The sequence below is a fragment of the Periplaneta americana genome, chromosome 11, assembly GCF_040183065.1.
Source record: "Periplaneta americana isolate PAMFEO1 chromosome 11, P.americana_PAMFEO1_priV1, whole genome shotgun sequence".
NCBI classification, from domain to species: domain Eukaryota; kingdom Metazoa; phylum Arthropoda; class Insecta; order Blattodea; family Blattidae; genus Periplaneta; species Periplaneta americana.
Genome location: NC_091127.1, coordinates 73761382 through 73825820, shown reverse-complemented (window position 1 = coordinate 73825820; position 64439 = coordinate 73761382). Strand labels below are relative to the sequence as shown.

At 34.7% G+C, this 64439-nt stretch overlaps 1 protein-coding gene and 1 long non-coding RNA gene across 2 annotated transcripts in view; one reads left to right on the top strand and one right to left on the bottom strand.

The window, feature by feature from the left end:
- The first annotated feature begins 6065 nt into the window (after nucleotides 1–6065).
- On the top strand, nucleotides 6066–47308 carry LOC138708529 (phospholipase B1, membrane-associated-like). The gene is made up of 7 exons (XM_069838643.1): nucleotides 6066–6161; nucleotides 8761–8995; nucleotides 11163–11389; nucleotides 12840–12999; nucleotides 16744–16889; nucleotides 25957–26125; nucleotides 46621–47308. Exons 1-7 carry the CDS (start codon nucleotides 6066–6068, stop codon nucleotides 46779–46781), a joined length of 1194 nt encoding a protein of 397 aa, XP_069694744.1. The 3' UTR covers nucleotides 46782–47308.
- A 14384-nt stretch (nucleotides 47309–61692) lies between these two features.
- The window catches only part of LOC138709093 (uncharacterized), a 12745-nt gene continuing 9998 nt past the window's right edge, over nucleotides 61693–64439 (bottom strand). The window contains exon 3 of the long non-coding RNA XR_011334824.1: nucleotides 61693–63906. This is a non-coding gene — a long non-coding RNA (uncharacterized lncRNA). The remainder of the gene's footprint in view (nucleotides 63907–64439) is intronic.

Below are 64439 nucleotides of genomic sequence, written 5' to 3'. Positions count from 1 at the left end.
AATATGTACAGATAGTTAATAAGAAAGGAGATAGCTTAATGGAAATTTTGCTTCTCTGGACTATAAAGAAATCACCTTTCTATTTTCGCTTCAGTACCCCCTCATTACGCACGAAAGGACACTTATGTAAATTAAAATAAAATTTTTTTTCACTTTGGTATAATAGGCCTACTTGGAAATCTAACACAGTAATTAGAATTTTTGGTTAACAAAATTTAGTATGACATGCTTATGACCCCTGCGATGGCTGAGTGATCAGAACTCCGTCCTGTCACGCAGGCGGCCAGAGTCAGTTCAGGTCTGGGATTTTTCATAGTGACACTTCTGGCGGACAAGGTCGTAGTTGGTGTTCTCCCGTTTCCCAATATTCCGTCACCATTTCTCCATTTCATCATTCCATAGCATTCTCCGATCGCCGGATGGCATGGAGGGAGCTAGCCTAGAAATGAGGGGGTTGCCTGCTCGAAACCTGGGTACGCAGCGAATCTTAGTGTAATCAGCTGGTGTGGGTTTGGGAATGCGCGTAGCTTAAGGATTAGCGCAGTAGATTAATAGGTCGCAGTGTTGGGCCATAGTGCCCCCCTTCCTTAAATTCCATTCCATCACATGCTTATTCGTAATGCCCAACCACTCTGTAATATTGTACAATATTTTTAGAAAATGTGTGTTTTTCTCAGTCAGAATTAGGAGAGATCTAACAGGTGTGTGTACTGTACAGTAACATTGCCCTGTTCGAACAACGCTTACGTCATTTCACTTTTTTATAGTTGGACAATGAAATCGTACAGAATATCAGAGCAATAACATTCACTACTGACTATTTCATTACAGAAAATAGGAACAACAATACTTGTCATCGGTCAATTTAGATGTTCTGCCACTTCTTTCGGCGTCTTCCATTGACCCTGTACCGATAAGTGCAAGAACTGCAGTGCGATGTGCAACTGGTGTTTCTCGAAAATTGTCATAAAATTTTTCTGCCGCATTAATTCGGCATAAGTTACCTAATGCCTTTCAGAAACACATAGTCGACAACAAAACACGCACTTTTCGGGAAAGAATCATGATGACTATTCGATTAAACACTGCAACTACGACCATTATTGTTAAAACGAAGGGTTTCCAACTGATAGAGTTTAAAAGGATAGATATAATTTTATTCAGGAACTAACATGGGAAGGAAATCATTGAATTTATTCTAAATTTTAAAATATGTGCAAGTACTTTTTCCGGATGAAGTGACTACCTCATGAAAAAACTACAATATATTTACGTTACCATTTTAAAGTAAATGATATGGCTTTATTTTAACACCATTTTTTTCAAGGGATTTCTAGAACGGGATCATAATTTCGTATGTACGGTAATTAAGTCTCCTTTAAATGATTTTGAAGTAATAGTTTCATTTGACAAAATAATATATTACAAAAAGTGATGATAATGCCGTCTGCAGCATTTTTAGTTAATTCAACATATTTCAGCGATATTTTCTGGTTTCCTGATGTGGAGGGGTGTGTTCATGATTGTGTCAAAAAGGGTGTGTGTTTTGAAATTCAGTTTAAGTGTACAGGCTGTGTTGTGGGCGTGTTTTTGAATGTTTGTAAATTTCATATTGTTCTAGAGTATCAAGTTTATGGTTCTTGTTTTCTGGATGTGTAATATTTTCATGCCGGTATCTACGCATATTGCTGTAGTTATGATTGTAGTTTGTGATGTGTTCTGTGTAGGTTGAATTGTTGTGTGGTTTGGTTATGTCTGTGATATGTTCCTTGTAACATGTTTGAAATGATCTTCCAGTCTGTACAATGTAGAAGCCATTACAACTATTGCATGATAGTTTGTATACAACTGTTAAGTTTTATTTCTTTGTGTGACTTGTCTGTGTGTTAAGATGTTTTTGTAGTGTGTTCTGTGTTCTGTATGCACTGTTGTATTTTAGTTTCTTGAAAGATGAAGCAATCTTGTATGGGTGCAAACCCAACATAATAGACAACATCATAAGAAAGACTAAATCAACCTATTAGAAGACATGAGTATCCGACAACTCTATCAGAATAGAATAGCCCTACAAGTAGTGGAAACACCTATGAGTTTAAATGTAAATGAAGAATGGCAATTATTGAAAACTATTCTAACACAGGCTGCGTCAGAAGCCCTAGGTAAACGAAAGAAAAGACGTACTAGAAGAGGACTTAACATTTGGAACGACAAATTAGCAACAATAATAAAAGACAAAAAAGATGCATACTTATTATATATTTCCCACCCCACGGATGAAAATCGCATTAAATATAACAGACTCTCTGCAGTTGCAAAGAGAGAAATAAGGAAAATTAAAAGAGAAAGCTGGGATAAATTTGTAAATAATAATATTGAGTATGATATTAATGGCAGACAAGCTAAAGCATACAAGATTAAGAAAGAACTAAATAAAGAAGAAAAAGATACTATAAACTGGAACCCCATTTCTGAGATACAATGGCCAGATTTTTACCAATATTTATGGACTAGTAAGGATGATGAAGAAAACATACAAACGGCTACATACAATGAATATGTGGACCCAATTTCAATAGATGAATTGAATAATGCTCTCCAAACAACCAGAAACAGAAAATCGCCGGGATCAGATGGTTTAAATCTGGAATTGTTTAAATATGCGCCACAATGCTTTTTACATAGATTTTTAAGTTTTTTTAAATATATGTTGGAAGTTTGGTCACATACCAGAAGAATGGAATATAGCACTAATTACTCCCATTTTTAAAAAAGGGAACAGGAAGAATTGTGAAAATTACAGAGGGATTAGCCTTCTTAACTCAGGCTATAAAATATATGCCAAGATTATCTCTCAAAGACTAAACAAAATTGCAGAAGTGCTATTAGCAGAAGAACAGAGTGGGTTCCGCAAAAACAGATCATGTATTGATAATATCTTCGCCATAACGCAGATTATAGAAAAACATGTCGAATTTAATATTCCCACATATATGGCTTTCATAGACTTTGAGAAAGCATTTGATATGATTAGCAGAACAAAATTGTGGATGATATTAAAAAAGAAAGGAATTCCTGAGCATCTAATAAGGGTGATACAAAGTATGTACAAAAATACAAAAATCAAAATGAATATCAACAAGATTACCACCAACTTGCGAGAAGTTAACCAAGGGGTCAGACAAGGGTGTCCCTTATCACCTACTCTTTTTAATTTGTACCTAGACGAAGCCGTAAGAGAATGGCAGAACAATTTAAAAACACATTATTTTATAGATAATATCATTTTAGATTACTTACTTTTCGCAGACGACCAGTTGGTGTTGGCTGATTCTGAAGACAACCTACAGAGAGCAGTCCATCTGTTGAGAATTGTTGCTAATAACTACAATCTAAAAATAGCACACAGGAAAACTAAAGTATTTGGCTTCTGCGGAAATAATACAATAAGAACTAAAATTGTAATAGAGGATAAGATGATTGAACAAGTAAATTCTTTTACTTACCTTGGATGCGATCCCTCTTACATATCCTCCACAGACGTAGAAAACAAGTTAAATAAATTTTTAAGACTTATTGGTACAATTAAACGTACACTCATAAATAAAGTCGACAGAAAAACTGTACTCAAATTTTACAAGACACTGGCAATTCCGACATTGTTATATGGTTCAGAAACGTGGATTCTGACTAGAGCCCAACAGAGAAGAATTGAGGCCGCTGAGATGAGACTCTTAAGTCCACTAGCAGGATTTAGACTACAGGACCATAAGAGAAACGAAGATATACGTCGAGAACTGAATATCGAGAGTGCAATAACTATAATTGAAAAATATAGAAATAATTGGTACGACCATATAACAAGAATGCCCAACGACAGGATACCTTTCAGAACATGGTGTTATAGACCTACACGAAGAAGACGAGTGGGAAGACCAAAGAGACGTTGGAGAGACCAGTTTGATGGATAAAATTCTGGAGGCGGAACAGGCCATCGGCCTAAACCTTGAAGTTATTGATGATGATGATGATGATGATGATGATGATGATGATGATGATGATGATAAGAAAGACTAAACGCAAACAAGAAAACACTACACAAACACAAGAACAAAAAAATATATATCACACTAATATATGAAAACAAAAACACACACCAGATTGCATCACCTTTCAAGAAACTAAAATACAACATTGCATCCAGAACACAGGATACACTACAAAAACATCTTAACATACAGACAAGACATACAAACAAATACAACTGAACAGTTGTATACAAACTACTGTAACATGCAATACAGAATCCGCCAAAAATGTATACAGTCTTTAAGGAACGAAAACTATTTATTGTGTATATATTTTTTTTTTATATATTTTGATGTACTGAAGTACATATGATATTTCCATGCAGATATTCTGCGTCATCATATGATGAAAGAGTGATGGAACGGAGATATGATATGCGTAATAAATCACTTTGTGATTTAAGACGGCGCCCATACCGTCGGATCCCGGCCAACCAGTCACTCATTCGAGTGCACCTCAACACATGTATGGACTTCGGTCCTGCGTTCATAGACATCTATGACGTAGTGCAGAGGGCGGCCACTAGAGGGAACCCAAGAGATGGAGCTTAATCTGAGACGATTCTGACCGGCGTCGGGGTTGTATCCGGCGTGGCTTAGTGGATAAAGCATCAGCACGTAGAGCTGAAAACCCGGGTTCAAATCCCGGCGCCGGAGAGAATTTTTCTCCGTTCCATCACTCTTTCATCATATTTATTGTGTGTTTGTTTTACATTTAAATACTGATCACACACGTAGTACTGTCTTCAGTTAAGCAAATGGTTACTTTAGATTTTCAAAATGTTCGGCGTTTACCGACAAAGCAGGACTTGTGCCTGTACGCGGTCTTCCCGATCTTCCTTTTTTGAATATCACAAATCGTTCCATGCGCTTCAAACTTTTCAATAATGCGTTTAATTCTTAGGCGGATCGGGGGTTCTGTTTCGTATTCCCTCCTTCACTGAAACTGCATTTCAACGGCATTATAAAACCTCATAAACCACTTCAGAATGCATTTTCAGAATTTTTTAACCAACACCATGTTTGGCTGCTCGAACGTCAAGCGTGCTCCAGCCTTTTTGTTTTCTCACTATCGTGATGAAAGTACCGACATCTGTTGAGCGAAAGACAATACTACAACATACTCGTAATTCAAATCAATTGACAATATCAATATCCCGATACAGTCTGACAAAGAGTGTATACATTTTTTGGCGGACTCTGTAGTTGCAATGACTTCTACGTTGAATAGACTGGAAGATCATTTGAAACATGTTACAAGGAACATATACAGTCATAACTAAATCAAACAACAATTCAACCTACGCAGAACACATCACAAACTCCAATCACAACTACAACAACATAGACACTGACATGAAAATACTACACATCTAGAAAAAGAACAGAAACTTGATACTCTAGAACAATATGAAATTTACAAACATACAAAAACACAACCACAACACATCCTGAACACTCAACTCAATTTAAAAACAAACATCCTTTCCAACACAATCATGAACACACCCACCACTACACCAGAAGATAGCGGTGGAACTCACTGGAGTACGAAGAATGACGTAAACTGCGGCGAAACTAGTCAGCCAGATAATTTACAATAATATTAACACAATAAAGGAGTTATTGCTTGTTCAGTGATTACACAAGTGATAAAAAAGTGTATCCAAGAATGAAGATTGTATTATTCTTAAATGTATTAAATTTTATGTGTATTGTTTTCAGATTAATTAACTAGTATAAATTGAAGATTATCAAAAATGATAAAGACAGAAACCACTATTTGGACATTAAATATACTGAAAACATGCATATGTATATCTCAACATTAGTGTATTATGAAATATAAGAACATATAATAAGTCATACGGATACAAAATAAGTAGGCCTAATATGCTTAAGACTCCATTATATACTTATAGGCTATACTTCGTACATTTGTTCACAGGTTCGAGACATGCCTATTCATAAGGAACTGTCATGAACCGCCATTTGCTGAGTGCAGCCGTCTTGGCAACAATGAGCCTGCAAGTGCTAAACCAAGTAACATATAGAAATGGATTTGGCAGTTACAGAGTAAGAGTTTTAATAATGTAATTTGAAAAGACAGCTGGAATGTGCGAAGTTCACGGTACTGATTATTCCGACCTTAATTATTTCTGCTAAATGTTGTATGTAATTATAACTGATGAAGACCATAGTTCATTGATAAACCATGGAAAACCTGAGCTATTGTATTCATAATTCATAAATAAAATATTTGAAGGGTTCAGAACCATAGTGGGCCAGGCGCCATTTACTAAAACCGTAGAAAACAAGGGTTAAAATGATGTTATTACCATAATTCAATGGAAACATATAGCAAGTAATATAAAGTATACATATTAAAACTAAATGATATGTCAATCTTCATTGAACTATGGTATTCACTTAACATTAATCCTTGCTTTCTCCACTTTTAATAAACGGCGCTTGGCCTACTATGGCTCTGAACCCATCATTTTCAGTCTAATAAGTAGGCCTACATATATTACGTGTCACATCGGTACGAAATTTCTGGCTCCTATTTTTTTCTCAGAACCTTTAATTGCTAGTGTTATGACATTTAAGTGAAGTGTTCTTACATGTTTCATCAATATCCTGTTACTGCTCTAAGAATTTGCCATCATTTCCCACGCACCTACGACATCTGTGGACGAGACGCTGTTTTCCATCCCGGTAAAAATTCTTACTGCGATACCAGAGATCAGCCATGTTTTGTCTCCTGTAACGATGCGTGCCAAAAAAAAATATCCCCCTAATTTACATAATACTCCAGAAGCTCCGAAGAAATGCATTTTCTGGTCTTTCTGTCAGCATTTTCGATATCCACCGGGAGCAAACCTTTTTGTAACCAAGCTCCTTAATGATGGCTATCAAAACTGGATTTCAATGCTTAGTGCATCATATAGTTCACGTGTTGTGATATGGCGGTCTTCTTCGATGAGTGCGTCAAACCAATCGTTGTTGCATTCTGTCACTGCCGTTGCTGGCCGGCCACTTCGACGCTTGCAAAAGATGTTCGTTTCTCCGCTCTTAAAAGTTTCTCACCCAACGTCTAATTCTGATTATACTGATGTCTACAATACTGTTACAATACTCATTTCTTAAACGAACATTGATGTAAATTGGACTAATTTTCTTTACCCTTCATTTTAAGCTGATATCGGAAATATCCACCAATTTGAACAGCTATTGTTTCTCTTTCATGTGTCGTATCGCATTGTCGCTCTGCATGGTGAAACTAGATACATCTTGTGATCACTAAATGAAATTCGGAACATTACTGGTCACCAGATTTGGCAGAGAGAGAATGTATCACTTTCTTACCATCCTACCTGTACACAGAGTAACAAAAAATAATTTTCAGAAAGTGATATAAATGGTTATGAGTATCAAAGATGATTTTAGGAGAGGAAGACAATGACCGGCAAAGTACTATTTAATTATTCTTGTGCTTAATAGGCAAGATGTCCTTCACACGACAGTATCAAATATTTTCCCAGGTGCACGATACGGAAATATACAGCATTCTTTACCACCAAAACCAATGTAGTATTTCTACAGCACATTTTTCACTTCTCTATCGAAAGTTAAGTAATTAGAGAAAGTCATCTGCCGTGCAGTGTAGTTTTCAAAATTCGTGGCATTGCACGTTGTGCAGGAATTTATTAAATCTCCCTGTCTTCAGTATAATAGTCAACAGTCCGAAGACTATTTGAAACCTCACAAGTGACACAATAAGGCATTACTCATGAGAAAACTAAGTCAGGAGATACTGAGGTAGGGTGGCCATTTCCGTCCTCCCTCCATTGACTAATAACATATTTCACTAATCAAACTTGAAATGTATGCAACAATTGAAGAATACATGGGAAAAAAATGTGAATGTCACAATGTTCTTAAGGATGATGTTAGTATCTAATTCCATAGATTACTACAAACTTCAAGTCTGAGTCACATTTGACACATTGTTCTTCCTCTGACACATTTGACTGAGTCGGGTCTCTGCACATGACATATATATATATATGTCATGTTTTTTACCCTTAAAATATAACGTTTACTGTGTACTTACTTCGAAAGTATGTCCTACGGTGCCTTGGCCATTAAGTTGCTGGTAGCCATTTTCATTTACAAATACAGTAGTTGAAACAAACATTGCAATGATTGAATCGACTTTCTTGTGCTTCCTGTAAGTCTCAAGAGATGTCAGGAGCTTGATAAGCACAGAAAAAAGTAATCGATAACGATTCCACCTAGTAACAAATTTAAAACTAAACACATCTATTAAGTATAATATATTATACTACAGGACTCAGGAAGATATAAGAAAATGAGTAAGAAGTAAGTTAACAAGTCAGTAGGCCTATTGGAGTAATTGGATAAATAACCCAGCTACTATGTAAGTAAATAAATGTGTAACACGCAAGTAAATGCATCTGTATGTAAGTCTGTGTACTATAACGCTATACATTTTTTTACAGATAGATAATCTAATTCTTTGTCAGTATCAGACCTCGGTAACATAGTGCTTTTCATTCATATTAAAACCATTATTATTGCAAGCGAGAACTGCAATGAAGTTAGAGACTCGATTGAAACTTGCTAAAGAATTTTAAATTGTTCCAAACAGATAGTTTCGGCCGTACGTCGTCAGGCGGTATTAGAGGACCCTTTTCCATGCCCCACGTGGCCAGGGTCGCCCGGAGCACGATCCCAGAGCCGTCCCAGAAGCGTGCACCAGCTCCGACCTGGCGACATCGACGTGGTGGGGGCGCTGGGGGACAGCCTCATTGCCGGTAACGGGGCGCTGGAGGAGTTTGCCATCGGCGCCCTCATAGAGCACCGCGGAGTCTCCTGGTGCGCAGGTTAGTGGTATTAGAACCGACTGTAGAAAGTTTTGTAGTCACGTGAATTACCTACGACCAGTCAGCATCATTCAACCTTCCTTATACAAATATTTTATAACATCTTACGAACTTCTAAGTCATAGGAACATTCAGAGAGAGAGAGAGAGAGAGAGAGAGAGAGAGAGAGAGAGAGAGAGAGAGAGAGAGAGAGAGAGAGAGAGAACAGGACGATACTTTACGTTCAGTATTCAAAAAATACAGGTTCCAAAATGAAAAAAAAAAAAAAAAACAAAAAACAAAATGGTAAGGGAGAAGTGGGTACAGTAAGATAGGGAGAACAGTGAGACATTTTTTATTAGATGGTAAATTTTGATGTTGAGATGTTGGTAACAGTGCAGTTGTATGTTGCATCAGTAAAGTAACAGTATTTTCATACTCGATTTGATTCCAGTTATAAAGGTGAGTGATGAAAAAATAATTCGTAATTTTTCACTCTAGAAGTAAAATTTTGGCTTGTGTTTAATGAAGGTTATATTGGATATACAAATGGGATATAAATATGAATGTTTTGTTACCTAATACTATGGTATTTGAGATTGTGTTTGGCAAAGTTTCGTCTTTCTTGTTTTAATTTTGAAGTGATGGCGTCATTTTTAAATGAACTATGCGTAAAGGGAACAGTGAGACATGCCATTGAAGGGTACGCTGAGACGTCTCACTGTTCCCATGTACCAATGATTTGCAAAAACAAACTGTAATTATATTACATTTACCAGTAACTAACATTAAAAATGAACATACTAGTAACCAATTTAGGAACTGTAGCTTAAAATAATGGATACATTACATTTTAATGGTTTCAGAAATAAAAAAATTATTCACAAAAATAATAAAGAATTACATTAAATTGCTATAAGTATAAGCTTTGTTGTCACCAAAAATTCATTTCATTTTTTCGCAAAAGTTTGAAATGTCATGGAAAATTTACTTTTCCAAATGTTCGAGATGTTTCAATGATTTCGAAGTCAGACATCAAAATGATTCTAAATAAGTCTACAGGGCATGTCAAGATAAAGAGACAGCAAGTTTTTGTTTGCTTTTGAAATAAATGTAAATAATTTCAATGTCCGTTAATTGAAACTGTGATGTCTCACTGTACCCTCCTGAATGGGAACAGTGAGACATTTGCATTTTTTTGACAAACACGTATTGTATATTATGTCCTTTACCTATTAACATTTTTGTTTATGTATTATTATACTCCATGATTTATTGTATATTTCTATTGCACTTGATTTTAAAAATATTAGAATTATCACTTGCATACATATGTCTTAATATTTTGTGTCTCACTGTACCCACTACTCCCCTATTCCATATTTGTACCAACACTTCCTGTATTTTTTTTATTTTTCCAATTTATTCTTTGATGTTTCGTCTTTAACATGACATATCACATATCACTATACTCAAATTATATCCATGTTAACTTATGGTTTTTGTAAGGAGAGGCGTAGTACTACATGTATATGAGGAGTCAGAAGCAAAGGGGTATAAGTGACATTTCTGAAAATATGAGTTAAATATATTCATGGTAAGCTAAAGCATAAACATTTTTAATGGCAATTGGATACATCTTTTAACGACATCACACATTAAAATGTAAAATCAAAACTTATGAAATTTACGAAAACTTAAACATTTTAAATCATATTATCTTAAAAGTTACGAAAGTGCACTTATACCCCTTTGCTTCTGATCCCCTCATATATCTTACTTTAATGCTTATTTTCCGTAATTTTAGTTTTTCCATACGAAACGAATCTTTTCTCAGCGTCTACTTATTCTAGAAAGCTCAAATTTTCAGGAATTGTTCATTGGAATGTTTAAATAAGTTTTGAAACGATGTTTTTTTAGATCTTTTTTTTTTTTTTTTTTTTTTTCAATTTTGGAAATGTTGCAGGCGTTAATGTAGTGAATATCGTTGACAAATATACGAATGAGTAAAACAATTATTTCTGGGAAGAAAATAAATTAAAGAAAACTACTGCTTCAGTATAAAGTCAAGTTATGTGTTCATAAAATGTAAACAAAGAAGGGTTTTGAGAGAAAGTTACTTATGTAGGACATAATTTATGTTACATGGTTAAAATAGACAATTTTGTGTCCCCCCTTAAATTTTCAGGTGGTCAGGAAACGTGGCGAGAGTTCCTGACTGTGCCCAACATCCTCAGAATGTTCAACCCGAGGCTCGTGGGCTACTCGACGGGGCGTGGGGAATTCCTAGCCCGCAACTCAAACCTCAATGTGGCTTTTCCCGTGTCGGCTGCCAAGGACACTCTCGCGCAGGCGCGGCTGCTTGTTACAAGGATGCAGCATTATCGCAGTATAGACTTCGAGAGAGACTGGAAGGTAGACAATAGACAACTCACGAACTACTGACCTATTGAAAAGTAAGCTGTTGTAGATACTCTGCAAGAGTAAAGGTATCCCCTTTAGACACCCTGAAGGTACATGGGAGTTATGGAAGTGAGCAGTGCGGTGGGCTACAGTGGGTTTCGAAGCCCAGTGCGTGGTTTAGGAAGCGGCCGCGTCAGGCAAGTTGATCTTGAGTGGGCTGGGCTGCTGACGCGTGCAGACTGGCAGTGTTGAGCGGAGAGCTACCGCGCATTACTCTGGTGAGACTCCATCGAAATATTAAGACATGCAAGCTGAATCGACAGATGATACTACATAACTAGGCCTAAGCACGATATCAACAAAAGCGCGACTGTTCGTACTTCAAAACGCATTCATAGTAGAAGAGTAGAGAAGCAGTAAGGAAAATAAGCTTACTAGACAGTAACGTTAGCCTTCGGGCCATTCCTCGAACCAAAGGTAAAGTGCAGTAGTATCAGAACAATAGTTTTCAATGAATCTCTTAAAAAAAAAGGCGCCGAATGTGCCAGATTGTCTTTTAAATTACTTATGACGAGTAGAAAATGCAGATTATGTTAGGGCATTTGCGATTTTGCGCAAATAGGCCTAGTAGCAAGTATAATAGAAAAAAATATAATTTTCATTAGTTTTAATAATTTAATAAAAATATTGGTCTTGTAAACCAAAAATAAGGGACACCTTTTAAAACTTCAGAAAAAAGATTACATCTTTTCATTAATTCCCAAAACTAATATTTTAAATAAACTACTTTCTGACATTAAAAATATTATAATTATGATATTAACTACAAGAATACTCTTCACACAAATAAGACATCCATTGGCAATAGGACTTATATTGCTAATTCAAACAATCATTGTATACATAATAAGAGGCTTATTATATTTGCCCTCTCTATGCGTTAATTTTTAAAAGTCATTCCTATTAAGAACTTTAATTTCTAACTGAATAAATCTTTGTTGACCAAAGAAATACGCCAAGGTGTTCGAGAATATGCGTAGGGAAATATTGGGGTTGATAAGAAGGATGAAGTCATAGGTGAATGGAGACAGTTACACAACGCAGAACTGAACGCATTGTATTCTTCACCTAACGTAATTAGGAACATTAAATCCAGACGTTTGCGATGGAGGGATCTAGAAATGGATATAGAATATTAATTGGAAAACCTGAGGGAAAAATACCTTTGGGGAAGCCGAGACGTAGATGGGAGGATAGTATAAAAATGGATTTGAGAGAAGTGGGATATGATGATAGAGACTGGATTAATCTTGCTTAGGATAAGGACCGATGGCGGGCTTATGTGAGGGCGGCAATGAACCTCAGAGTTCCTTAAATGCTACTCGTAAGTAAATAAATAAATAAATAAATAAATAATAATAATAATAATAATAATAATAATAATAATAATACTATGATGCAGATGGTGACAGTGATGATCGGCGCAAACGACTTGTGCTCGGGGCAATGCTACAACAGGACGGGCTCCACAGCGGAGCACCACCGACGGGACTTGCAGGAGGCTCTGGACTATCTATACCGCCATGTGCCACGCTGCTTCGTCAACCTCGTGCCCGTCATAGGTAGTACACACTGTATAATATTTAAATTGTCAATGAAAGGGAGACTGAGAAGTAATTGTATTTACGCTAGTACTAACTTATTATTGAAACGGGTTTAATAGTATGCTTTTCCAAGTAATTTATACAGTTCTACTTAAACTGAACATATAAATAATGATAATTGATTTTACAATAAATTTTACGTCTGACTGAGGTTGTGACTGATATGTACACATTTTGACATGGAAATTAGTCGCTGTTTAGAGACCAAGTCCCACCTCGGAATAGTTCGGGAACCATCGTATGCGCTGTGTTTACCGTACGATTATTTACTCCTGACAGTTGCCGACAATGTGCGCCTGGTTCAGGCGAGTCCATTAAGTTACGCCAAGGGGTATTCGGGTTAATCAGTCGCTTGAATTTAGAACGATCGGATGTCACGCCGTGCGAGAGAGCGGTATATTTCCAGTACAGTTAAGCTGTACTCTATCCATTTACTGACCGCTCGCCCTTATCTCTACTTCAGAACTCTCCCCACTACTCCTATTACTTCCCCTCTTTCGCATTGCCGAGCTGCCAGGTTTAAATAATCAGTCTGTACACGCATGGGTTTTACATAGAGAGTTACGAAGCCCGGTCTTTGTAATGAAAAGAAAGAGATCTATCGTGAAGTCACAAAATGCTTTACAGGAAATGTCGTTTAGCGACATACAGATAGTCGCTGCTACGTCTTGTCTTCATACTCGGACCTCTATGCTTAATATTCCCCCCGCGAATCTCGCGTTAACCCGAACGACACTTAAGACAAATTCACGCTACAGAAGAGCGACCATTTTCCGTGTCAAAGAGTGTTCAAATATTATCAGGCAGTAGGCCTACATCTCACTTGACGGTATATGTCAGGGGGGAAAAAATTGTGTACATTTGATCAGTGTAATATGTAGCTAGTCAGCGAGGTATAAAATGGAGGAGGAAAGGAACTGGCCACCTACCCAATTATCTTCTGACTTACTTGCCTTATGACTGATGGCTTATTGGTGTCACTCATGAGGTTCAAACCTGTCTTCAGACAGTTGACTAAACTACAGCAATAAATTTTCGAATCTTCATCTTATATTATATTCATTAATTCATACTGTTCTGCCTAATGGCAGGTACTTCATTGCAAACCCAGTATTCTCTAGTCTTTCCTATTTTCTGCCTTCCTCTTAGTCTCCGTTTATGACCTATATATCTTAATATCGTCTATCATTTGATAATTTTTTCTGACCAGAACTCTTTTCCCTTTCACCATTTCTTCCAGTGCATCCTTCAGAAGGAAAGATTCTTGTCAGCCAGTGACTCAGCCAATTCCTTTTTCTCCTCATTATATTATATATTATATTATATTATATTATATTATATTATATTATATTATATTATATTATATTATATTATATTATATTATCCTGAAAGAGATTTTCTATTGAAATGAACTGAGGGACGTAGAGGCGTATGAAAATTGTATAGATACGAACCCAAGACTTTCCTCTATATTATAAGGTCTATCGTAAATGTGTACAATTTTTTAACTCAAGAAAAAAAATAAAGTAAATTCTCAATAGGCCTATAGACAAATCAAGTTATGTCACGTATAAATTTATTTTTAAATTCAAATGTTAAAAGTAGAAATTTCCTCATAAATACAGCAAATTGTGAAAATTCATACCCTGAGGATTACTTGCCATTAAGAGAAACCTACAATGCACCTCTGCAGGACAAACCAAACTATTCAAACAGAGCGAACAAATTCAACTGACAGAAAGGAAGTAGATTGGCAATAAATATTTCATGACTTTAGGGTGTTATCATAGTCTTCCAGAATGGATTTTAACAATAATATTTCTACAATCTAATAGTTTAATCTAGAATAGTTCTACAATGGTTTCTGATTGAAACAGCGACTTTGTTTGTACGATTTTTTCCACCTAAGAGTCTAGTTTGCCCCACTGTGGACTGTAGAAACGGTACACCGCCAAATCTAAATAACTTTAATTTTTTTTCAATGTGATAGAATATTTTATTGATAACATCTTGAATGGATAATATTGAATTTTTAATCGTTAAATATTTGTAAACGTGTAACGTAGAGTCAAATATACAGGGTCTTTCATAAGTGACGAGTCTATCGAAAAATTAACTATTTTGGATAATTTTTTGAAATGATGGTCATCCTCACGAGAAAGAACCCTTTCCGGTGCCGTACAGTCGATTTGAAATCAAACAGCCCCTCCCCACGCCATCAGAGCTATTAAACGAGAGAATGGTTAGTATTTTAAATCTTTTTTTTTAACACAGAAATGTAAAAACAGTTTCAATTGTTTACAAATTATAGTGTACAATATTCAAAATGTCTTCCGTTCTGCTGAATGCACAATGTAAGCGACGTATCAACTCTTCCTAGACTCTGGTGAGCATGCCCAGGCGTAACCATTTGTATTGTGTGTTCAATTCGTCCACTAATTCAGGAATGGTGCGTGGTTTATTCGCATAAATACGATCCTTGATGAATCCCCAGAAAAAGAAGTCCAGGGGAGTCAAATCAGGTGATCGCGGAGGCCAACGGATTGGGCCTTGTGCGATCGATCCACCTGCCTGGAAATACTTCTTCTACGGAATAAACACTTAATTTCATCGACACTATTTCCAAGTTCAAACCAGGCAGCAATTTTTTTCTTCTGAAACAACGGTAAGTGGCTGTGTGGCATTTTATCATTGCAGTCTCTCACGACAATGTGTATAGGCATGGCCGTGTGCCATTATCCTTGTCGTAAGAAGGCATGCTCCAGGTCATTTTAAGTTGGCATCAAATGCACATTATACATAGATAAGTAGTTTCCTCTGGCTGCGGGGGAGGGGTGTTTGTTTCCAAATCGAATTTACGGCACCGGGAAGGATTCTTTCTCGTGAGGATGAACATCATTTCAAAAAATTATCCAAAGTAGTTGATTTTTCGATAGACTCGTTACTTATGAAAGACTCTGTAATAGGCTATAGGTCTAGCTCTATATACAATTTTCACTTCACTTTTCACTTTTTCTCTAATTAAGTGCAATGAAACCATTGCTTTGCACAATCGTGTTTTACATTGTATTTACAACTATTGTTGTTAGGCCTTGAAAGTTAAAATTTTTACACAGAAACTTGTTGCTAGGGAAACCATTCTTCATAACATAAACTATACTGAAATGATCTATTACAGTGCACTTATTGTTGCTTAGTTAACATTTATAGTTTTGAGGAGGATTTGAAATAATATTGCTCTAAATTTTCAATGCAAAATATGATGGATTTGCAATTTTAAAAAATACGATCGTGCAAAAAATGCCGTACAGAACACGTTTCTGAAGTGTAGTACAAAATCTCGGAAGTTGAAAAACGAGCAGAGAGAGATTTTCAAACCTTTTCTCGATTTTGTAAAAGCACTTCCTAATCTTGTATCGTAATATACTATTCATTTTATTAACACTCAAAATAATGTGAAAACACTAGTCATAATCCTGGTTGGGTCTTTACATTTAGGCGGATAGTAGAATATCAGCCAGTGGAAGCAAGCTAGTGAGATTCTACAGTATGTTTCGTTAAACGACTGAGCAATTTCCATTCCATGATTGTAGTGTTATTGCTGTACAAAGTGTTCATCGTCTCTGAGTGGTCTCTTTAATTTGGAAAGGACTTTAAATGAAAAGTACTTTCACTTGGCTTTGTATTTTTATCTCACAACAGATGTGTCAGTGAGTGTGAGAGTCAAGAGGAGTCCGATGTGTAGAATTCTGCACAATCTGTTCTGTCCGTGCTTCCACCAGGGAGGAGGAGAGATGGACACCATCACTCAGTTAGTTCGAGATTACCAGGACGCGGCAATAGACCTGGTACGTAACAGAAATCAGTTCATTCTGTTTGCACTGCATGACCCTGATCACTGCCACTATCATTAACACTACCAGTATCTTTTGTGAATTATTTTTTCTTATATACACAAACGATATCTACAGTGTGTCACAAAACCATTGAGAGTCCCATATTGCCTTATTTTATTCCCTTTGAAAATAGTTTTGTATTTACATTACAGAGCTGACCCTATATGTGATTCCATATATTTCTTCCACTCATAATTGAAGGAGTCAGAGCCATAGTGGGCCAAGCGCCATACATTAAAAACGGAGAAAACAAGGGTTAAAATTAAGTGCTTACCATTATTCAATGAAACATTATAGCAAGTAATATAAAGTATACACATTAAATCTAAATGATATGTCATTCTTCATTAAACTATGGTATTCATTTAACTTTAACCCTTGCTTTCTCCGTTTTTAATAAATGGCGCTTGGCCCACTATGTCTCTGAACCCTTGAATTCTGATTCAAATAATATAAGCATTGAGTGCCATAGCTTTGTATTTTGATCATTAACAAAACAATTTAAAGATTACGTTTACTACGTCTTTAGGCATTTCATAAAATTTTCTGCCGATTTAAAAAAAAAGCAACTCAGGAAGAGACAAATGAAGATTTTTGTGTGTAGTGTGATATTGTATGGGATAGAAACATGGACATTACGACGAAGTGAAGAGAAACGACTGGATATATTTGTAATGCTCATATGAAGAAGAAGAATGGAGCGGGTGAAATTAAGTCTGTACTCAACTATTTCTCTCAAGTACTAGGCCTATATACGGGATATCTCGTTTGAAGTTTATCGTTCGGACTGATTCAAGATTAATAGTTTCTTGCGTGTCCGCATTTTTACTGAGCTTCCCATTTCTGTTTCTCGCGTTTTTAGTAAGTACTTGTATGTTATTGTTTTAATATATCTATTACCATGAAAATAGGTGGATGTGTCTTATAAAATTAATGCTGAAGTCCACTGTGGTAACATACTGCAGCGTTTGTAGTTCATATAGTTCCAAATTGTGGTTCTTGAACGTAAGACTCTGGTGAGAAGGTTAATGTTTCAATATAGTTTGCAGAATATTATCAGAAAATGTAAAACATTCACTAACAGGAAGGGCTTCTTATATTAATTCTGCAAAAACATCTGATATCTCTCATGCTGGTAAAAAAAACCACTTTCGAGTGTCGATGTTTTGTTACCGAATGGACTACGATACAGTACGATTATTTAGTCCTGCCAGTCTCCGGCGATGTGCGCCTGGGTCAGGCGAGTCCATTTAGTTACGCCAAGGGGCGTCTGGCTTAGTCAATCAGATGTCATGTGTGCGGTAGAGCGATATGTTTCTAGTACAATTAAGCTGTACTGAATTCCTTTACCGACCGCACGCCCTTATCTCTACTCCGGAGCTCTCCCCACTAATCCTATTACTTCCCCTCTTTCGCGTCGCTGAGCTGTCAGGACTAAATAATCGGTCTGTAGCCTATTTCCTTTAATTTTTCTAAGCCAACTCTGTCCTACGTGAAATTTACATAATTTAATTTGAAGATTAGAAAAATTAATTTTGGCAGTATTGTGTGCTGCTACTTTAAAATTTAACAAAAGCTTTGAAATGATTCACTGCTCTCTACATATTTAGGGGCATAATTTCGTCAGGAAGTACCAAAATATGTTATATGTTTGGATATTAGCATTTGGCGAAATCAAGTATAGTTCGAACGGAACCTGGTGAAGCTTGACCTTGATGACGAAACCAGTTCTACGGGCGGTTACAAGACTGGAGGGATTAACGCTTGTTCAGTCTCGCTTGCATCTCATCACTGTAACATCGGCCGGTAGCCGACTCCACACCACACTACTGCTCTCTCCCTCCAAGCTTCAATAGGTTCCTCACGAGCAATAAATGACAGGAATGTTGAAAGCATTAACACAAGAATGTATGGTGTACATTTCATAGAAATGGTTGGGAGCATAATAAAAAAAAAAAGCCGTCAAACAAAACACATGATGCATTATTGGGGAGACTAGTTACATTTGTTTTGCAAGTTAAGACGATTTTACTGTTGCCGTTAGAAATGAACAAATCTAATTGCTGCTCTCGCTCGCTGTGTTCGTTGCACTTGTCTTTCGAGTCTCGTCTCGTAACTCTCGTGCGCTTCGGATCTTGCTCATCAATCGGCGTGGAAAGATTACGTAACTTTGAATAACATACATAATTGAAATATACACATTAGAGATGTTTAATTGAAACAAAAAGACAAAACGAATCAGTAACATAGTTATCAAAATGTTCTGGTTCTATTATCAGAGATTACCTAAGGTGTCATAAATAGAAAAAAAACTGTCAAATAAATTTGCATTTTTAAGAAACATAAAACAAAACGTTAAATAAAGCGTTAATATTTTTTTTACTTAAGATTATGCATTTGATCTCAAACATACGAAAAAAAAAATCCTAGCCTTTTAATAAGGGCCTAGTAATTAAATAAAGATTGGGGAACGGATTATTATACACTGAAAAGTAGAGATAATGTTTCAAATAGGCTACTTGATTGTTTATACATATATAACAGTTGCGAAAATAGATAAAGTTCGGTCTGATATACATAAACAACTGTGGCGATTCAAGGCTACGTGACGTTAAAGAGTTGCCCACTTCCGATATCTTGAATGTTCGCTTAAACCAGACGTCTCCAAAAGCGTACTCGCGAGTAAGCCCCTGAACGGAACCGAAGCCAATACGTATGGAGTGCGCTCTGCCTCACCCATCCCCACCTGTACTGTACTCAATGTTTATGCGCAAACGAAGAGCAGTGGCTGATTGTCATTATCATTGTGTTGGTCGGAGTGTTCCACCGTTTCACAATGTCTTTTAATCATGGACGTTGTACATTCAAGGGTGAATAGGAAGAGAATTTTTTTTTTGTGTTAGTGGGGAGAATGTGAAATGCTTAATTTATTCTAAAATTCTTAAGAGTGTGTTAAAATTCAACATGCAACGACAATACTCGACTCTTCACAAAGAATATCATACAATTACAGGCATGTTTGACCTGTGAAAATAATTTATTTTGGGGCTATCTGTGTAACTGTTGGTTATACATAATAATCAGTATATTACAATACATTTACACTCAGTTCCGCATGACAAACAAAGTTTTTCGTTTAATTTTAGGTGAAATGCGTAGGCCTACAAATATCTTGATAAATATAAAACAAGAAAGCACAAACACAAATCACACATGTGTCCTCAGTCTTAAACAAAAAAGCTCCTTGCTAGCTATGTTCTAACTTGGAATATTGGAAAATCAATGAAGCCCTTTACAGAAGCACCATTTGTAAAATCGTGCATGTAGGACGTTACTAAAATACTGTGTCCAGAACAAAGTCAAATTTTAAGAAAATTAAATTGTTTCGAAGTAAAGTTCAGAGAAAGAATTTCAAAATTTTAAATGTAATTGAACCTGAAGTCGAAACCACAATTAACCAGTTTGTAGCTTACTCACTTGAATTGGACAGATAGAAATGACAAAGCTCAACTAGCCATTTTCATCCGAGAAGTTAATGAACATTTTACTGTGTCTGAATGTCGTCTAGATGTAATTACAAAATACAACTGGAGAAGATCTTTTCCAGGCACTGAAAGGCACCATAGAACAGAAGAGGTTGAATTTACAATGGTTTGTATCAATAGCAACAGACTGGGCTCCAGCTTCATAGTATATCAAAATAATATACAAACGAATGATATTTCTTATTCTTTTGATGTTATTATTTGTAAGCATAAGCAGACCGTTGCCGGGATCCCCCACTGATCGCTCCCATCTGTTGAGATACGAGTCTCTTCCCCTTCTCTAGCGTTACAGCACACTGTGTTCGGCGGGCAGCATCGAGAGCACGAATGACGATACGCTTTTTGGAGACCTCTGGCTTAAGCAGTCAACGACGTAGGCAATACTGTCGTGCGGGTTTTCGGCTTTGCTAGCGCTGTTACTCTTACTTTCTCGATAGTTGTTCAACTCTAGTTGCCGTCCATATAAGAAAATTGTTTTCCAATGTGTGTAACTACATTTTGGTAGAAACTTATTTTAAGGCTTCTACGGTGGAAGAAGGGACAGGACGAAGTATTTTATTACGTTTCCTGCAAATTGTCCGCCTGAACGTATCATCTGCACAAAAACAAATAACAAAATAATTATTCCCTTTAATTTTGACCCCAATAAACCTTTAGGTTTTGCATATAATTCATCCGCTTCCTGTCTTTTCAATTTAAAAAAAATAAGATATGGTGAAATGTTTTGATGGTCACGATATTCTATTTTATTAAATTTTATAAGTTTCAAACTAGCATGGCAACCACCTACGAAACAACGTCACACAATGCAATTTTTCTGTTGCCGCATCCTCCTATATTTACTGCCACTAAACTATTATGTTTTGTCCACTATTAGGCTACTTTTCTCATATTTACAAAATCTTAACACGTTAAAATACACACACTTATTTAAAACTCTTAAAAGGACATTTGTTTATAAAATATTAACACGTTAAAATACACACGTACAGTATTTGAATCTCCGAAAGGGCATTTGTTTAAAATAAATTCGCTAAAAATACATTAGGCCTATATTGAAGCGATATTATCTCCATAAATTAAACCATGCACATAGTCCATTCATTACCACTACTACTACCAAGACTAACCGAATGCGCTACTACATACAACCATACTAAAGCTAAACGAGGTAGCACGCATAGTAAAGCGTTGCCAAACTAAGCATGTTAAATTCTGAACGTGCCTACAGCCCAGTTACTTTATGGTGACAGCTCGTCGACGCGAGAGAGGAGAAGGTTCGACTGTGGGAGGGAGACCGATCCGAGACGGAGGGAGCGTCTTATGAATGGAGGGAGGGAAATACAGTCATATCAGAAATGAAGTCTCACGTTGCAGCGTCTGCATAATTTTGAGCTCCTGTCACTGTGTTCACTTCATACTCCGGAACAATAGTCACTATTAAACACTAAACAAGTAAACTAACGTGGAAATACAATGAGAAGCAGTTCGGAACAATAGTCACTAATAAACACTGAAGTAGTAAACTAATGGAAATACAATGAGCAGGAGTTCGGAACAATAATAAACACTAAAGAAGTAAACTAATGTGGAAATATAATGGGCCGCAGTTCGGAACAATAGTCACTAATAAACACTAAAGTACTGTAGTAAACTAATGGAAATACAATGAGCAGGAGTTCGGAACAATAATAAACACTAAACAAGTAAACTAACATGGAAATACAATGAGAAGCAGTTCGGAACAATAGTCACTAATAAACACTAAAGTAGTAAAGTAATGGAAATACAATGAGCAGGAGTTCGGAACAATAATGAACACTAAAGAAGTAAACTAATGTGGAAATACAATGGGCCGCAGTTCGGAACAATAGTCACTAATAAACACTAAAGTACTGTAGTAAACTAATGGAAATACAATGAGCAGGAGTTCGGAACAATAATAAACACTAAACAAGTAAACTAACATGGAAATACAATGAGAAGCAGTTCGGAACAATAGTCACTAATAAACACTAAAGTAGTAAAGTAATGGAAATACAATGAGCAGGAGTTCGGAACAATAATGAACACTAAAGAAGTAAACTAATGTGGAAATACAATGGGCCGCAGTTCGGAACAATAGTCACTAATAAACACTAAAGTACTGTAGTAAACTAATGGAAATACAATGAGCAGGAGTTCGGAACAATAATAAACACTAAAGAAGTAAAGTAATGTGGAAATATAATGAGCAGCATTTCGGAACAATAGTCACTAATAAACACTAACGTGGCAATACAATGAGAAGCTATCGAATCATTATATTTAACAGTTAATCACTAATTAACAATGAAATATACTCATGCGGAAATACCGGTAATGTTCATCAGTGCTTCACTGTTACCTTTCCCATCATCATCATCATCATCATCATCATCATCATCATCATCATCATCATCATCATCATCATCATCATCATCCATGTGAATGATGGGGCGGCCTTCTTCTCTGTACTTCTTTATTTTCCTCAAGTACTGCAAACTTTCGGCCCTAAAGCTTTGATGCTCCATCACAATTTGGCGATTATTTTGTGTTTTTTTCCAATGAAATCCTAATTTGAAAATAACTTTCCTTAAAGTCGAGATATCTCCCTGAAAGTCGATAGTCTTTCAATTTCAATAATATATATTTTTTAAGTGTGGGCCGCTATTTCTGTGAAATATAGAACTCGTGCTTTGGTTCGTCTTATCACAGCTTCATTAAAGTTGTCCACAGTTGATTTCGGCGCCGATTATCAATGTCTTTAGTCTTCCTTATTATTTGGCTAACACAGCTCTCAGACACAGCGGTAAACTCTGCTACAAGCTTTCCAACATTTGTTTCGTTTTTTCTTCCGACGGTATCTTCATAAATCGCTACACGTTGCTCGCGACTGCGAATGCAATACCCGACCTTTCAGTTTGCTTCTAACAGGCAGTATTTTCACAAACAGAAAATAGCAGTGAATCTAGACAATAAATACTACATACTAAACAATACAAAACAGAAGCACTACAACTATTTAAGAAACTAAATGAAATGTACGTAACAAACACACTAAATTGCAATACACAAGACAGTGGTGGTGTAGTACGTCCTTAGCGCGACTGTACGCCCACACTAACGTTCCCGAGATGTGACCGCCAGCGCAGCCAGGGAAAGACTAAAATGAACACCCCTTCGAACAAACAGTGAACTCGCCCAAACCACTGCGTCGCCAGGCCAGAGCTGTCACCATAAAGTAACTGGCCTGTACTAGAGATGAACAAAACTAACTGCCGCTCACGCTCGCTGTATTTGCTGCATTTGTCTTTCGAGTCTCGGCTCATCTTTCTCGCTGCGCTTCGAGTCTCGCTCGTCATTCTCGAAATATCATTTGGTCGGCGTGGAAAGATTTCGTAACTTTGAATAACATACATCATTGAAATAAATAATATTATAAATGTTTAAATGAGACAAAAAGACAAAACAGAACAGTATCTTAGTTATGAAAATGTTCTGGTTCTATTACATGATATTACCTATGGTTATATAAATAATAAAAAAAACAATTCTCAAATAAATTTGCATTTCTAAGAAACATAAAACATGACATTAATATCTTTCTACTTGCGATTGCACACTTGATCTTGAACATATGAAAAGAAAATTCCTAGCCTTTTAATAAGGGCCTAGTAATTAAATAAAAAATGGGAAACGCATTATTATACACTGAAAGGCAGAGATGTTTCAAATAGGCTACTTGATTGTTTATACATATACAGAGACATCATTTTATTTTTACTAACATTTTTAATATTAACCTGTCTATACCTTTAGAGAACCGGAAACACCGCTTGCTCCCCCCTCCAAGACTGGAGTTCGATGATACTGGCGTAAAACACAAATCACTCTACTAGGTATAGGATGGAAGAAAAGTAGTTCATCCATTTACGTAAACTATGAAATATCGCGATTTTGAGTTTGATAATTTTCATTAGGTTTTTCTTTAATCAAAGTACAGTATTGTATTAAGAATAAGTGTTTTTACTCACGAAGTGAGTTATCCATGCGACGTATTCATTATGCAGTGTATACTGTCTACAGCACATTAGTGTACAATATAGAGAAAGAAATTAAATTGAAAAATAATCATAATATGAATATTTAAACACAATTTTGAAAATGGTGGCCGTTCATTTCGATACAAGCTTCAGTTCTTTTGTGCATATTATCGCACTATAGACTATTGCATCTAATTCCAATTGCCAGTTTCGTCCTTCGTACTAGTAACTCATGTTGAAATAATTCTGTACCTACTCTACGTCCTTCTGCCCGACCCGAAAATATAAAATTACTCAGACATGCTATCTACTGTCCGTCCAAGTGGTTATGCCGCAGGATTGTAGAAAGGGAGGAAATCACGTGAGAGTTAATTACTTAACGAGGCCCTTTTATTTAAGTTAAATTAAACAGCTGTATAATATTACGTAAACTTCCAATTCCTAAGAGAAATTAATGTTTTCAGAAAAGAGCTAAAACAGCCCAGCTATTACAGAGGGGCGAGCAGAAGCAGGTGGGGGAAATCGGGATCCGACGTAGGCAAACGGACAGTACCTGTGCGAAAATATGATTCAATATTGAAAGCTCTTTCGTCACTGGAAAACGCGAACATATTTCTGGAACGTACTATACTCAGTAACTCAGTACTGCTTAATATCTGCGGTCTTGGTTCTGTGTGGAACTTCCTTAGTAGAAGGGGTGGGAGTGAAGTACATTCAAAAACTCAGGTACAATAAAAATTGAAGTAAAAATAAAATGATGTCCCTGTATAACAGTCACCAAAGTAGATAAAAGTTCACTCAAGTATAAACAACTGATGACTTCGGGACTTCGGGACTTGATCACAATATCGAGTGTCGGAAGACTCACAACCAGTCTTTACGTCAAGGACGCGACGTAATACAACATTGTCGTGCGGGTTTTCGGCTTTGCGGACGCTGTTAGTCTCGTTTTCTCGATCGTTGTTCATCTCTAGTGCCTACATTAAAAGAAGTACGATGAACTGTCGTGAGCTGTAGGGACTGAGTCCCGGTGGTATAAACGCTTTATTCGATTGGATGAAATGCCAGTCATTATCTTTTGCAGTTCCTGATGCCTGTCCAGAGACTACTCTTAATTCTTGTGCTCTTGGTCTGCTCTTCGGCCAGAAAATTTGTAGGACATTCTGGATGTCTCCCAATATTGTCAACTTGAACTAATATTATAAAATACTGACAGTATTTTTACATAGTCATTAGATATGTAGAATTTACGTTAGTATTTTCGCCTCTTTATCTTATGCCTTTCGTTGAAGTTAAAACTAATATATACAAACTATCTGCCACAAGACGACATTATTCAAGTTTGGATGGATCCATCATACGAGTACTTCCAAATTCCTACTGTATGTAATTTTCCCTCCTGATTTGTAGGTTTCAAGCGGCCGTTACGACGCCAAGGATGACTTCACTGTAGTGGTGCAGCCGTTTATCCGTTTCTTGAACGCTCCGTCCGACCGTTCATCCCGATTTAAGGAGGCCATCCACGTGTCCTTCGTCACCCATGACTGCTTCCACTTCAGCCAGAAGGGTCATGCTATGGGTAAGAAAATAAGCCGCATTACATATCTTCCAATTGCAAGCGCAGCCAATCACTGAAATAAAGTACTTTTTTACGATTTTTATAAGGAAGTTAAGTTACGAGACTTTATTGCTTAAAACAGATAGGTACAGTAAGTACATACTCTTTGGACTAACTTAATATCTGCTCCGCTTTAACAATTCATTGATTGGTGAATTTCTTCATTATTTTTATTTTTCATTATAAGAAGTATAAACCTACTTTAATTACTTCAGGGAAATACTAATATCCAGTGTCCAACCAAAGATTCTTAAATTCCTAGCGAAAATTATTACGATTTTCGCAGCACATACGTACACCTACAAGTGGGTAAACCTTAAAATATGTAATTTATAAACCTAACAGAGCCAAGAATAAGGGACAAGCTGCTCGATGATGATAAGCTCTATGCTTAGACTTGCTTCTTCAAATAAAATTTTACGAGACGTAAAGACTGTGTGAGACGGAAATCGAAGAAACGATTCTGGCAAAATGACACATTAAAATGTTTATTTTCACGTAACAGTATTGTTATTATAATGGCAATAATGTTACATTCCAGCAGTTTGAGAAGTTTTATACGTGGACGCAGTTATTTTTAAATTATTTATTTGGTTCTGAAAATTACAAGTAACTTTTGGTTGGTTATTCAAAATTGCATATATAACATCTTCTGTTGTGAAATAATGTTAGTTAATATTTTATTGAAAGAAAAGTCCAAAGAAATATTGTAACTCGAGTTTATTTAAAGTTCGAATATTGCTCACCCATGTCCTTTAGTCACTACTACCTGTACAGCAATACAGAGTATCCACCCATGAGAGATATTTGAAAAATCTAAATAAGTTTTTTCTGTAACATTCATCGTTTTAGAGGAAATCGTTATATATCTTGATTACACAACTTTAAACACTATATCACTTCGGAATATGTGTTAAGTGTCTTTCTCGTGTTAAATTTTACCGTACCTGGTTAACATGTTTTAACCTGTTATCGGCCATCTTCAGAACTGTTGGTGTGATGTATTTTTTGTGTTCTTGTTTTCTTGTTTCCTGTGGGGGTGTGTTTGTGTAGTATAATGTGGAGTCAAAGAGTGTGTGTCTTCTGAAATTAAGTTGTGTTTTGAGAATTTCGTTTGGATGTGTTTTTGTGTGTCTATATATTTCGTATTGTTCTAGTGTGTTTAGTTTCTGACTTTTTGGTTGAATATGTAAAATTTTCATGTGTGTGTTTATGTCTCTGTGGGTGTGGTTAGTATTTGTGATGTGTTCTGCATATATGGAAGTGTTTTATAGTTTTGTTATGGTTATGATGTGTTCTTTGTAACGTGTTTGATATGATCTGCCTGTCTGTCCCATGTAGAAGTTGTTGCAGGTGTTACATTTGAGTTTGTATACGCCTGTGTGGTTTTATTTGTTTGTCTGTGTGTTGAGATGCTTTTGTAGAGTATTATTTGTTCTGTATGCGATGTAGTAATTTAATTTCTTGAATGAGGCTGCAATCTTGTGTGAGTTTTTGTTTTCGTATGTTGGTTTGATGCATTTTTTGTGTTCTTGTGTTTGTGTTGCATTCTTATGTTTTTGTGACTATGTTTTGTCTTTGTTATTATGTTGCCTACTATGTTTGGGTTGTATCCGTTTTCTTGTGTTATGTTTTTGATTGTGTTTAGCTCTTCTTTGTAGTCTTGTTGGCACATTGGTATGTTGAGTAGTCTGTGTACCATTGTTCGGAATGCAGCTTGTTTGTGTTGTGTTGGGTGATTAGATGTGTTGTGTTTGTGTTCTGTTCTGAAGATGGCTGATAACAGGCTGAAACATGTTAACCAGATAGTGTTAAATTTAACACGAGAAAGACACATAATACATATTCCGAAATCGTCATGTTTCTATGAAACATTTGGCAACATCACGACTGCTGCAAGCTCGGCCTGCACTCCTTACCTTCCCCTCCCCCTCTGCTGTACTCAGTCGGTAATACGCGACGTACGCTGCGTTGCAAGATTTATCTCAACGATTTTCGCTAGTATTAAATTATAATTCATGGCTAAACGGTTTAATTTGCAAAAAATTTTTCACGATATTAAATTTTCAGATTATTTTTACCTATCTGCTTGTATAGCAATCAGCCATTCCTCTCTGGCCATTACCGCAATAGAGCGCTGCAAACGTTGGCCAAATACTGTTTTTTCTTGCTTAAGAAGTTAGGCATAGCTTGCAGCAGTAAAATTTTTGGAAATATTCAACATTTTTTCCCTCCATTACTGTATCTTGTACATTAATGAAAATTGGTATGTGTAAAAAATTGGCCTTCTGCTATATGAAAAAAATATTTTTACAATTAAAAAAATTATTTATGTATTTTTTTAAAATTCAAAATGGTGGGAGTTCACTGTGCAGAGATGAAACGTTTCCCTCATAACTCATAAACTTGTTAAATTTTTTACGTTCTCTCTCTTTTATTTTATTGCTGAAACTCATGTTTACAATATCACGCTCTTTCAACTACATTCCTCAATAAATAATATATTTTTTATTTTGTGTTTTGTGTTATTTGACTATTTTTAGGTAAATTTATTTTCATCAGGCAATCTATCAAAGGTAGAGGAGTGATCTTGCATCATATTGTAGATATGACATGATAAATATACACAAAATATTTGATCACAGAATGTTGGATAGTTTTTGAGTTATGTGGGAAACGCTACATCACTGAACAGTGAAATGAATTTTGAAAACAAAAATGTAAATAATTTTTTTAAGTCGTGCTTCATTGAAGGAAAAGTGTAATAAAAGTGCACGTGCTGTTTCTTATGCATCTCTGGCTTAACTTACTGTTCAACAATGCTACAACTTTATTTGTAACAAAGAAGCAAATCAAAATAAGACATTTTAAAATGCATGGTTGAACACTGTCATTACATTATTTAGATCGCCGATATTAGGCTTGAAGGCTCAAACAAATATCTAAAGCTTTAAATTATTATTATATCATCAATGTTTTTCATCATTACAGAGTCCAATTTAGATAAAGTCATGCGACAGTAACTTTCAAATTATCTACCAGTTAATTCATGGCATGAAACTGTGAATGTTTAATTCAAGTTTTATTTGTAAAGTTTTGATTTTTTTTTTTTGCAACTTGAAACAAGTAGCTACATTTTTTTCTAACAAAATGAAAACTAATAGGGATTCCTCATTAATCGCTAGAAAGCACAATATTCTCGAAAAAAGAAAAGATTATAAAAAAAATCATTAAAAATAATGACATACACCACTCCAAACCTATGTCAAATATATAGTATATAAAACACTTTTCTTTAGTAACAACTTTCACATTTATCGCTAATAAAAACTCTTGCCTCTGGTGATGTTTTTTTGAGTTTTAAGATGTTTTCTTTTATCAAAAGTACCAGGTCTCTTGGACCCTTGCCTTTTACAAAGTATGATTATACAAATTGAAATATAAATCGGGTATATTAAAGAAAATTGACCTTTCTGTCTCTGCTGATTGAGCTGCACTTCGAAGTTCATGATGCGTACATAGATGGCAGAACCTGGTAGTTATTCTCGCAACGTCACCAGTAGTAATGTCGTCACATCTTTTCCCGTCTACGTATAATTTTTCCCCGCCATATTTGAGCCAAATAGAGTACTCATCTTTTCTTGGAATTCAATACGTAATCTAATACTGAATTCTAATATTATAATTAAATTGTTCATGTCCGTTTTTTATTGTATAGGCCTATATTCATTTAATGATAATGGAAAACAATACGCGTTAAAGCTTGATTTTTTTAATATATTACTATTTTGTAAAATCATTCTAAAATGATGAGGCTCCTAAGAAAATAGGTGTGGATTTGAAAGAGAGAAGACTGTTCAGTAATCTTTATATGAAACAACGAGTCAAAGTCAGGATAGGAGAAGAAATGTCAGAAGGAAGTGAAATTGGGAGAGGAGTACGTCAAATATGCCCCGTTCAACATCTACTTGGAGAATTTAGTAAATAACTGTTTTCAGAACATGGGAGGAGTGATAGTAAGAGAAAGAAAAATAAAGTGCATATGATTTTCTGATGATATGGCGTTGTTAGCAGAATAGGAAATGATACTAAAGGATATGCTACTGGAGCTAAATGACAGCTGTGAGCAGTATGGGATGAAGATAAATGCAAATACAGTAAGACGAAGAGCATGGTCATAGGAAGAAAAATACAGAAGATGAACTTACGAATTCTAAATGAGGCAGTAGAGCAAGTGGACAGCTTCAAATACTTGAGGTGTACTATAAGCAGTAACTTAAGCTGCAGCCTGGAAGTCAAGAGGAGAATAGCAATGGCCAAGGAAGTTTTTAATAGAAAAACGAGCATCTTCTGTGGACCTCTGGAAAAATAACTAATGAAGAGACTAGTGAAGTGCTTTGTATGCAGTGTGGCAATGTATGGGGCAGAAACATGGGCATTACGACGAAATGAAGAGAAGCGAATAGAAGCATTTTAATGTGGATATGGAAAAGAATGGAACGTGAAAGTGGACAGACAGAATAAGAAATGAAGCTATGTTGGAAAGAGTGGGTGAAGGAAGAGTGATGCTAGAACTGATCAGGAAGAGGAAAAGGAATTGGTTGGGTTACTGGCTGAGAAGAAACTGCCTACTGAAGGATGCACTGGAAGGAATGGTGAACCGGAGAAGAGTTCGGGGTAGAAGAAGATATCAGATGAAATTAAGATATATGGATCATATGAGGAAACGAAGAGAAAGACAGAAAATAGGAAGGATTGGAGAAAGCTGAGTTTGCAGTGAAAGACCTGCCCTTGGGCAGAACACTAAATTAATGAATGAAAATGGCGATTTACTCAAAATCGGTTCATGCACATCCAAGAAAATCTAGTTATCTTATTACATTCCCAACTTTTTTAGAACTAGGAAAATACTATTTAAGCTTCAAATAATTGTTATTGTATTTATAACGTCACAATTTGTAGCTTAGAGAACTTTTACATTATTTTATTGGATGTCGAACATCTACATCACGGTAAATATTATATCTCATTTACACGCAACAAGGCTCATGGAGGCATGCTTTCATGACCTAGGCACTACAATGTGGTGGTGTTCTCGACACCATGCTCCGATCTCCTTTTAGCCTCGGGAAAGACCCAGTACTCAATTTGTCAGAAAGCTGAGTGGACCCTGTGGCCCTTCTGAAATTTTGGCAACGAGAAAAATTCCGTTACCAATCGATTATTCGGGATTGAACCTGGATCTTCCGGTCAGATATAAATTATTTATTTTTCTGTAACGGTACTTTATAAGCTTTCATATGTCATGTAAAACGTAACAGAATGAAGTGAATGATTAACAATCTCTTCTCTCAAATAGACAAACTAAATGTGCCCACTGAAGAAAAGTATTTACATTTCCTTTAAGAATAACTTGTTTTTCTAAAAATCACGTGTACGCCTAGCATGGACAGCTACAAATTTCTTTGTAGAAGTTGAAATATTTTTCTCGGGAGTTTTCATGATGCTGTTCAGCGCAATTTTATTGTATTCATAAATGTCTGCGTTATATGCAAGTTTTAAAATCCAAGATTCACCTTAAAGAACATTTTTATTAAAGGAGATTGTGTTCCATGAAAATATTAGAAGCTCATCAAGAAGTACAAATATCAGGGTTAGCAGTTTTCCCCTTTACAACGCTCCCATGATAATCTCTGGGACTCTAAGAAGATACTGTAATAAGTTGCACACATCTTTTCCTCGGTACAGAACTGCATGTAATGTCATTAAATTTTGGGGGACATTCTTTGAGATATTGCAAACAAAAAAGTTTCATACAATTTTGCTCGTTTTGGCTTTCTTTTTGAGAAAAAACAATTTATATGAAACTTTTCATAGCGTGTTTCGGGAAAGCCATTGATTTATTTCCCAATATGCTCTGTCAATTTAAAAGAGCAGTGTTATTTTGATATATTATTGAAAGAATTTTAGTTTTTTCTTTTAAATGTGCAAAAATTCGATCCCAAAACATGTAACATTTTAAATTTATTTTTAGGACGAAAAGTTACATTTGTTCGGACGAAATTTCTGCACACTTGAAGGACAAAACTATAATTCTTACAATTATTATTATTATTATTATTATTATTATTATTATTATTATTATTATTATTATTATTATTATTATTATTATTATTATACACTGCTCTCTGAAATTGGCTGAGCATATTGAGAATTAAATCAATGACTTTACCAAAACAAGTAATGAAATGTTTTATATAAAACAATTTTTACCTCGAAAAGGAAGCAAAAACGAGCAAAATTATATTAATTTTTTTTTGTTTGAAACATCTCAAAGAATAACCCTTTCAAATTAATAGCATTACTTGCGGTTTATTCTCTATATTTGATCCAGTACCTTGCAAAAGTAAGTTTTCCGTTATTTCTCTATTATATTCAACTCCAGTAAATGATAACGGTGCTTGTCGCGAAATCCCTAGCAAGAGATCGCGGAAACCTACTGGGAACCACTAATCAGTACATTAGATTTTTGCACATGCGAGCAGAATCTCGCATTCAATATTTCTTATTTTCTTTTTCTTTCTATGGAACCCTTTTCTCTCTTCTTTTTATTTAAATGGCAAGGCATTTTCTTTTTTTGTTTGTATTTTGCATCAAACTAATGGACTTTCTATTACATACAGTTAGACAACATTTCAGAATTTACTGCACTTCTCTCGTCTTAATAGTGATAAGTTAACAGAATACAGCAAAACATATTATGACGTGGTTGTACTTCTCCTTATAAGTTAATTCTATCCCACTAAAAGAAAACAATAAATTAGCGATATGTGGAAGTGACATACATACATTAGATTACATTACACTACATTATTGTGCATTACATGAAGTATGAAGTAATTATGTACATTACTAAAATATTACGATGACTGTAGACTACAAAACATTTTTCCATTTTTAAAGGATCTTAGTTATATCGAGGTAAGATAGGTTTGAATTCGTGAAAGTTTTTGTTAATATGTAATTTTATTATTATTAATAATAATAATAATAATAATAATAATAATATTATTATTATTATTATTATTATTATTATTATTATTATTATTATTATTATTATTATTATTAGGGATCGATTCGTATGAAAACATTACTTACACCATCTTAAGACATATACTTAACAAATAAAAAACACTAAAACAGCTAATATTCACCTCAGAAAGTCTGAAAACTATTGATTGTTTCTACGATAATTTTATTATAGCTACAACAACGTTTTTCTTCTTTAAGAATCCCTAGAACCTACAAATAATTGAAACCAATGTTGTAAATGATATCGGCTCAGCACTGTGTCATTGCTTCAGTATTTTCTTTCGATATTATGAACATTAAACAGCATTCTCTCCTCCTTTTACAATGCACAAACATGGCGGAAAGCAGCGACCTGGCTAAGGACAATCGACAGACCTTGGTTATGACTGACGTGAGAATAGTTGTTTCTGTCTCTTCGTACAGATAGCAGCACAAGTCTGTCTTGCAGTTATTTGATTCGGAAAAGTGGCTGTAGAAATTTATTTTCGGTGCAGTTGTCTACAACACGCTTTGGATCGGAGTCTCCTACCGAACCTATGATTGAATCAGCGTTGCCAATTTACAATCTAGATTCTAGATTGTACATTTGCGATTTTCATATGTCCCATGATGTAATATCCAACTAGTTGTTTCAATTCTAAATGTATGATTCTGCCGAAAACTTTCGTTTTGTATTAATTGCTATGCGATTTTATTTTTTACGAGTAAACAAGAACACTAAAATAAATTAATTTAGATATAATTAACAATAATTAATGTCTTAGGAACCGAAACAGATTTCCCATGTAACAAATTATTTAATGAAATTATTTACACGGCATTAAAGAGTTAACTTGTTATTATAATTCCTGAAATAAATTAAAATGACGTATTATCATTTTAACTATTACAGTTCCTTATTTATGAAATGTTCCTACAAATGGTTGGGACAACACATGATAAAATGACTAAGTTGTAATGACAGCTTGGAGGAAATACCTGACAATAGTGTACATTTTCCCGTATAATATTTCAACCTGAATAAATATTATTTGAATAGTAATAGATAACACAGCTCAAACGACAACTATCTCAATGGCATAACAAGGCTAAATTAAGGGAAACAATGAACAAATTTAATCGATTACTTGAGAAACGACGCAAGTCCTTTTTAGCCAAAACTAGTTTATTGTGTTTCTGATATTAATACATTTATTTGCACGTCTGTAGGAAAAAGTAGACACGTCAGTCTTATTTTAAATGATGATGCCACTACAATATTTCCTGAAGACGATGAAATCAAAATATTTTTGGAGAAGTACAGTATTTTTTGGCCTAGTAGCAATAGAGATGGCGCACCTGAGGAGCTGTAGTGTGGGGCTTAAATAAGATATCAATGTTTTCACTTTAAAACGTTTTAGAATTTTTCTTTTATTTTGTAATATGAAGCTACGTCACTTATCTGTACCCCATACGCAAGTTACGGGTTGCTTGGTGAATCTAGGTAACCAAATGCAGGACTCTGGTTATCACACAATTTTAATTACGATAATGTTTAGTCAATATTCCGAAGACTGTTTTAACCAAATAAGTGATTCCAATAATGTATCACTCAAGAGGCAACTAAATCAGGCGATAATAGAATAGGGTTCCTTCCCCCTCCATTGCATACATCGCAGACTAGTAACATATTTCAAAAATCAGACTTAAGATGTATGCAATACTTCTTTTTCTTCTGACAGAATAGCCAGAACCTCAATCATAAATCAATTATGATAATATAAATTGTATTTAATAACCCTGAAAGAACAGTGTATGCAGAGATACCTCTGTCGAGTCTATGTTCCAAAGACGACTAAATACATTAGAATTACAAGTAGTCTATATGTGTCGTAGTATAGTTATCATGAACTTATGTGTTTAGTTCACCGCAAACTGAAAATGTTGTGAAAACTCAATGCAATGCAAAAGGATACAGAGTTCTAACATTAATTTAATGTTTCACAAACATCTTACGCGATAATCTGATTCTTGTACTATTTTTATTTTCTTCATCATTATTCATTACAGTTACGTGCTACACAGTATTGCACCATTTTCCTGTAATATGAACTAAAAGTCTTTAATATCTTTGGTAATTATCAGGGTAAGGAATTTGTAGTGACTAATACGCTTTTACTACGTCATACTATTTTTGACCAATAAAACAGTACGAAAGGACGTATTTCAACAATCATGGCTGTTTATCGCTACAATTTTATCACTTCCCTAGCATTTGTTTGTTTTTATCACTTTCCTAATACTTGTTTTTATCTCTTCTCTAGCATTTATTTCTGTTTGCCAACATTTCAAAATGCAAATTCTTTACGGCTTTGCGATCGTCATTTTTTCCCGCATAGATAGTCAATAATTGAAAATGGCGGCTCCGTTCAAACGTTTCAATTAATACGTATTTTATTGTATTAGAGTATTTTATTTCTTCTAATCTTTATATACTTTCTTCTGTTTTTATCACCTCCCTACAGTTTGTTTCTTTGTTTGCCGACATTTCAAACTACAGATTCTTTACGGTACTATAAAACATGCTTTGCGATCATTTGTTTACTGCATAGATAGTAAACTGAAAATGGCGGCACCGTTCAAACATTTTGGTGAAGCTAACATTAGTGAAATAGAATTTTAGTAAGTCAATTAATATTTTATTGTATTAGAGTTCTTTATTTCTTCAAATTTTTGTATATTTTCTTCTAATCGTGCAATAGTCAATTAAATGCCACTCGAGTTTTGATTTTCTCTAGATAAATCTGCCTGTGTTCCACTCGCAGATTTATCGATAAAATCAAAATCTCTAGTGAGATTATTATTGAGAAAACACTGTGTACAATATATAGCCAAACGTGTAGTGAACTTGAATTCAGCTATTGCACTGATCAAAGTGGAGTACAGTTTAATCAATGAAAATTACACGCAATTTGTTGCAAAGTTATTTAAGAGCAAATGAATGTATAATAGTTTAAAGAAATCGACAAACCAGCGATTTTTCTCGTCAAGTTAGCGACTGAACCCTATTATGAGTTGATAACATTAAGTACAGTCACTTCCATGCGCAGAGAACACCGAACCTGCACAATACTTGCTTCATCAGAGTATAAATAACAATACTAAATAGTGCAGTTGTGTTAAAATGTGACAGTCAGCAGTTCTCGCCATTTATTACAGAGATATGCCGAAAAATAAAACAAGTATGAAATATACAAAATTAAGAGAATATATTTCGGAATATGATGTTGTGTTTATTATTGAATAATAAACTGTTCTGCAAATTTTATAAAAGTTATGTGCTAGATTCTAGGAGTTTCAATGTAAAATTTCATGTGAATACCATTAAAAATAAAAATGCTTATGATGAGAAATTGAATTCTAAGGCTCGAGGTAGCTTACAATGCCTCGGCTGCCGCGCGACAAGCCAATTCCTGCCTGAAAATCTTCCCTCCTGAGTATTGCTAGATGAGTCACCCGTTCCAACTCAATGTTATGTTGGATATTGTGATCTTTCGTCTGTCGATCGCCGTTTATTTAATTGGAATATATCGTACAGTTTAGAAATTATAGACGCGAATAAAACTGGCCTGAAAATATGTCGGTCGACTTTCGGGGATGACATCCTAATACCGGGCCGATGTTATAGACGTATTCACATCAAAACAGCGATTATAATACACTCAGTGAATTTACAAATGTGTTATGAAGCACACATTCTGATGAAGTCTTTGAAGGTGTAGTTTTAAGTGACGTACCTGATTCCAAGTATGCTCTATGTCAGTCGACGTGGAAGGAAATTTTTCCATATATATCTATTTTCTCCCATGTAACAGAGTGTCTTTTCAATGGACAATTAGAAAATGATATTCATTCTGTACTATAACAAATCTGCCATAAAAACTAAGAAGTTTATGTTTGTTAATATTTAATGTTTAATATTGTAACATTTGTGATGTCGAGAAAGTATATTTAGTTCAAAATGAAATGTATATTAAAGTAGGCCAATACATTTCTTTAAACTATGTAATACAGTCATTTGTTCTCAAATAATTTTGTAATAAGTTGCGTGCAATTTTCCATGACTGAACGTTAGGGGAGGTCAGGGCAAGTTCGGCATTAGGGGTAACTTCGTCACAGCATTTGTTTCAAATACCTCAGCAAAAAGGGACTTGTTTAGAGACTAGCGTATTGATAAAACATGGCCGCTTGCTGTGAATAACGCTTGTGTGGTGTGGAGGGATATTTGCAGTTCTGACATGTAAATTCATTTTTAAAACTTATGACTTAGTATAATTATGATATTGAATGTCTTAAGGAACCCGTAACAAGAATATTGACGATATTAGTGAGTGGTATCATTATTTAGAGTGACTAAATCTGTATCAGACTATGAGCTTGGCAAGCCGATCGCTAGCCTCTAATAAGGGCACTGATTTAAAAAAAATCCTGCCAATTGGGGCAACTTCAGCAGTGAGCTACCGATCTTGCAAGAAGAAGATAGGGTTTCTGTAATCTTTGTTAACTAAGTGAAATAAGTACTTATGGCATTTTTAAAGTAATTTAAAGCTATTATACATTTCATTTACCTATTTATTACCGATAAAATGATTAGAAATTACAAGAGGAAAACTGAAGACAAATATGACCTGGACGCACTCAAGAAAGGTCTACGTGAGCATAAAGAAGAGGAGAAAAGCCTGTCATCTGTCGCGAAGAATATGGAGTGCTACGAACTACACTTCAATATTGACTGAAAATAGATCTTTCAGCACCAAGTGTACAAAATAAAGGCAGGTTTAAAAGAGTGTCTACTCCAGATATGGCTGAAAATTTGAAGCAGCATGAAATCATTTTGCAGAAAATGTTTTTCGGAATGTCTGGAATGGAATTTCGAAGATTATTATCTTTCCAATTCGCAGAAGCCAGTCATATAGAGCATCCTTTCAACACAGACAAGGAGATGGCTGGATCTGCCTGACTTGAGGCTTTCATGAAGTCAGAAAAACATCTGAACAAAGAAATATAACACGAGGCACACAAAAATAAAGATAACACTGAAGATATAGAAACATGTTGCATATATTGCAGTGGACAATATGGACTGAAACAGAAAGGATGGGTTACATGCAAGGAGTGCACGTTATGGGCGCATGAATATGTACAGATATGGAAAGTGTATTTCAACAGTTCATTTTGTAAAATATGCAGATGTTAAATTTAGTCCTATGAGAGTTTGTTTTATTGTAAACCAAATCTGAACTTTTAAATACTTTTTTTTTCTTTTTGTGACTACAAATACTGACGAATTTGCCTCAGAGTGTGGGGCAACTTCAGCAAATGTAGCATATTTTAACTATTTTGTATTACTTCAATGCTTCACTTTTTGTAAATTATAATCCATACACATATATGAATATATCAAATGGATTTATCATTAAAATTTTGAAACATATATTGTTGAATTTATCTAATGTTGAGCCCAGCGGTGGCCAAAGTGGGTGTCGTGATTACATCGTGTAATCACAGACATTCAAACGGGTACGAGGAGTTTCCTGTACATTGCTGTGTGTTTCATATATATATATATATATATATATATATATATATATATATATATATTAGAAACATTAATTGCCACGCTGAATAATGTATTATTATTATTATTATTATTATTATTATTATTATTATTATTATTACTGGCCACTAAGTATGTGTTTCTATAATTCTTCTGTACATGTGTGAATATTGATATGTTTAGATATTTTCCATAGAAGGATAAAATTATTAGGTTTTATCTCAATTTTAATCTTCTTAATCTTTAGGTGAGGGTAACTGTTTATTAGTTATTCATTTAATAATAATAATAATAATAATAATAATAATAATAATAATAATAATAATAATAATAATAATGTAGAAAAACTGATTCAATATTATGTGCCAACGAACTGTTAAACGTCAGGAACTGACATGTCTTAAATCATAGCCAGGAAGAGAAAGATGACATAAATAAATGTAAGGGCGTCAGCTACCTAATGGGGTCTGAAATATCTCGTGCTCTAGAGCCTTTTAATAGAACAGAATTCCTCAAAAGAGTAATGATTAAATTAGCTTAAATAACTTGTCCATAAGAAGTTTTTAATTTTGAAAAAAAAAAAAGCTACGAATTTCTCGACCAAGTATCTAGAGAAGAATTTAGAAAATTCCTGATTATATTCAAGAGGAAGGTTAAAAAAGAAGCAAGAAAAATCGTATGTTATTCACTGGCTCTTGATGACAGCAGTGACATTACTTATACAGCAATGCTTGAGATTTTTATCCGCGGGATTGATCAAGGTGTTAGTACAGGAACCACCACTGGTTGTAGTTTTCATGTCAACTACCTTTCCTCCGTCTTCTTACTTCATAGGCTGTCTGTCGCATGTAATCACTGCGGCTCGAGTTTTGGTCACCGCTAGTTTAGCCTAACGTGTCGAATTTGCTCCGACCTCCCCTACGTCTGCTTAATCAAAGCAATAGCTCGATTGCAAATTCACTAAATCTCCGGCTATTCTCGTATATATTATGTTTCACCATTACCTTATAGTGATCCACATCCCTTGCCCTGGTAATTACAAAACGCACTTTACATTAGTTCAGCTGATTCGGAATATTTGCTTTAAGTTAATGACGTTACGTGGTTCTCGGATTCCCTCTGTCAAAGTGCCCGCCGATGTCGGTATATTGCCGCAGAACACTGGATGGAGCGTTTAATCGTATTCTCGGATTCAATCAACGGAGAATCGCATCAGATTCCCAGCACTACCGTCCAACCCAGTGGTTTTGTCGCATCTCGATATCCATTTCTTGACGAAATTGATTTTTGTAATGATTTTCGTGACCTGTAATACCATAATATTCTAATTTAAAAGTAAGGATTTTATATGAAATAGCCTACAAAGACCTTTGAAAGCTAATATAAAGTTGTCAAAGTACTATTGTTCTTATAAAATCCAGTAATCTCCCTAGAAATTAATATATCAATAGCTATGGAATTCTTATACGCAATGTAGGCATACGCCTACGATACGGGACATTCAGTTTTATTCCCTTTCTGAATACTAAGGATTATTTTTAACTTTACAAGCCATCGTCCTCTGTCAGGATCGGACACGCGGACCTCAGATCCAATGACAAACTGTACCACCGAAAATGACGTATAAGAGCATACATTGTCTCTCTGCTCTGAATTTTGTATAGTGAGCAACATAAATTAAAAACAAAGTTGCGAACCGAAACATAATACAATTATTTTGCTAAGCATAACACAATATATCGAACGTAAAATGTCCATGACATTACGTCAGTATGTAGTCTTATACAGAGTGTCCCGTTATTGTATATCTTAAACATATACATAACATTATACAGGATGATTCACGAGGATTTACCGTCCTTTGAGGAGCTTATTTCCGAAGATATTCTGAGCAAAAAATGTCATATAAACATGGGTCCTATTCTCAATATTTACAGAGTTACGTTTCGTTATTGGAACGCATTGCTGTGAACTCGTGATCTTGGTCAGCGTGCAGTCAGAGCAGATTGAGCGAATCAAAGATAGCCGTATGCAGTTACGTAGCGCGACGAGTGCCGTTCACAAGCGTGCGGCCAAGTGTACTCAAGCGAACGGCGACATTTTTAAAAATGTGTTGTAAACTCTCCAAGACTGTAAATTGGGATGCAAAATTGAACTGTAAATAATTAAGTCGGTGGAAGTGGTGTAATAATAATTGTTGTGATAAGTGGGTAAGAATAATGTAATTTTCTAGTTAAAAATAGAAAAGATGTCTGTACGAAGCAACTAAGGAGTTCACAGCACATTTTTAGCTTCATAATACTTGCCAATTAAGGAAATGATACTTCTGAGTGGTTCATTCTATATTTGTATTATTCTTTTACCTTCAAACTAAAGAAGAAACGTATTTTACAAACAAATTTAAATTAATGTAACTCTGAAAATATTGAGAATAGGAACTATGCATATTTGACATTTTTTGCTCAAAATATTTTCAGAAATAAGCTCCATATAGGACGGTAAATTCTCCTGAATCACCCTGTATATACAGTAGAAAACAAATAAAAATATCATATGAAGTAATTTAGTGTGTATGCGACTTAGATACAGAAATATGACAGAAAGTACCAATGAAATATATTATTCGTAACCACGTAAATGTTTATTCCCGTAGTTAGTTGTATCATAAAAGGTGTTCAAAATGCCCACCGTTACAATGGTAACATAGACATGTCCGTCTATGCAAAGAACCCTTTGATTTTGGAAGAAGAGAGGAGAGTTCCACATCTCAGCACATTTCTCTGCAATTTGATTGCCATAAGTTGCCTTGAGTGAAATATCTTCCAGCATACACCAGATCCATTAGGTGACCGTAAAGGCAAAAATTACAAGGTGTGAGATCGGATGATCTTGCCGGCCACGGAACATATCCAACCCTCTCAATCCATCATCCAGGAAATTTCATATCCAAGTGTTTGAGATAATGTGCAGATTACATACGGACAGCAGTACATGAATTCAATCGTAACTTTCCAAAATAACACTTACGTCATTATGTTTTCCATTAGAATTTTCGTCGTTTCCCATTGTAAGGAACACTGTGACTAAGCCGTTTAGGCAATTAGTTCATATCAACTTTTTTCTTTATTTACAGATATATAACACGATGCAAATGTTTAAGGTACACAATAACAGGAGACTATGTATAATATTTCGTTACGAAATAGACTGTGTATTCTTTGCATTATCTTCGTGAAATTAATATCACTAGCGAATGCAACTTATTCCCATGTCTTGTGACTCTCAGTGGTAAGACTGAGGAAGGTTTGGCCACTGAATAAAAGTGGATTTTATTAGGCTGTGGAATGCAAACGTAACAATTGACGAATATCATATTGTTACTACCGGTACTTCATTTCCTGTATCATGCAGTTCGATGAACCATGACATTTATACAAGGTGGGCAGTCAAACGGAAAGATTTGCTGGGAGTATAGTGTTCATATGGAGAGGGTGAGAATGAATATAATCGTCTCTTCTCTACCTACTTACTTTACAATTTATGACTCCTTAGGCAGTGACGTCACTATCTCCGCGTTCCTAGTAACTAAGTTGTTTGTCTCTACCATGTTTTGTTAATGGTGCTCATCGTTACGCAAACTGCAATTAATTGATTTCACTTCATGAGAAATCTCTCCATGCCCAAAAGGTAACGGTATGGTGCACGGTTTCATCAACTGGAATAATCGGTTCATTCCTTTTTGAGAATGAGGCCGGAAATGCAGTGACTGTTAATTCAGTGCGATATATTGAAATTATACAGAACTTCTTTTACACAGCTCGCCCATTTTCCAGTGAATGAAAACACACTGTTTCAACAGGACGGAGCAACAAGCCACACCGCAAGAATTTCGATGGATGCTGTGAATGCTTTGTTCCCGGGCCGCGTCCTTCCTCGGAAAGGGGATATCACTTGGCCGCCTAGGTCACCTGATTTAACGGTATGTGATTTCTTCCTATGGGGACACCTCAAAACGAAGGTGTTTGGGGGCAATCCACCCAGAACAATTCTAGCCCTAAAACAACGTATACGAGAAGAGGTCGCTGCGATACCTGTCAATATGCTGAGAGGGGTTATGCAACGGTTCGTGGCCAGGCTCAAAGAATGTGTGCGTTTCAATGGAGGTCACTTGGCTGACGTAATTTTTAAGATTTTTTTTTCTTGTTGCATACCTAATTATTATTCATGTACTTGTCAGTTCTACTCATTAAATTGATATAATAGTAACTTTTCATTCTTTTTCTGAGCCTTGAAATCTTTCTGTTTGACTGGCCCACCTTGTATTTCTACAAGTCAACGGATGCTTTTCAAAACCGTGAGTATTGTGCAGACACAAAAAAGAAATTCATAACTGAGTTTCAAGTTCCAAGACATGGTAGGATAGCCAAACGGGATAGGATTTTGAAATTGGTTAGAAATTTTCGTATTCATGACAGAATTAATTTTATTAGTAATTTCGTGGCAGCATTACACGTTAAGCTGTTCGAACGCCCGGGAACATTGAACAAGAGCGAACTGTCGTGGCAAGAAGTCCGATCCACTCAGTAGTGATACAGTCTCTGGTGTTAAGTACTGCGAGAACGACTCTTAGAATAACTGCGTAGACTTGGGATAAATAATCCTTTCTTTCAACAAGATGGTGCTCATACCATAAGAGAAAGTTTTACTACGCTCAGAACCTTGTTCGACGGATTTCAAGATTGGAGGACATCACTTGGCCAGCAAGATCTCCGGATCTGAGTGTATTTGTCTATTTGAAGTTCAAAGTCTTCTAGTATCGTTTGCGTACTACAGAAGAGCTTAAATAACGTATATGATAAGAAATGATAAACATGGATTTTGAAGTTTTCTAGAGTGTAAAGAAATTACTTACGTGATTGTAATGGGGAACATTTTGCTCAAGTTATTCGTATACACTATTCACTTATTTCATAATGGAGTAAAATACAGCAGAAGCAGTTCACATTTGTTTCCATTCCTATAAAGCAGTACGAATAATTGAAGTTTAATGTATTCTTTCGCGCCGATTCTAGAAATCGATATCTAAATACTCGTTCGATTAAAGTGCATAGCGAAGCTTTAATTGCAGCTATATCCAAAACTTTCCATTATAGAACAAACAAGTTCTACTGCAAAAAACCTGATTGTGAAGCGTGGGAAACAACTTAGTAAACAGCTGAACGAAGACGTTGAGCAATATATACATCTACAACTAGTATTACCTTAACGAGGCTTGAAGCAATATGTTCTAGAACTGTGTAATATAACAGCATTTACAATTTATACCTATTACAGACCATGGAGGATCACAAGTTTGCAGAAGGTTAAGAATACCACCTTTCAGGAAAATGAGTACTAATAGCAGTAGGGATGTCATTTATACATTTTTGGCGCCTTCACTGGATGAAGTTACAGGAGAATGGAGAAAGTTACACAACGCAGAACTGCATGCATTGTATTCTTCACCTGACATAATTAGGAACATTAAATTCAGACGTTTGAGATGAGCAGGGCACGTAGCACGTATGGGCAAATTCAGAAATGCACATAAGGTGTTAGTTGGGGGGCCGGAGGGAAAAAGACCTTTGGGAATGCCGAGGCGTAGATGGGAGGATAATATTAAAATGGATTTAAGGGAGATGGGATATGATGATAGAGACTGGATTAATCTTGCACAGGATGGGGACCGATGGCGGGCTTATGTGAGGGCGGCAATGAACCTGCGGGTTCAGTAAAAGCTATTTGTAAGTTGTAAGATGTCTTCACTTCCACCTAAGAAAACCCTTTGATACCCATTTCTGTTAGAGACTGAATAAACTCCAGGGTCATAGTGTGACCGGAGACATTAGTTCAATTGATAGATCCATTACCAGATCGGGATCGAACTCTTGACTTTCCAGCGACAATATCGAAAGGGCTCTCTAATAAAACAACTTTACAAATAATTTATTAGCATTAAATAATAATTATTATTATAGTAGTGGTAGTGGTAGTGGTAGTGGTAGTGATAGTGGTGGTAGGTTCCGTATTCCAGCTTCCTATAAACTGGAATGAAGTTGCCTGATTCGAATTATATGTGACATCACAGCGCAGGTACAAGTTCATTCGTATACAAAATAGTTACGTATCCTCTGCCCTCTTCCTCTAAGAAGTCAAAACTGGGACGCAGTCGTAGTGAATAGTCATATCGATCACTGCTCTTACTAGTCGTATTATTTAAATAGCTACATCTTTGTGGTTGATTAAAGGTTCAATCCACAGGTAAAATCATTAGGTAAGACGCTCAAGCGTGTAGTATTACAGGGCATAGTTGAGGTTATTTGAACTAATATTTTCACTGTCAATATAGACAACATTACATATAAATTCTGTAAAATAAACGTAAAAGTGAAAAAAAAACAGAGCACTGAAAGACACTGCAATGCCAAAGACACAGAAAGTGTAACGTAATTCAAAAGAACCAGTACCATCAAAATCTAATAATTATGAAGATATTAACTCTACTTTTATCATGGATTTGTGTAGTGTACCACGATGTTCAGTGCCAACGTCCCAACTAACAAATTAAATAATCTACATTTTAGGGAACTTCTACAAAAGTAGGGTACATAGAAAATTAGTGAGTTTTCAGTGTTAAGCGACATGCAATATCCTAATGAAACATGAAAAAATATCAGACAATAAGAATATCTTTTACTATATCATGCACCAATAACGTCATGTGCTATTGAAAGAATTTCTTGCAATATAAAATGGTTTCAAGTGATATCCGCATATGTTCAATTTCCGTAACTTATGAATGCACGTTATTATTCACTGTAAAGATCATGACGAGAGTGAACATCACGGCTCAAGCATGTGTTTACTAGTATAGCTTCAGAATGTCGAGAGTTGACTGTACTCCACGAACACGCGGTGGCGACGTGTTTGTTTATATCCTTATCCGTTGCATTACCTGTGTTCGAGTACTATATACCCAATGCGTCTTTAACTTGTCTTCAGGTAGCTGGACTACGGAGCCTAATAATAATAATAATAATAATAATAATAATAATAATAATAATAATAATAATAATAATAATAATAATAATAATAATAATAAAATTATATATTAGAATCAAACTGCACTTATCCACAACATGGTGATAAAGTGAACATTCTCCAAACAAGAATAGCTTAAAATAATTTTGAGTACATAAAGGAAATCGGAGTTTTTGCACAATGTTGAAGATTACACTTTACACTGAATGTATTTGCTTCTTCCAATAACTTCCAGACCAGGTGGAATTAGTTTTTCGTCTTTCTTGAAAAGTCACATTTTTGGATAAAGTGCTGTTTGATTCTAGGCGACTTAAATACACTATAAGAGAAATACAGTATCCTGTTCCAAACCAGATGGAAATAAATATCCACTTCCCAACTTGTCCTCGAATTCTGAACCACTGCATTTCTAGCTACTAGAAACTCCAGGCCTAGTGCATGAGCAGCAATGGAGAACATAGCCTATTTCATACACAACAACGTGAATATATCATGTTGAGACAAGGACATTGTTGATTATTACTATCAAAGCGCATGTAGGTGGGATAATAAATTATAGCTTGAGAGAATCCAATCAACGTTTAGTAATTATTTTTCAAAGCTTATTAATATCACATCTTTGAACTTTTTGTGCTCTTGTTTATTACGTAATGTCTGCATGTCTAACGAAACAGTTTATACATTCCAGCAGCCAACCTGTTGTGGAACAACCTGTTAGAGCCAGAATGGAACAAGTCACAGCAAATGCCTGAGAACATCATGGAGAGATTCCTGTGTCCCACAGCCGATGCGCCGTACCTGTTCACCAGGAAGAACTCTAGGAAGTTCTTCTACACGGGATCGCAATAATCGGCCAAAACAAAAAGAAACGTCTTTTATTTTTCATAACTGTTGAGTTTTTCTTGTAAGGGACTACGTGACACGTGCAAAAAAGTAACAAAGAACACTTAAATGTAAATATGGAATATTCGCATTCATGTACAAACCGTAGCCATAGATTTTAAAGTTTTACGATGTACAAATTGGTGATAGATTGTAGGCCTTTTCACCGTGTCTTGCATACAGAAATATCCAAACAAAGCAAGTAAAGTGAAACATGATTAATGGTTATGTTACCAAGAGTTTATACTTTATAGTAAGGACTAGAGATGAACAACGATCGAGAAAGAGAGACTAACAGCGCCCGCAAAGCCGAACACCCGCACGACATTGTTGTATTACGTCGCGTCCTTGACATAAAGACTGGTTGTGAGTGTTTCGAGACTCGAGTTTGATCACTCCCGTAGTCCCGAAGTCAAGCAGCCTTGAATCACCACAGTTGTTTATACCTGACTGAACTTTTATCTACTTTGGCAACTGTTGTATATGTATAAACAATCAAGTAGCTTATTTGAAACATCTCTACCTTTCAGTGTATAATAATCCGTTCCCAGTCTTTATTTAATTACTAGGCCCTTATTAAAAGGCTAGGAATTTCTTTCCATATGTTTGAGATCAAGTGTGCAATCTCAAGTAAAAAGATATTAATGTTATGTTTTATGTTTCTTAGAAATGCAAATTTATTTGAGAATTTTTTTTTTCTATTTATATAACCATAGGTAATATCGTATAATAGAATCAGAACATTTTGATAATTAAGATACTGTTCTGTTTTGTCTTTTTGTCTCATTTAAACATTTATGTTATTTATTTCAATGATGTATGTTATTCAAAGTTACGAAATCTTTCCACGCCGACCAAATGCTATTGAGAATGACGAGACTCGAAGCGCAGCGAGAATGACGAGCCGAGACTCGAAAGACAAATGCAGCGAACACAGCGAGCGAGAGTGGCAGTTAGTTTTGTTCATTTCTAGTAAGGACCATCTCACTTACTCCAGTGTAAGGAACATACAATTTACACGAGTACTGCCGACTGATTCCTTATGCTCTATTCCAGTGGTCGGCAGGTAGTGCATTTATGACGTCGGAACAAGGTCGGACTAGATGAGCAATCGCGCTAGCTATTACAGTTGTATAATGAGTGGTTCAGGGAAATTGGCTAAGTTATGATTTTGTCTATACAGGCTGTACCGTAATTAATGTCATTAATTTCAGAGTGTTAACGTTTGAAATATTTCAAAGAAATAAGTTAAGTACAATTTTGCTCGTTTTTGCATCCTTTTCGAGATAAAAATTAATTTATATAAAATATTTCATAGGATTTGTTGAAAGTCATTGATTTAATTCCCAATATTGCGCGTCAATTTAAGAGAGCAGTGTATTATGATTAATACACAGTGGCAGCTCGTGATCATTTTTGTTGTTGGGGCCAGATATTTCACAAATTTTGCGGTACATTAAATAAAGCACCAAGATTTTTATATAATATATTATTGAAATAATTTCAGTTTTGTCCTTTAAATGTGCAGAAATTTGATCCGACCAAATGTAACATTGTAAAATTCTTTTTGCAGAACGAAAAGTTACGTTCTTCGGATCAAATTTATACACATTTGAAGCACAAAACTAAAATACTTTCAATCATTTATTATCATCTGGTTCGAATCCTCATGGGGAAAGAAATTTTCTCATGAAATTTCGGCCAATGTATGGGACCAATGCGCACCCAGCATCGTGATGCACTTGGGGATCTACGATAGGTAGCGAAATCCGGTTATGAAAGCAAACTATAACGGCTGGGGGGATCATCGTGCTAACCACACGATACCTCCATTCTGGTTGGATGATCGTCCACTTCTGCTTCGGCATGTGGACGTGAGGCCAGCAATCGGTTGGACGGTCATGGTCCTTCATGGGTTGTCGTGTCTCGGATTATTATTATTATTATTATTATTATTATTATTATTATTATTATTTATCATAATACACTGCTCTCTTAAACTGACTGAGCATATTGGGAATTAAATCAATGGCTTTCCCAAAACACGCTAAGGAATGTTCAATATAAAACTATTATCTCTAAAAAGAAACAGAATCAAGCAAAATTATATAAAACAATAATATGCACGAAATTAGATGTATAGGTCGTCACTGTAGTGTTCAGTATTAAAGTTCATCAGCTATTCTTCGCCACTCACAGCTGTGGATGCCGATGTTCTTAAAAGAAAGTACGATTGCTCTGAGGGATGACATCACAGAGCACTGATTGTGCCAATCACTGCTCTATTCCATATATGTCTGGTGGCAACGATGCATCAGTGTTGAGTAAAAGATTGAACGAACTTTTTTAGTTAATCCTTTATAGTGAGTTCAATTCTAGACTCATTCATTCATTTATAGTGTTCTGCCCAAGGGCAGATCTTTCACTGCACATCCAGCATTCTTCAGTCTTTCCTATTTTCTGCCTTCCTCTTTGTCTCTGCATATGATCCATATATCTTAATGTTATCTATCATCTGATATCTTCTTCTGCCTCGAAATATTGTCCAGTTCACCATTCCTTCCAGTGCATCCTTCAGTAGACAGTTTCTTCTCAACCAGTGACCCAGCCAATTCCTTTTCCTCTTTCTGATCAGATTCTAGACCAGGCTTGCAGAACTGGGCAACAATTGTAGCGTTACGTCACTCGTAGGAATACGTCACTCACCCCTTTCTTTCACCCCGTGTCATTGACTTGGTAGGGGAGGGGTTTTGTATTCAGTGTCTGTCTTATGTGATTGCTTACGGGCCGCAGATACGTCAATCAACGCCGGTGGACTGTGAACGGTTAATCAACGCTTTCCCCATGCTTTCCACCCCTCTCTCGCCAGTTCTGTATCCCTGTTCTAGACTATAAGGCTATATTTTCAATGAAAGCTTAATCCTATGTATTAAAATCTGACATTAACAGAAAAGTAACACTTAAGTAGGGACCGTAAGTTTTGGTGAAATGAGTGATTTCAGTGTTAAACCTGCCACTATTTCGGTAGGTATTTCGTGAAATAAACTGTAAATATGGTGATATTTTGTGTAATAAGTTGTCAATTAAATGTATTAAGTTATATGTAATATAAAACTTTTTCTTACTTTTTTTGCTTATATATATACTAGCCGTACCCGTGCGCTCCGCTGCACCCGTTAGAAATAAATATAAAGTAATTATATAATTAAAATAGGACATTTGATCAGGGAACATTCGTGTTTGATAGAAGGATAAATCGTTTATTATGTTACTTAATTTAAATTGAATTAAAACATTAAAATTCGATCATTTTGATCCAGAGACCACTCATTTGGTCAAAAAAATTAGTTTAGGAAATACAGGAAAGGAATATACAGAATAGTCTATCAAGTTTTCTGTGCATAAGAATCTATTTTAATCTTACCTGTCCTCGATTCACTCAGAAGTTACTGTGATAACATTATAGCATTATGTCCATCTAGAGAAACTACACTTTCCAATGGTGAATTAATAATTAATTATACAAACCGGTTAATTTAGCTTCCGATATTACTTCATAGAAACGCAGAAACATTATCTGTAGGCTATCTTTCATAGCTTTCGATTGTTGCCGTCCAAGGCCCCTTATAGACGAAGTCATTTTTTTTTTAATTCATTACACGGCCTTAGATGGCAGTTATTTTAATTTTGAAACTCATTTATCTCATTAAATATCAGTCATATCAAAATTTTTCATGGAATATTATTTTTAAAGAAACTTTTGTTATGTAACATTTTTCACAAAAATCAATAATAAGCTAGATATTTCGATTTATTTAATTCAGGCCCCCTTATAACCCCTCTTTTAAATAATGTATTTTGAATGCCATATAACCTAAAATCTAAGTTACAACGAACTTAATTTATATTCCAATTTTCATCGAAACATACAGACAGACAGACAGACAGACATACAAACAAAAATTAAAAAAAAGCGATTTTCGGTTTCAGGGTGGTTAATTATATATGTTAGGAACAATTATTTTTGGAAAATCGAAAATTACCAGAAAAAATTCGGCTACAGATTTATTATTAGTATAGATTACATAATATTATATAATCATGATAGCAACATCACAAAAATATATGGCAATAATGTTGAATCTTTGCTGCAAACGACTACAGAAATCGATCGACGCTGTATCAATCATTACGGAATTATGTAGCATAAGTGAAATTCATGATAGCGTATCGGTATTTGCAAGATGATTCAAGGAATTGCAATGGAATTACTTAATATTCTCCTTACAGCGAGGAAAACATCGGAAAACTCCAAACTAATTGATAACGCTGGTCAACAGTGATTTAGTTAAATGTACAATTTCTGCTTTTTCTTATGTAATGTCATCTGCTGATTCCAAAAATGAAGTTAGAATTTTTCTACCATCCACCATTCTTTTGCAATTTTAGAAAAATATCTATTTTTATTGCTATTTCATTTTATTGCTGTAAAAATTGACATATAACTTTAGATCACTGTTGTCTGTGAAATCAGAATTCATATAAATTAATTTTATTTCTCATAAGACTGCGAGAGTCAGTATTAATTCTCAGTTGAGTTGGAACTTACAATCATGAAACAAGTTTCATAACCCATGTTTTCTTTGTCCTAATTTTAAGTGTAATAAAATAGTTAGATAGATAAAGTGCATTTATTGATACACAATTATACAAACTCATGCCTACACAAGATCCTTTGCACAAGCCCGTACGGCTATTCGTGCTATAACTATGCACAGTTTGAATCTTCAAAGCAAACAAAACTAATACTACTAGTAATAAAATAATAAAACAACAGTTATTATTATTACTACCGTTGTCACTAATTTCACAATTACAGCTAATCTAACTTCATACCAAATGTCACAAAAATAATAAAAATAAAATAAATGTAAGATATGAAAAGAAAAAAATCACTCAGTGAAAGATATATATATATATATATATATATATATATATAAACAATTCAATTCCTTTTGGAAACTACACTAAATAATCCAATTAATACATATAAAGGTAATACATGAAAAAAATATACACTCGCAATAAAATACAAATAGAAAAAAAGATACAATAAATACATAAAGAACATTATCCCCTAATTACCTCATTCGCTCAATGTTAATATTACTCATTACAACACTAATAAATAACTCTCTTATTTCCTCGGCTCCCTCCCCCTCGGCCAGTTCCACCCTCAACTGTCGAACTTTTGCCATAAAGTTTCCCACACTGTCACAGAATTTATCTTTATTTAATATATCGCATGTTGCCAAGTGACCCCTGCTGTAATAGAAGTATCTTATGAAGTCAAACATACCTCGAAATACTGTGTAAATCACAAAAAATTTTATTAACTTTCAAAGCACACAGGTGAATTTTACTACACTATTTAAAAGAGCTTACGAGTGTTCTTTTGATTGCAAAATAGATGAGGACAGGAACTGGGCCCCTGAAATCTGTTGTGCTCCATTTAATTCTATTAGCCTAACTGGTTGGCTAAAAGGATCCCATCGTATGCCTTTTCAGTTCCAATGATATGCCGGCAACCTAAGGATCATTCAACAGACTGTTACTTTCTAGCAACCACAAATCTCATGGGGTCTCATGTGTCTCTTAAAATAATATTTGCACTCTCATTTATTTTTTCTTTCCTCAAAACCTTCGGGTAGTGAGAGACGAAAATGGGGAGCGTTTCGATCAGGATTTTTCTGAAATGAAAAGGCGCTACCAGGAAAAATGGAGCCCAAATATTGTCAGACTACTGCTGGACATTCAAAAGATATGTTTATCAAGCGAAGTATAGCCTAAAATCTATTTCACACACATTTTAGATAAATAAATATGATTTTAGGTAAAATGTTACAAGATATTACTAGAAAAGTCTCAAGTACATTTCATATAATTACTCAAAAACCCTGGGTGATACAAACATTTTGAAAACAGATCTGAAATCGGAACGAAAAATGCTATAAGAATCACCCATTCTTTATATTTTAACAACAAATGTGTTTCATTTTGTTGACCAGTGTAACCAAAGCTAGATTCGAATACATACCCGAACGCAGCCTTGGAACGCGAGTCCAAGTCGCTACCGTCTGAGCTATACCGGTGGTATTTTAAATATGTTCCGTTCTTACTGTATAGACTATCCTTAACAACGGAGAAGACACCAGCACATACGATCGTAGGATGATACTGTACCTCGACTGGGTTCACGATCTCCTATTACCACTTCATTTCTGTCTTGTGATTGGCTGAATTATTCGCTTTGACGCAAATTTGAACTTAAATGCTTGGAGTATCAAGCTTCCAATTTTACGCCATTACGATTCCGTTTACGTGACCGTACTGTGGATGGTCTCATTTACAGCTTCCATGCCAGCATTATGTTACGCTTCAGTTTGCTTTGTGAATGAGGCATTGTATACATAGGATATGAGCTCGTACTCCGAGTTCATTCAAACTTCTGCCCAGCAGTCATTCATTTATGAAGGACGTGTGGCTCTGACAGCCGAGGAACACTGCGTAAAAGCACTTCGTAAATGACGACAGTTGCTAACAAAATTTGTTGTATTCTATGTACAGTCATCAAAATATATGGCTGCCGTATATAACGAATGCGTAGTCGCGTTTGGCCCGTAGTCGCGTTTTTTCCTAATCTACTCCCCTTGAGGTCCTTCTCAATTTTTATTTCACTATTTCTTCCTTTCTTTCTTTCTTTCTTTTCTTCCCCCATTTCTTCATTGCTCTATTCCGCTCTTTTGGCATTTCCATTCTTTCTCCATTTCTTCATTCCTCTCTTTCCTTTTTTTTCAAATCTATTATTTTTCTCCATTTCTTGATTTCTCTGTTTCTTCTGTTTTAATTTCTCCTTTCTTTCTTGATGACTCTATTTCTTCTTTTATTTTTTGGTGTTTACTTTCTTTCTAGACTTTTCTCTTTTCATTCTTTCTTTCTTTCTCTTTCCATTTCTTCATTTCTGTATTTCCTAATTTATTTCTTTGTGTTTCCCTCTTCATTTCTTAATTGCTCTATTTCTTTTTGTCTCTTTTTATTTTTCTCCTTCTTTCTGCACTTCTTGATTTCTTGATTTCTCCAATTCATCTTTTCTTTTTTTGGTGTTCCCTTTTTTCTCCGTTCCTTGATTGCTCTAATTATTCTTTCTTCATTTCTCCTTTCTTTTCTAATTCCTAATTGCTCTATTTCTTATTTTCTTTCTTCATTTCTTCTTTCTTGCTGCATTTATTGATTTGTTTATTTCTTATTCTTATTTTTTGGTGTTTCCTTTCCTTCTCTACTTCTTGAGTTCTCTATTTCTTTTTTTCTTTTTTCAATTTTTCTCTCTGTCTACATTTCCTGGTTTCTCTAATTCTTCTTTCCTTTTTAATGTTTCTTTTCCCATTTCATTGCTTGATTTCTCTATTTATTTTTATTCAGTATGTCCTTTCTTTTTCTATATATTGATTTCTCTATTTCTTTTTTTCTATTTTCATTTTTGCTTTCTTTCTACATTTCCCGATTTCTCTATTCTCTTGTTTTGTCATTTTTTCCTTTTTCCTTTTCTTAATTTTTTTATTACTGGGTAGTGTGAAAGAAAAGTCGTTTCGAACGAATTCGCACAAAGGAACCCCAGAATAATAATGAGCATGAAATAAATAAAATTTTCAAATTGAAAAAATTAAATTAGGGTTTATTTTTAAATTATGGTTTATTTAACGATGCTCACAAGTGCAGATATTATACTGTATCAGCGTCGTCGGTGTGCCGGAATTTTGTCCCGCAGGAGTTCATTCATTCATTCATTCATTCATTCATTCATTCATTCATTCATTCATTCATTCATTCATTCATTCATTCATTCATTCATTCATCCATTCATTCATTCATTCATTTATTTTAGTCCATAGATCTTACATGAGCAATGAAGCTTTAAGACAGGTATGCTCATTCTCTGACTCCCGATTACGTTCTGTAATCACAACCTTCCAATGTAGAGTGTGCTGTTCCTCGTTCGAAGCTCGACGGATGACTGCGGAAGGCAATTCAAGTACTTAGTAAACGTACGAACAGTGCGGGACAATGACAAGTCAAAACCTTCTGTAAGCAAACGATCATTCCGTACAGTGGGAGGAAGACTAAAATGTTTACTATGTTGTAAGATACTGAGCAACATAAAACGACATTATACGCTCTGTCATCCAGAACATGGCGAAGTGACAGGGAAGCTGTTTTCTGTAATATGTATTCATATACCAATGTTATTATCATTATTATTATTATTATTATTATTAATTTTATTATTATTATTATTATTAATATTATTATTATTATTATTATTATTATTATTATTATTATTATTATTATTATTATTATTATAGGGAAAACTGCCTTTCATTTTTTCGCTAGAATAAATTTCATGTTTTCGTGAAGAGATTTCTCTGCAAGTAAATATCTTATAAAATATTTCAGATGCGAGTAACAGCCGAAATATAACATATGCAATATATTTAGAACATGTGAAAACCAAGAAAAATACTTTTAACAAAAATGCATCCCGATTGGATTGCAGAATAAAATTCCAGCATGACTTCTCTTCAATGCACGCGTGTCCCTGTGTAATAGTGGTTTAGTGATCATAGATGTTGAGGAAGATCCATGGTTACCTAAACAGCCACGACTTATATCCCATAGAAAGTGAGCGGAAATGCGACGTTATGTTAATGAACAAATACAGAATTGGCAACTAGGATGGAAGATAGGGCTAGTTCGTAAATTCATCGATGGAGCCATAACGGATTGCATCGCATATTCAGCATAGCGCTAATAAAAAGAAATACGAAATTAATAATGAATTATTCATCAAGTAATCTTCAAATTCCTGATGTGTCTTAGATGAAATCTATCGTTTGACATCAGATTCATCAAGATGAGAGGTCAATGTTTCTGATGAATAATTTTATGAAGCTATTTGAGGTCATGTTAAAATGGAATGTAAAACGCAATACAGGTTGAGTAAAAAGTATGGAACAATACTTGTAACTTTCTTATTTCTAATTTTATGAAGGAACTATTTATGCAAAAGTTGTAAGGTATCAAAGAAGGAATATTTTGAACATGTTTTCAAATGCTTTTCATTTATAAAAGGTGTGCCAAGGAGTCTGTTTTTTAAATGGCACCATGTACTTATTTTCCCATTTTGGGATTCTTAAAGTCTCAGTACGTGCAATATATATATATATATATATATATATATATATATATATATTTGCCATTTATAAACTACTGCGTTTTTTTTAAATGAACTCTTTTGATGGCAATGTATGTGCACTGAATAAAGGAAAAGTTTAATGCTTCAGTACAACAATTTGAGGAGGATTTGGATTAAACAACTGCAGACAAAAGCTAGTAGAAACAAGTGAATGAAGCTAATAAAAACATTTGAATAACAATATTAATATTTTTTAAATTTATAATTAAAAACACATTGTTGGATATTCATAATTGAAATTTAACTGCAATAGAAATGCAATACATGGATTTTAGAGCAAAAAACCCATATAAACCAAAATTAGCATTGTTGTGCTGTATTATATGTTGATTTCAGTTTACAAAAGGTGCTCAAAAATGGTCCTCATTTACTAATGAACAATGCATAAATCTGTGTTTGAAATTGTTTAATGTTTAACCATAGTTATTCAATTGTTTTTATTAGCTTTATTCACTTGTTCCTATTAGCTTTTGTCTGCTATTGTTTAATCCAAAGCCTCCTCAAATTGATGGACTGAAGCATTCAAATTTCCCTTTATTCAGTACATATACATTCTCATCAAAAGAGATAATTTTTACAAAACAATACTTTATAAATGACAAAAAAGTATATAATTTTGTACTGAAGAATCCAAAAATTGGGAAATAAGTACATGGTGCCATTAAAAAAACAGACTCATTGGCACATCCTTTATAAATGAAACGTATAGTACTTGAAAACATCTTCAAAATGTGCCTTCTTTGATACCTTACAGTCGCTCTCGGTAGCGCAGTTGGTATAGCGCTGGCCTTCTATGCTCGAGGTTGCGGGTTCGATCCCGGCCGAGGTCGATGACATTTAAGTGTGTTTAAATGTGGCAGGTTCATGTCAGTAGATTTACTGGCATGTAAAAGAACTCCTGCGGGACAAAAATTCCGGCACACCGGTGACGCTGATATAACCTCGGCAGTTGCTAGAGTCGTTAAACAAACTATAATTTTTTTAGATACCCTACAACTTTTGTATGAATAGTTTCTGCATAAAATTAGTAATAAGAAATTTACAAGCATTATTCCATACTTTTTACTCAGCCCGCATATTCATCTTCAGAGTCAAGCAGTGAGAGAGACAACGACGAATTATCGATAATAAATGCAATTTATAACAAAAGGCACGTCATGGCACAAAATTACATTAAGAATGTTGTGAATAACTACGGTGATATAGATTTCAGAGTATTTATTCGTTCACAAATTAAACGAAAAACGCTATTAACTGTAATTCTTAAATTCTTCGGATTCTCTCTTTCTGAATTTACGAACTCTTCCAAAAGTTTCTGAAACTTGTTGCAGAGATCTGAGATAATGTTGCATCCTCAGACGTTTAGGTTATATGCAAAATTTTGTTCATTCAAGAACGGGATAGGTGGCTGGAATGATTATTAGAGATGATTTTTTAGCTGGTTTATAGGACCTAAAAGAATCTTTATTTTGTTTTTGTTTGTTATGTATTTTATCACTAATGGGAAGTGGCTTCAAGCTTTTTTAATACGTAGTTTATTTCTCAATCTAAATTTAATTTGGAAAAAAAAATTCAGGATTCTTATTTATTTATTTTCTTATTATCTGGTAAAAATCGATAAATAAACATTAAAGGAGGAATTAATAACGAGATCTAAACTCCCTCTCTTCTTTGTTATGGGTGAGGGTACAGGTATATAGTGCTTTTCAGTTAGTCACATAGAAACGGAGATATTTTGTAATTTTTGGGATAAATGTTCCTATTATGCACCAAACAGAAATTAATTCATTAGCTTTTAATGCGTTGTCTATTGAATTCTGTACTTATATGGAATACGTGTCTGCTCCTTCTTAACATAAAATTACCTCATTTTCTATAATGCGACTTTGAGCAGACTTTTTACCAGACAAATAACATTGCATGTCTTCCTAATCTATTATGGCTAACTGTTAAGTCAATTATGCTGACAAGTTAGTTGAATGTTGCTGTTGAACAATCTTGACCTTGTTCGTTGACTCTGAGTTTTTCACGTTCATCTGTTAATAATTTCAGACAACGTGGATATTCCTTCTCTTATCAGCGAAATATTTCGTCTGTAACTATACTCCTAAGCATCAATCATTTGACAATCTGTTCTCTTGCAAGAAGTAAATGGAAACCAAAACCGAACGAAGAAGTTATGGTTTTTTTTTACGAAAATTAACATAAATTAATCTACACATAGTAGAATTATGGAATTGTCTCTCCCTGTATCCTTCATGAACTAAGCTTTAGTTATTTACTTGAGTTTATTGAACAATTTCCATGCAGCAAAAATGTAATAAGCAAGAGAGCGTAATCTGAACCATTATCAACTATAATTATGGCGTCATCTTCCTTTCCACCTGTCTTATAATAAAATTAAAATGCTTTATTGCCAGAATATTTTTATTATACTATATTATCATCCAATGAAAAAAAATAGAATTTATGTTTGAGACAATATAGTACAATAGTGTATGTTCCCCAAATATATGACTAATCAGTAGGGGACGGATTTTAGCATATTTACATGTTTTATTTCTTAGTTGTAAATTATATGCTACCATTATATAAATGCATTTCAAGTTATTTGTATCCAAAGGTCAAGATTTTATACTACATATGAAGGGTTCAGAGCCATAGCGGGCCAAGCGCCATTTATTAAAAACGGAGAAAGCAAGGGTTAAAGTTAAGTGAATACCATAGTTTAATGAAAATTGACATACATGATTTAGTTTTAATGTGTATATTTTATATTACTTGCTATATGTTTCCATTTAATTATGGTAATAACTTCATTTTAATCTTTGTTTTCTACGGTTTTAGTAAATGGCGCTTGGCCCACTATGGTTCTGAACCCTTCATATATATGCATATTCAAGGAGTTAATGAACATTTCAGCTTTTAACGTATGTAAAAACATATTTTTGTATTTTTTTAGCAATATGGTGCTTCAACCAAAATTAGAAATAGAAAAATCGAAGAAATGGAATATATAAGAAACTCAGACATTGAAACGACATTAAGAGTTATATTTTATTTATTGTAATCTGACAACCTGTAGACAGTGCACTGTTGTCGGTGAATTATTTTGGACAAATCCTTGGCAACCAACAAAGCACTCAATTAAGTGCATTGTTAACTGTGCAAATTTACAATACTGAGACGTTATGATAGATGAATGTTGTAATAAAAACAGTTATTCAAAACAGGAAGCTATCTTATTGTCTACATTGCACGTGCACAGGGTGCGAATTAACGGGGGGAATTTCCTCCCTGTTGGAAAGTTATCCCCCTCTCATAAATTCATATTAACATCCCTGCCAGGGATAACTTCTATCCCCCCTCACAAAATAGGCTGCAACTGTTTTAATACGAGTATATAAAGTAAGCAAAAAACCAATAATATTGATGTATTATCATCACCGGCAAGCTGACAACAATCAATAACTTAGGAAATACACATCTTATCTTAAGCCTGTTCACGGATATAATTATTATTATGATCAAAATGCAAGACAAGCAACTCAGTGCGACCAAGCGTTGAGCCGTATTGAATGAGGATAATAATAATTTTATGTATGGTATTCTCTATCTAAAATTCTATCCTCCCCTCATAAGAAATCTTAATTCGCACCCTGCACGTGCATAAGATTTTGTCACTAGAACGCTGCAATATGATTGGAGCAGAAGTTAGAGGAAGTATTCTTAGGTCTTCTTTGCACTCGATAAACTCGAATTTCGCCGCTTGTCATCCATAATATCGGCACGATAATGCAATCTTCTGTTTCTTTTTTTTACTTGCCAACGTGGCATATCAGAATATTTCATTTTATTATAGTGACAGGTATTAGAAACTTCGACAGTGTGTAGAGTGCGTTATATTTTAGAACAGCTTAGCTGCAAGAAAATTGTTAATTTTGAGTAATTGATTAACTAGCGGACTTACTCATGTTAATTATGTAAGTCTGTGCGGCTTACAGCTGTTTCGGTGCTTCATCACACCATCCTCAGAGTCTACTAGATCTCGGCGTCATCTCGAAATTCTCTGCCTGTTGTGTTGTGGATGCGTTTGATTGTTGAAAAGTGGAGTCGAATAGTGTGTGTAATGAAATTGAGCTGTGTGTTGAGATTTTGATCGGGGTGTGATTTAGTGTGTTTGTATATTTCGTATTGTTCTAGTGTGTTGAGTTTTTGGTTCTTGGATTGTATGTGTAGGATTTCCATATCCGCATTTATGTTATTGTATGTATGGTTAGCATTGGTTATGTGATCGGCGTATGTAGATGTATTGTGTCCTCTGGTTATTGCTTTAATATGTTCTTTGTAGCGTGTTTGGAATGATCTGCCTGTCTGTCCAAAATTAACACGAGTAAGTCCGCTAGTTAATCAATTACTTATATTCAAGGGTTAAAAGTAGTGTACACAAGATTCAAAATGGGTGTTAATTTTGAATTAGTTTTATCAACGATGTCTAACGAAAAATGTGCTAGAAGTGTACCGCTTAAGCAGTTGGTTGAAGGACAGGCAGCTTTAGCAACTGATGGTGTCTCAATATTCTTATGTATAACAGAAAAACCACCAATAATAGTAAATAGTATTCTTTTTTCAATTTCAAGGCTACATATTCTGTTATTTTTAGTGTATATATATCCTGGTTTTTAAGGGCATACGTGCATGCATATTTTGCCGTTTTTAGTGCATATCAATCCGCCCTCTACAAACCAGATGACACTCTACGTTTTCAGTGTTGCACAAGTGATTACTGCACTTTTAAAATTTCAATTGTTGTTCTAGCCTTTGAAAAGACTATTTTATAACTGACAGAACATACTTCTAATGTTGAAACAACTTACATTGGTTGCATTTTCAAATATAAAAATATATTTTAAAATTTCATACAAATATAGTCACGATGTGGGACCTCTACGTCGGAAAGAGAGGACAGGGAAAACCACGGCTCAGATGGTCTGACATGTTTACCAAAGAGGCGGGAAAACAATGGTCGAGGACAGCAAAGAACAGAGTTTCGTGGAAAGAACTAGGGAAGGTCATTGTAAATAGATAACGTAATCAGTGTTAAGATATTGTAAATAGTGAAGTGAGTATTAGTGAAAATGTGAGATAAGTTTTGTAAATAGTAAAGTCAGTGTTGAGAAAGTGCTAGGTAAATAGTGTAAATAGCAATCAGTGTTTGTTAAAGTGCCAGTGTCAGTATAATGTGTGTAGTGCAAGAAAAAAAAATGAACAAAGAACAGAGTGCTGAAACTAGTTAAAGTCTAACAGGGTTATTAACCATGTCACAAAAGTAGTATACACGACAAGCTCGCTTGGATTGGCTCACCAAGCGAGTACACTTGAGCCATCCCTGTCGAGGGGGTTCTAACCCCATCACAGAAGGCCTGTGCCCAACATGGGACATCATGCCTAACATTCATTCATTCATGTCTAACCATGGTAGAATTACAATTTTTACCCACCATTACGTTAAACCTGATTTATTTTAGGAGAAGGTAAATTGGCTATGAGGAAAATAAATTACAAACATTTTTGTTTAAAAACTCATCTTATTTTTTCTAAAAAAGTTACAAAATTACAGTCATTTAATAAATTAATTACATACACTGTGAGACTCTAATTGACAAAAGAGAATCGATTTGCGCATGTAAGACTAGCTAACTCGGTGCTTCTCAAACACATGAATATTATTCCAGAAACTTCATTCGGAAAACTTAATTGTGAATGAAGGTTCGAGTTCTGTTAAAGGATGTTTATGATTAATGCAAGGAAATATCGTATTTTTGATACTCATAACACTATAGTAAATTACTTATATTCATCCAAAATCAGACGACAAGTCTGAGAGAGTCATTCAATTTGACTATGTCAAGACTGTTCATGTGACTGAGTGAAGATTTCTGTGAAGTTTCTTATGTAGCAAAGGTAATATCAGTATTTTACTGTATATACAGGTGAATAGTGAAGAGAAATATTGTGCTCACTTTCAAATAAGTAAGAGAAGTTATTAATTGAAATAAGCGTGGTGCAACTGAGGTTTTTCCGGCAAATCACACATGTAAATGTGCCCATCTAATATATCAAGCATACTACCGTTGTGATAAAATATTATTTATACGTCTCTCATATGCAGCATAATTTATATTGTCTATCAGTTAAAATGACTTGAAATAAAAAGTGTGAGAAATGCATTATAATCATTAATTAAACATATAATTATTTAACACGTCGGTGAAACTTTACAGAATTTAAATAAACCAAACGAGACAATATTTCTAAATAAATGGGCGGTGTATAGCAAGCATTGTACCTTGAATTTCAATAATTTAGAAATATAATGGCTAAATAAATATATTAAACTTATAAGTAATATTTGTGATAAAATATTTTTGTTGTTTAAAATGGACTAATTGTGGCTAAGGTCACTTTAATATATTTAAAATATAGTAATATATTTGCAACAGTTTTAATTTAAAATTGTAATTATAGGCCCAATTAAAATGTATTATACAAAATTTTGAAATTAATTTGTAAAATGCTTTAAGCAATTTGTGAAACTAGATCAATAAATAATTTTTACATTAAAATTAAGACAAGATTTTTAACGTCCTTAAATGCACTACATTCCTTTACGAAAAACGTTTTCTTTGAATTGGACAATTTTGGCACGAAGATTTTAAAATAAAAGCGTAAAATATTCAAATGATATATAAAACTCATTCGGTTAAAATTTACGCTGCCGAAATGATAATTTTTAATTCTTGAAATCATATCTATTACTGCGTAAAGATAGAAATTGTAAAATTTTACAATAATGTATACATTTCTTACATATTTACTTTCATCATTCAATTTTAATAAACAATTTTGATAACTCAGAAATTAGCTATAAATTTACTATATATTAATTTGAAGAAAATGTTTGTTTAAATTCAAAGCAATTCAGTATACAAAGCTACAAATAACAGAAATGGCATTATACTATCGTTTCATTGTTTAATTCGAAACATTCTTATCGATAAAGTAAAGAAATTTTTGGGGGTTATGAAATAATATTTGGAAATACCGGAATCATTTGTGTTACAGACTGGCGAAAAATTATAATAAAAATATTCAAGGAAACCCGAAAGATGTTTGAGAAACACAGTTCAACTTTGGTTATAATACTGGCACAAGCTAAGCAGGCCCGATGTCGATGTTTGCTTGAAACAGAGTAATGTACATGAATTGTCATCAGTTTTGCTTTGGCGTTTATATTCTTGAAATTCCCTAATTACGAAACTATTACACATTTATCTGAAATGGAAAAGAATTACCAAATTTTAACAAGGAAGGAAGAAAGGAATGTTATTAATCATTTTGATAAGTATGCAATAACCCACTTCCTTCCTGATACCACTGTTTCCTTGTGTGATGTGGTATATCTAATAATTCTTTCCCATTTTCTAATTTCAATGACATAGCTATTAACTGAACTACTTATAAGCTTGTATGATATGCTGCTTCTACACTATTAACTAATGTAAACAGTTCTAAATATTGTAGATCTAACATGAAAGCAGATATGGGAATGTTTCTTCCGGTAGATACTGAAGAATAAATACTGAAAAGAGAATCGAGGCCGTTGTACTCGTAGAAAGTCTTCTTGTGTCTTAAACCATATTGTGGCTCCGGTTGCGGATGGAAATCTTCAGAGTCTTTTCTTTGGAGTCGCGCGCGGTTGTATATTGATGATTCTGAGTCCTGTAACAAAAGAGAAAAGAAAACGTTAAGATGCCAAATTCTTCACACAATCTCACATTTTATTAAACATGAACATGTCTTCAAGAACAGAGTTCTTTGGCTTTTAAATTATTCCTCTTGTAGGGATCGAGAATCGATACATATCATCAGTGAAAGACAATATCTTAAGACAACATAGGATAAACATAAGACAAGAGATGCACAGAAATTTCTCAAGGGATGAAGATATATCTCCATTTCTCTGTCGTGAATGGAACAAAAATTCACTGTATTTTATCTGGTGTGACAGAAGATAACTTATTCATGATATGTAAAAATGAGTCTTTGATATGATATAGGCCTACTGTATGTAGGCTATTACTGTTAAAATTCAAAATCCGTCAAAATCAGATTCAACTAGTAAAAAGTAGTTTAAACAAATGTAGATTAATACAAAGCGAGTTTTCGTAAGATCTAGAATTAGTGTTAGGTTAGGTTTGGTTTGGTTTGTTTAGGCTTTTGGTTTATTCTGTTTAAACTAATTTAAACTGGAT

Coding starts and splice junctions, on each gene's coding strand:
- LOC138708529 (XM_069838643.1), top strand. CDS start 6,066: ATGAACCGCCATTTGCTGAGTGCAGCCGTCTTGGCAACAATGAGCCTG. Junction 6,162..8,760: donor ATGGATTTGGCAGTTACAGA/GTAAGAGTTTTA, acceptor TGTTCCAAACAG/ATAGTTTCGGCCGTACGTCG. Junction 13,000..16,743: donor CAACCTCGTGCCCGTCATAG/GTAGTACACACT, acceptor ATCTCACAACAG/ATGTGTCAGTGAGTGTGAGA.